At 34.3% G+C, this 61,691-nt stretch overlaps 6 protein-coding genes across 6 annotated transcripts; 4 read left to right on the top strand and 2 right to left on the bottom strand.

The window, feature by feature from the left end:
• The first annotated feature begins 5,858 nt into the window (after positions 1–5,858).
• On the top strand, positions 5,859–9,202 carry LOC131846327 (deoxynucleoside kinase-like). The gene is made up of 5 exons (XM_059195605.1): positions 5,859–6,165; positions 6,386–6,555; positions 6,879–7,015; positions 7,975–8,069; positions 8,817–9,202. The coding sequence occupies exons 1-5, from the start codon at positions 5,995–5,997 to the stop codon at positions 8,961–8,963; spliced, it is 720 nt and encodes a 239-aa protein (XP_059051588.1). The 5' UTR covers positions 5,859–5,994; the 3' UTR covers positions 8,964–9,202.
• A 45-nt stretch (positions 9,203–9,247) lies between these two features.
• LOC131846283 (NADH-ubiquinone oxidoreductase subunit 8) lies at positions 9,248–13,669 on the bottom strand. Its single transcript, XM_059195545.1, has 5 exons — positions 13,548–13,669; positions 12,914–13,134; positions 11,854–11,994; positions 10,977–11,075; positions 9,248–10,063 (listed from the first exon to the last, which is right to left on the bottom strand). Exons 1-5 carry the CDS (start codon positions 13,582–13,584, stop codon positions 9,902–9,904), a joined length of 660 nt encoding a protein of 219 aa, XP_059051528.1. The 5' UTR covers positions 13,585–13,669; the 3' UTR covers positions 9,248–9,901.
• Positions 13,670–14,028: 359 nt separating this feature from the next.
• On the top strand, positions 14,029–31,303 carry LOC131846284 (pyridoxal-dependent decarboxylase domain-containing protein 1). The gene is made up of 16 exons (XM_059195547.1): positions 14,029–14,161; positions 14,231–14,604; positions 16,798–16,904; positions 17,444–17,575; positions 19,053–19,267; positions 20,294–20,365; positions 20,793–20,852; positions 22,030–22,221; positions 22,617–22,661; positions 23,109–23,237; positions 24,047–24,281; positions 25,206–25,356; positions 25,563–25,684; positions 26,078–26,264; positions 28,084–28,182; positions 29,987–31,303. Coding segments are annotated over exons 1-16 (2,193 nt in total). The 5' UTR covers positions 14,029–14,089; the 3' UTR covers positions 29,988–31,303.
• A 3,132-nt stretch (positions 31,304–34,435) lies between these two features.
• On the top strand, positions 34,436–39,435 carry LOC131846310 (zinc finger protein 585B-like). Its single transcript, XM_059195579.1, has 8 exons — positions 34,436–34,681; positions 34,757–34,895; positions 35,102–35,228; positions 35,889–36,019; positions 36,296–36,405; positions 37,156–37,387; positions 38,684–38,766; positions 39,143–39,435. The coding sequence occupies exons 1-8, from the start codon at positions 34,491–34,493 to the stop codon at positions 39,237–39,239; spliced, it is 1,110 nt and encodes a 369-aa protein (XP_059051562.1). The 5' UTR covers positions 34,436–34,490; the 3' UTR covers positions 39,240–39,435.
• Positions 39,436–40,903: 1,468 nt separating this feature from the next.
• LOC131846319 (small ribosomal subunit protein eS24) lies at positions 40,904–41,535 on the bottom strand. The gene is made up of 2 exons (XM_059195593.1): positions 41,410–41,535; positions 40,904–41,298 (listed from the first exon to the last, which is right to left on the bottom strand). The coding sequence occupies exons 1-2, from the start codon at positions 41,457–41,459 to the stop codon at positions 40,950–40,952; spliced, it is 399 nt and encodes a 132-aa protein (XP_059051576.1). The 5' UTR covers positions 41,460–41,535; the 3' UTR covers positions 40,904–40,949.
• A 7,751-nt stretch (positions 41,536–49,286) lies between these two features.
• Positions 49,287–55,916, top strand: LOC131846318 (monocarboxylate transporter 14-like). Its single transcript, XM_059195591.1, has 5 exons — positions 49,287–50,795; positions 52,476–52,982; positions 53,338–53,559; positions 55,053–55,338; positions 55,672–55,916. Exons 1-5 carry the CDS (start codon positions 49,560–49,562, stop codon positions 55,833–55,835), a joined length of 2,415 nt encoding a protein of 804 aa, XP_059051574.1. The 5' UTR covers positions 49,287–49,559; the 3' UTR covers positions 55,836–55,916.
• The last annotated feature ends 5,775 nt before the right edge of the window (positions 55,917–61,691 follow it).

Here is a 61,691-nt window from a genome sequence, read left to right on the forward strand (position 1 = left end):
TCCCTGTCCTTTGACGGTGGCATGGGACATTGACTTTATTGCTGGCGTTTTTCTGTAGTATTACTTTTGGCCTTTTTAATCTATTTTTACAAAATAATACAGGCCGTAGAGCAAGGAAGTTTAAAATATTATTGTAGTAATTTAAAAGTAAATTAATAAGAAAATCATATATTTGGGATTATTTTATTTATGCTATGGATGACCAAACCATATAGCAAGATTTGGTAAGTATATAGTCCTCCGAAAAAGTGTTGCATCACGGACATTATATATATGTAACGTCCGTAGTGCTGCTCATATACATATAGGCGATGGTTGCCACTTGCCAACTAAACTAAACTATAGAAAACGGTTATCATGACTGGGACTAGGGACTGGTCTGCTCTTATCACTACGACTGATTTAATCTTATTGTGTTTTTATATTTGAGCCTAAATAAATTATTGCTGGTTGGTAGTTTGTATTCACGTTTCGACTTGTAAAATGTGAACTTACAAGGATTGTTTAAAAGAGCAACACACAAGTTTCTTGCTTATTCTCTCTTGTGATGAGACAGCTTTCCGAATAAGCGGTAGATTTAAAAAAATGTTGACTATTCAAAAGTCCTTAAATTAAGTTTATTTGAATAAATTATTTTCTATTCTATTCATGAAATTATTGTGTGCGATTGTCACGTGTATGTCAGGACTGTGGGCGGATATAATTATGTATGTGTGTGGTCTGTTTTCGTAAGTGTATTTGTATGTAGGCGTGTGTGTGTGTCTAGCTTAACGTAACTTAGGAAGTAATGCCAATTTTGAGGTTTTTGTTAGTAAGTTACATTGGAAAGTTAGAGTATATCCGATCTACTACGTTAAACCACAGAATAAAAATCGCATACGTCTATTTCTTGACAACTGTCGATTTTCACGTGCATGTTATGACTGTGTGTGTGTTTGCGTATGTTTTATATTATTGTAAAATCGCAATATTTATTAGTTCCCTATACGCTGGTTTTTAAATACGTTCATAAACTTACTTATATTATTTATTCATAACTTTGCCAATGTAATACCGCGCCAATTTAGGTTCGTTCGCCAAAATCCCACGCCAAAACGTTTCAGAACTTATTTGCCAAATTTGTATTAACAGATACGGGGCTAATATTGTAAGCTGTATTCTATAATTCAAGCTATTCACAATGCCACGCCAATTTTAAACAAATATTGTTGAAACGAGAATTCAAACAATGAAAATGAAACAAACACGAAAATCATTTCACACATCTATTGTCTCTGTCGCACAATGGAATGTCAACAGCCATTCAGCCAAAAAGTGCACTGTAGGCATTATACTAGGATCGTATTTTAAGGCTTAATGTAAAAACACTGATATTGTATTAAATGGATGGTGCATTTCTAATTGATAATAATTATGACATAACCCTGGACAATTCACACAACGCCATCTAGATCCACGCTAAGCAGTGCTTGTTTTATGGGTATAAAATCTTTCACACACCTATTGTCTCTGTCGCACAATAAAATGTCAAGAATTTTGAAGTTTACTTACGCAATATATTTCTGAACGCACCCTGTTTGACAGTTTCTATGGGAAAAAGAAATTGTTGTTTTTACTATTCTCTAAGCAATATCTTCAAATTTTATTCCACGAATCTTTATGACTAAAATTAGCCAAATCGGTTCAGCCGTTCTCGAGTTTTAGCGAGACTAACGAATAGGAATTCATTTATATATATATATAGAAGATTCATTTTTATACATATAGATAATAATAACTCCGGACTCGTGGACAATTCACACATAGTTACAGCGCCATCTACTACCAAGTTAAGTAGAGCTTGTGTTATGGTTACTAGACATCTGAAGTAAATTCTTAAATACTGTTTTTTATCCATACGTAATACACATAACAATACAAACAATAAAACTAATACAAATGTTACCATCCAGCTACCAATGAAATGAGAACTCTATACTTTACAATATATTTTCTATTATCTTAAAAAAAAAGATGTCCCTAGTCTAGAAAAGTCTCCCCCTCCCCTGGGCCACAAGCTCCTAAACATCCAACATTCTTCAAACTCTAGATTCATTTGTATAAATTTAATTGAAAACAGATTATGTAAACTTGCCTTATCTATTCAAAACAGTGTCTGTGGTGGGACGATTAAAAATAATTTTAACCCGAGAAAGATTTCACGAATGTATTTAGAGGGTTCCGTGACATTTTTTTATTTAGAACACTTAATTACAACGCGGATATAAAATTAGGAACTGTTCACTGTTTAAATGAAACTTCAGAACTTTTCAGATCATTATTGTTGACTTGCTGTTACGAGTGACCTCGTCTTTAGCCGACCTATGGCGTTATACTATCTATCTTCGCATCAAATTTCATTAAAATATATTCAGTCGTGAAAAAGTACAAAAGTATAGTAGAGTAAAGGAGAGGAAAAGTAGGTAATAATAAACTCACTTTTATTTATAGTATACTACTACAGCTACTCGCTCCGGCTTCGCCCGGGTGTTCCTCTTGAATCACTGTATCTATTAAAAACCACTTCAAAATCCGTTGTGTAGTTTTAAAGATTTAAGCATACATAGGGACGGACAGACAGGGACAGCGACTTTGTTTACTGTGTAATGATGGTAAAGAGTGAATTAGGAGCAATAGCGTATCCAAAGTCAGTCAGTGTCTCGTTGATTTTTTTTTTAATTAAAAACTTAAAACATAAAATACTAATAAAAATAATAACCCTGCACAAGATCGAGCAAGATGCTCGTTCTTCTTGTGATGAGTCTGCGTTACAAATGAGTGGTAATAGTATTAAAATAATATATGACTATTCAAAACAGGTTATATTAAGCTTATTTGAATGAAGATTATTTCTATTTCTATTACAAATTATATTTACAAAATTAGCTGTGTTGGTACAATGCAATAGTAATCCGTACTAATATTATATTTGCGACAGTGTGTCGTCTGTCTATCAGGATACAATATACACAACTTTCTACCATAAAAATCAGACAAAATCGCTAGTAACAGCTTAGTAAGAAATTATTAGAAAAATAAAATACTGTCTTCTAAAAGTACTTTTTTACTTATTCAGACACAGTAAAGAACTAAAACTTTAAAAAGTATAAAATATACAGTTGTCTGCTTATATGTCGATATAATAGTAAGAGTTTTTTTTAATCTACAAAGTACGCGGTGGTCGTTGCCACCTCATTGGTCTAGTCTAATTCTTTGATCAATTCATCGTCAAAGCTCTGCAAATTAATAAACTGCGCTGCACCAGCATTCAATTGGAGAAATACTTGAGAAGAAATTAAATATTGCATCAGACATAGCTGTGTGTTCTAATCCCTTTGCTTACAATTCAGTTAATGGAATTTATATTTAAAACTTTTACATAAATAACCGACTGCAATCTTGATAAAGTTATTTATCACTAACTATTACTCGGGATGCCGTCTGCTTTATTATTTGAATTAGCAAATACTCCATAGTTCTCAAAAATGATAAGATAAGCACCTGAAAGTGCCAACTATTCATGGCGAAATAAAGCTGTACGACAAGAAATATACAGCCTGCTGCTGCTGAGTTTCACCACCGTACCACCCGCCAGAAACTAAAATACCATCCTGATCATCTGGATAAATGGCGGTCCTTCACAGTGCGGTTTTTTAGAAACTTTTTGCCACGCACAACCACATTGTAGAATCACCTTCCAACAATGGTATTCCCGAACCGATATGATATTGAAACCTTCAAGAAAAGAGCTTATTTCTTTTTAAAAGGCCGACAACGTACTTTCAATACCCCTGGTGTTGCGGGTGCTCATGGGCGGCGGTAATCACTTACCGTCAGGTGAGCCGCATGCTCGTTTGTCGCCTGAGTTATAAAAAAAAAGACCGACTCCATCATAATCCATTGGCAACACTGCTCTTGAAGCCTCCAACGGTCAAGACTAAAGAGGAGGAATACAGTACAGTAGTATTAGTAGTATAGTAGTAGTATCCACTCAACACATCAGCTTACAGTCTGATCGCCATTCACAAGGAAACAAAACTTATTTCATCGTTTTACAGAATATTTTTAATAATTTGCATATATCCTCGTAGTACAATTGTAGTCACGTCAAATTCACATCTACAACTCTTGAATGGTTCACAGGAAATCACAAACCAATTAATTTGAATCCGTTAGAATTGAAAATTGTTAGTCATACTGTTACATAATTATGACCTCGTTCGCCTATTTTAGAGACCCAAAAGTCAAATCCCAAAATTACGACGTCTTGTGCCGAGGTTCGAATCCCTGAAAGCAGTGTCCTTCGACTAAAGTCGTATCAGTCAGGCGGGAGTTGGCTTTCAGCCGCTCCATAAGTCGTTCTACAGGTTTGCAGTGCCATCTGCACTCGCCGCTATATCGTCCAGTAAAGCTGTAAAGACCAGCTGCGGCCAACAGCATTAGAATACTCAAAAAAAAACATTTTATATATAAAAATATAACCTAACCTACAAACAGCTAGACTTATTAGTATGAAGTAGTGTTGTTATGAAGAACAGCATTTATTACGGAACCCTGCTGCTCTATCTCATCCACAAACCAACAAGTAAGTATTAAAAACCTCAGAGACAATGGAAATTCAACGCGCGGAAGTCTGTTGCGACTCCGCTGCAATGAGTAACACAATGCATTCATTATTCCATTATTTAATGAGCTCAACCCACTTAGGCACTCATCCCTAAAGTTTTAATATTGTGCTTTTTCAATTAGGCATAGTGCTCTTACAAACTGCCTTTTTTTTTACTTAGTATAGTCACAGATAACATAATATTACATAGTATAGTAAAAAGGGAAGGAAATATTATATACAGGAAATTTAAAATTACAGAAAAAATTGTCACCAATAATGATTTTTTTACTGTGATTTTAAATTATAACGATAAAAATTCTGCATATATATTTGTATGTGTATTGTCAATTAAATCGTTAATTTATAGTTGCACCGCCAAGAATTATTATCTACACCATATATGGCTGACTGGTAGATAATGCCGCATGGTGTTAAGTCCGCGATATAACCAATATTAACCAAGTATTACAATATATATCATGGATGAGAAGGAGGACATTATATTATATATAGGATATTATCATCCTCCACTGATACTCTGCTGGCGTCTACCATTAAAATAAGCAGCTGCTATATTGTTTTAATGGAAGACGCTAGCGAAGTACCAATGGAGGTTGTATTACTGACTGAGTAGTCAATAATATAAAGATATGGGGGACAGTGATTTGTATCTTTCGTCTTTCTTGAACCATAATGTAACTAGAACTTTGAATTTGAATAAAATATACCTACATAGTAGTACACGGGCTCTTTATAAATCATTAATTTCACGGTATCCATTCGGTATCCACGGTCATCCTTGGTTATCTTCTGTCTCGCTCTGTCTGTTTATAACGACAAGCTCCAGTCAATATTGACTTTATTTTCGTGCCCAAAATGCAATGGAGTATATAATTTTGATTTTATTTATCTAACTAAAAGAAAATAAAGAAATCAGTTCGCTTAAATAAGTACCTACCAATATATGTGAATAACTTCAAGCTTGGCATATGTATCATAAATGTTTTTAATTACTAGGAATTTACTATTTCTATAACTATTTAATTTTTACCGTGTTAATCAATTGAAAATTATTTTTTATATTATAATTGTTCTAAGTTACCGTTCTTAGGTTCTCAAATCCACTTTGCTTCAATCAAAATCAAATAAACGTCAAACTGTCTGTCAACTGACTGTCATCGTCAGACTCGTATTCGTGTCAGATCTCTATTCCAAGTTTTGGCGCTATTTTACTATTTATAATCTAATATGTTTTGTTCAATTAATACAATTTTCCCGCAACGCAGTTGAAATTTTATATTATTACATGTCATTTCAAAATCACATACTTTCTAATTAAATTTTCCATGCCACCTTTATTAACCTCCGACAAAATGCCGAATATGAAAACGATAGCTAATACTGCTCGTGTAATATCGAAAAGACCATTTAAAGTTTCAATTGAAGGCAATATAGGGTCAGGAAAATCAACGTGTATTAATTTCTTTAATAAATTTCACAACGTAGAAAAACATTCGGTAAGTTTTATTGCACATTATCTTTAAATTTGCGATTAACAATAATTTCTAAGTACGTATATTTATTACAGAATATTGCGACATCATGGTTAAACAGTATAGTCTACGTCCAACTAAAATAATATTTTTACGTTTCATACATACAACGTAAAAATTCTATTCCCGCGATTAATCTCAAAAAACTTATATTTTTTTATTTTATATCACATATGTTTTTCAGGAGCCCCTTCATGAATGGCGCAATGTTAACGGTCACAACCTACTTGGTATGGTGTACAGCGATATTCACAAGTGGACATATCCATTCCAGCATTATGTACATTTGTCTCGATTAAAAATACAGATGAGCCCTCCGTCGACTCCTGATATTACTGTTAAAATGTTTGAAAGGTGAGATATAATACTTATTGAACTTCTCAGGCCCTTATACGCAGAGAAAAAATACTGTTTCAAGCAACTTATGAAAGTCTAAAGATTGAGGGTATAGCCAAAATTTTGTATTGATTGTTATATGCATAATTCTTATTAATGTGTATTTACTTAGAATATTTAATTAAACGAGCTACATGCAAGTTTCTTGCTCATTCTTGTAATGAATCTGATTTCTGAATGAGTGGTGGACTAAAAAAAACTATTCTAAAGTAAGTCAGCTTATATAAAGTTTATTTGAATTAAGATTTTTATTTGTAAACTTGTTTATGTTATATTTACAGATCGGTACAGAACAGCAGGTACTGCTTTGTAGAGAATGCAAGAAGGCACAAATTCTTAGAGGAACCCCAGTTTCATGTTCTTAACAGTTGGTATGAATTTGTGGAGAAGAACTTAGACATTAATTTAGATCTCATAGGTACAGTAACAGTATCCATAATACATAAGTTTGCTTATAAAATTATTGGTTCTTACTGATATGTAAAAAAATTATATGTGATATTCAAAACATATATAAACATGTTCTGTCTATATCAGTTATATATTGATATCACATAAATTTTTTTTATATCTTAGAAATAAAGGGCTTTGGGAATTCTCACGGAAAATAAACAGTGCTACATTATTATTATATTCTAATACTGTTGGATGCATCTGGCCTTTACAACTGCACCAAACAATAGGGGCCAAATGCAGATGGCTCTCCAAACCTGCGGAAGAACTTATGGAGCGGCTGAAGGTCAACTTTTCTCTGACACTTCTTTTCATGACTAGTAGTACTGCTCTTAATTTTAACCCTGTTTGAATTGGACAGGGGATGGATTGGAAGGAACATGTGGGCATATATTGGATAAAAATTGGTGTAATTAGATAATAAAAATGAAGCCCTCTTATTTACAGATCATCATTTTTTTATGGTATTTGGCATATTTTTCTGGTTCCCAATTGAAACTGCTTCATAACTAGAGAAAAAGTAAAGAAAAAATAGTGTGTTGTATATTATAGTTTTAACCTAATCTGTATGTAAATGAATGTATAAACTGAAAGACAACTAAAACCATACGCTATAACTAGATTTTGATGTGGTTACACCTGGAAACCATTGTGATACATTACTGGTGAATTTACCACAATAGACTAGCTGTCCTGTCCTCATCATATTATCCTCCCTGATACCCTGCCAGCATATACTGTTAGGGCAGGTAAGTGCTCCATTCCATTATCATCCATTAAGGAAAACTGGAACTAGTCACCTTCTGTTTGAAATACTAAAGTCACACTGCTAGAAATACACTTGCTACTTTTGAAATACTAAAGTTTCAGTTATGTTAAATACCAAACTACTTTAGAGTAATTTTATTGTCTTTAAATTTTCAGTATATTTGAAAACTTCGCCGCAAGTCGTTTGGGAGCGTATGCTGAAACGCGGCCGAGCGGAGGAGTCTGAAGTACCTTTAGAATACTTACAACAGGTTTGTAGTTTCAGATAATGAAATAATTGTCTGGAAATATGAGTAATGACTCATTTGGTATTCACTCTGTACTATGTACTATTTGGGTTTATTCATCTTTACAATAAGTTTGTGTCTTGGTGGTCTAGTGGTTTAGTACACCACATTGGAAGGAATTGAACCAGCCACCATTGGGGTCGATGGGATTCGATTTTTTTCATGGTACTAATATTTATATTCATGAGTATGATTGTTTGTATTGGCCAGTTATGTTTTCTGTATCAAAAAATCAGACTATATCAGTTATCTAGTACCTATAACACCAAGCTCTGCTTAGCTTGGGACTAAATAGTGCTGTATAATTTATAATATATCAATATTTAATCAATACTTTGTAAATATTGACATCTAATGATTCCCCTCTTTATCATTTAAATTACAGTGGCATGTGGCATTCAGAAATCACTAATTCATATGTCGTGAATATAAAAGCAAGTTGAGATTTAGTCCGCCGTATGCTCCTTTATAGGCTCAGCAGTGGACGTCTTCCGGGCTGCGATGATGATGATGATGATGATGCTCCTTCTCCTTTATTTTTTTATTTGTGCATTAAAGCTTTAATAACTACATATTATATTTTTATATTTAATAAATTATCTTTCATATGTATGTTAGTCTGAAATGTATTTATAATATGGACCAGACCTCTGCCTGAATTAAATAAATAAGAGCAATTTAAAATTTATCATAAACCTATTTCATTAACAGGTCCACGAGTCCTACGAAAATTGGATTAATTCACCTGATATTGGATGCGAAGTGCTAACGATAGACGCAGACAGAAACTTAGATCTTGTGAAAGAAGATTTAGAAAGGTATACATATAAAATACTTGGTGGCAACCACACCAATTAACTAGAGGCTAATTCTCAATATATTTTTGTGTATAACAAAAATAAACATTTGGGGATGACCTAAATCCTATATCCTACCTAAACATAAAAATATTGATTGTCTAATGAAATATCTGAATGAATATTTTAGCTATTATTTTGTACTTTTCTTCGAGTTATTCACTTCCTATGAAAAGTACAATAGAATTTTCAAGAGGTATATTTTTATAGTAGATTCTCAATAAAATTAGGAAATATTCTTCAGATCTCTGCATATATCTAAACATTCAATATAATTAAGATATATTATTCAGATCTGTACCTCACATCTAGAGATCTATGTTGCTTTTTAACTGTTTTAGAATCATGTTATATATTGTATTATGAAAGAGATCTCACATTTATTGATACTGTTTCAGTTCTATAGATGTCTTTATAATGTTAGCAATATCGGGCTATACTAATCACCCAATACTGGTCTAGTTTTCAGATACATGTAAGAATTATGTTATAAATATTGTTTTAACACTATACATGCATTAATGTGATTCTGGCAATCGGCACGATGTTCACATATAAAGTTTGTAAATAAGAATCTACCTCTTAGATTATTATTGTTGTGTATTATGTAACATGTTATAGACTTGGAAAATAATGACTACCAGATTATACATCTGTGTGAACAAGCTAAAAGACGAAGAAATCCCATTAAGTGGGCTAATCTTATTAATATCGACATTAAAATGTATTAAAACTCTGAATATAATGAGATGATTTATTTATTAATAAAACATTGTTTTATTTTATTTCTAGTTTTAAGACTTATTTTGAAGAAATTAAAATTGAACAAACCTAACTCTTCCACCAATATATTATTAAACTGTTTCTAATCTATATGAAGCCGTATTCCCCCCAAAATAGGTCTTAAAATAACATTAAACTAATGAAATAAATATTCTTTTAACGGTACAAATGATCTGCTCTAATGTTAGATGCTATTTCACTTTCCCATTTATCTCCATTTGATAATAATTTTTCCTTATTATAAAGCAGTTCTTCGTGGGTTTCTGTAGAGAATTCAAAATTGGGACCCTCTACAATAGCGTCCACTGGGCAAGCCTCCTGAAAATAATAATATGCACATATTTGTATTTTTATCTAAAGAACAAAAATATACAGAGTATGATATCAATTTAAAAAATTATCGTACAAGACCCGTTGATATAACTTCTACATGCAATATTTATTGATACAGACACTGAATCTCGACAGTCACATGTATTTCTATTATTTTGTTATTCGCTACCTTTAGCATAAGCGACACCACCAATTTTAATTGCGGAAACCTGACAACCGCTACTGGAAGCATATGACCTTAATAATATAATAATATCTCAGCACAATTCACAAAGCGCCATCTAGTCCCAAGATAAAGAGTTTGGGTTATGGGTACTAGACATCTGATATAAATACATAGATACATTTTTTTTTATACTCATGAATACAAATGCTTGTACCGTGCGAGGAATCGAACCCACAACCATCAGAAGTAAGGCGGTGTACTAAACCGCTAGACCACCGAAGCCGTCAAATCCACTGACTCTACACGATGTACTATAGACGTAAAATTTAATGCTCATTTCAAATGTACATTCTATCAAGTATATGCAGAAAGTATGCATGTGGTGTCACCATAAGCATAGCATCACTCTATCTCTTCTCGTGGGCGTCGTAGAAGGCGACTAAAGTATTCATCGTCCAGAGGACAGACAGCAGTATTTTACCATCACACTGTGATCGCCTACCCGCATGCCAAGTGTGTCGTTTATGACAATATCGCCCAAATGGATTCACACCCAAGGCCCTAGCCCCCAGTCCCCTGCGGACCAGCTAGTCTTGACCCTAGTAACGGTCAGGGAAACAGTGGTCAGGTGTGAAAAATCCCCAAATACGACCAAGCTACAAACGACGACCACTGGATTTGACATTCATTGCATTGTAATAAGTGTTGAAAAAAACAAATGTAAGTTCTTACCTGACAGAATCCGCAGTAGATGCATTTTGTCATATCAATATCGTACCGGGTGGTTCGTCGTGAGCCATCCTTGCGTTCTTCTGCTTCTATTGTTATGGCCTGTAATAAAATACAACTAATTAACCACAAAGTTATGTATATATACCTATAATAATTGTTGTGTATGCAAGTGACAAGTGATACGAGTGAAACCAAAGACTGCTATAAGCACACTGTTTATTAATTGCAAGCGGCCATAAGGTGTAGTGGTGCAACCGCTGTACCATACATCTATCTATATATAACAGTAATATTACCTAAAAACCAAAATCCCTCTCAGTAAACAGTAATAGATAGCAAAAATTTACGGCCTAGATTGTCTAGCGGTTTAGCAAACTTCTTTACTTATCAAAAGCAGATAAGTTCAGTATTAGGCAGGAAAAACCTTATAATATACCTAATAACATTAATTAAAAAAAAAATCTGTTCTAATTCAATGAAATGGCTGGAATGATTTTAACAGGACTTTCACTCATAGATAACTAATGTTATCAGGGGCTACTTTTATATCAGAAATTTTATTTATTTTACATAAAAATAAAGTTACATTCCATGTTTAGACCTCGCAAGTAATAACTAGTAAGAAATATATATGCCATGTAGTAAAGTTTTCCCAAATTAAAAATCAGGCCATTTTCTATGAATTGTTTGATATTTGTACTGTTTGTGTTTCTAATTATTGAATCTCAGACACATACACTTACTACTTACTACTACACTCACTCGCCGTTTACAATGTAATGGCCACATGACGCCAGCAGTATGCGCTGGAGAAGACCTAATACTTCCTTCTCTATCCCACACTATTGTCAATATAATAAAAACAGATGGTAATTACCTGAGCAGGGCATATGGCTTCACACAGTTTGCAAGCAATGCACCGTTCTTCACCAGATGGGTAACGACGCAATGCATGTTCTCCTCGAAATCTTGGTGACAAGGGGCCTTTTTCAAAAGGATAATTAATGGTTGCTGGTTCCTAAAATGGATATAAATATTTATACTATATACTTACACTAGTGGTTAGTTAGTATAGTGGTCAAAATTTCACCATAATTACTGCATTTTCTCGTAAGTATCATACTAAATACATATCTGTGTTAATGTAGGACATGTACTATGAGTTCTTTTTAGGTAATTGAAATGGCAAACAAGCTGACAGTCCACCTGATGATAAATTATCACTATTCTCTATACATATAAATAAAATTGGAATATCTGTTTGTAATATTGAAATAACCGTTTTTTTTTTTGTTAGCAGCACTCTGTTCTTATACAATACATACATGTATAAATAGCTGCACCTGCAACTTCGTCCGCAAGAAAATTAACTTATTTTTCTAAAATAAAAGTAGCCTAAATTACTGCTTATTACATCAGCTATGTACCTGCCAATTAATGTCCCGTCAAAATCGGTCCGGCCATTTCAGACATTAGCCGGAACAAACAAAAAAATTGTAAAAAATGTTATTTTGGTGTATGTACCATATTTATGTATATATGTAGTAAAAAATAGATATTTCAATATTACAAACAGACACTCCAATTTTATTTATATGTATAGATTTACGAATATTATAGTACAGAAAAGGTAATTCATTTAAATATTTGTTGCTAGTATATATTTATATGATAACAACTATTAAGAAGTGTAGACAGAGTCAATATCAATTGTGGAAAAGTTATCACAATAATTGACATGCCCACATATCACTAAGTATATTTGAATCTAAGGAGCCCCTTAGACCTACACCCGAGTCACAAAGTCCCTGGAAAAGGTCAGAGTTCCCCACTCTGCCACAGAATTGACCAGGCAACTGCATTGTTAATGGAATGCTAAGAAGTTCCATTTCTACCAAATGACATATCTATAATATAAATATGAAATAGATAAATACCTTAAAAACATGAGCCAAAGTAACAGCAAAGCCTCTAGCAAGCTCTGTCCAGAACATAGTTTGAGCTGCCCTATCTGACATTTCTCTGAAAGTCTCCGATGGATTTTCGGCATTTACATATTTATAGCCTGGGATATTTGGCGGGTATACTTTTTCAACTTTGCCTTCTTGCGATGAGCTGGCATGTCGTATTAGCATACCACTGGCACCAGATGTGCGGACTGAAATTAAATTTATTATATTACAAAGTTATATATATACATAATATATATTATTACAGGTAACATTACAAGAATTCACATAGGTAATGGGGGCGCAATACAACTATTATCTGAATTATACATTACTTGTACATCTATTCTTGTATTTATATGTTGATGATGTGCCGATCGAACACTATCAAAATAGAAGCTACAATAGTCACAAATCATCTGAAATTTGTATAAAACGAAACTAATACTATGTAAAAGGTAAAGTAATAATTAATTTTTGTATATATAACATAACAAATATATCAAGTCAGCTGGTAAATACGCAGTATAGGTTACAAACAACAGTTGCGTAATAGGACGAGCCGATTTCAAGGAATATTAAATAAAAAATATACTTGTAATAATTTAAAAGACTACATTACCTCGTGTTGACACTGAAAATATTTTAGCTAAGGACATTTTAGTTTATATTTTGGAATTCTACAAAATAATCGACCGAATTTGACTGATACTTCAGTCGAAATTCATTTTGAAACGTCAATTCACTGATAAAATGTACCATACGTCATTTTGCAGTTTCGGACTGCCAATGCACAGACTGATTCAAAGATAAAATAAAATAAATAATATTCTACGACATATTATTTAGTTCACGCAGATATGCCAAATTATTAGAGCATTAAAAATAATTATATCATTAAAATAAATCAATTAATAAAACTAATTTATTTTTCAACATTTCTACGATTAATCGTTACTGCTCTGACATTATTTGTAGTCTGTGCTGCCAGCTAAACAATAAATGTCAAAACGTCAAATCTTAATTCGTCATACGTCAGTATTGACTGACGGAAGTTCTGCAAACTACAAAACCACAAAACATTCAAGTGACGTTTACAGATTTTCATTTCATGTTGATTTGATTTTTTAATTATTAATTTTAAGATAAAATTTCATTCGCACTATGGGTGATTCACCAGCTTCTGAAGCAGAATCTGGTAAACCCAGTCCTAACGATGAGAATCACCTAGATACGGTAAAACAGGTTTTATTTAATGGTTTACATAATATTACTCTGCAGTGCTAATTCATGGCTTGTCAATAGGACCGGCGTCCTTTTGGTGGTCTCGAATTCCAAGTTTCTGAAGTAGTGGGACGGCTAGAAGCCGGAGTCAACGCCCAGGATGTCACGGAAGAGGAAAAGAAACGGGAATCGCGGAAAATCAGCACCGGCTTCTTTGAACCTGACGAGACTTCTATGGATGAAATATTAAAGGATTTAGAAGATTTAGTATTGAAAACAGACCCTAACTGTGAGAATATAGAGCCGCCGTTGCTGCCCACGGATGCGGTGACTCGTGCGGCCATACTGTCGCATAGTATCTCTGCTTTATTTGGTCGCCTGGAAAGGTCTCATGCAGCGCGATTCGGAGCTACAATTTCATGTGAAACAACGCGATGGATGTCTCATATGTTCAGGTAAAAATATGTTTTATTGATACTATAACGAAAGGTATAAAATTGAATATAATAATTGTATTATTTATGGCTGTTTGTTATCAGTTACCTTGAATCCTAATTAACTGGATAAGATTAGTAGTTTATAACACCTAACAAGTTAAATACTGTTTCATACTGACATGAAATCCAATCTACTAAATGCCTATTCCAATAATTAATTTATTATTATTATTATTATATCTTTATTCTGTCACATAACACATATTTCTAACATTATATGTTATGTGTTATTATATTTTTAGTTTATTTATTATTCTTTTTATGTGACCATAATTAATTTATAGCCATGCATTATTGGAAAATTTCAGAAATTACATGTCTGGAAGTGGTACTTCATTTCTATTTATCTTTTAAGTTTGTAAGTTTGTATTGATTTGCACAGATCTAAACATAAAGTACCTAATATAAAAAAAACAGTCATTGTAACAAATAGAAATAGGAATTATTTGTACTCAAACAGACCCAATACAGGCACACCTGTACAGTCACAACATTTTACTCATCCCAAGAAGAATGTATAGTAGTACAACAAGTAACCTGAACATATTCTGATCAGCATCATATATGTATGTTCTTGTGTGAGCAATAACTTCCAAATAGTATGATTGACAAAATTAACATTTTAATAATCAGAAAGGCGATTGTTAATAATGTGGCCTGATGACCCCATTGCTAGCAATGTACCATATCAGGTTGACCTCCATGCTGTTCCCCCTGGAAACAGGTCACTTAAACCATCATGACAAATTCACCAAGAATTTATCACGACGGGCTAACTGACTTGACCTCATCATTCTCCACTGGTGCCCTGCTAGCATAAACCGTTAGCACCATTCCATTTTCATCCATAAAAAACCTTTGTTGTTTTTTTAACACAAAATAACTGTTGCCTCCTTTAATACAGATATAATAATTATGAATATCTGTCATTTGTTTCCAAGATTCCTGAAATACTACTGACATAACTTTTACCACATCTGTTCATAGTATTCAAGTGATTGCAGTATAGACACAGATAAAAAGCAAGTTTCCTGAAATGTGTTTACTAATAGTTGGATGTTTAAAATGTCATACAAAGAAATAATATTTAGGTCCAATCAAGATTTTATTATTCATGTGCTTTGTCTAATTTAGGTATTTCTGTAGGAAGTTGGAACACAATAATAAATTATTTTTTCTTTAAAATTACATCCAGGAAGTATTGGTGACCAGTGATATAGCTAACTCTTTATAAACATTGAAGCAAATTAAACATGCATTACACACTATTTAAGTTTAAAGTTTAAGTATTATAATGTTTTATTAAGTACAATTTTCAATTAAGACAAAAAAATACACATATTTCATTATAATTTAAAACTACCTTTTTGTGGCGTGTGTGGTTTAGAAGTTTAGGATCTTGCTTCCAATAGTTTGATGTCGCATAATGAAATCTATTGTATTCAAGATTGATGAATTGTGAACAAAATTAATTGGTGTTGATTATTTTGAGTTGCAACATAATCAACAACAATGAATGAACAAATCATTATAAACGGTAAATATAATGTGGGAAATTCCCCTGTTATATGGGGTATTAATAATAATAATAGTAATAAGAGTACTGTATTATAGGGATCCCCCAATAATGTAATTCTATTCAAAATTAATATACTACTAATATTTGTGACTAGGGATGCTTTGTTACTCACTTACAAAAAGTACCTTGCATTTAAAAGGAATATCTACTCATTAACCAAGGTAGAATTAGAACAGTACTTTATAGCCTATGTGGTATTCTGATGTATAAGCTATATTATTGTAAAGTTTAATCAAAATCAATTTAGTAGTTTTTGTGTTCAAGAGCAACAAACTTCCTCCTTTATAATATTAATTAACTGACCCACGCAACTTTGTCTGCACTTGATGTTTAACATTATATTTTGCACAAATTTCATAATAACCATTTAAATTACATTTAAATTATAGCCTATGTGTTATTCTGATGTATAAATTATATTACTGTAAAGTTTAATCAAAATCTGTTTAGTAGTTACCTATTATGTGAAAGAGTAACAGACATCCATACTCACAAACTTTCACGTTTATAATATTAGCAAGATAGGATTGTTTAGGTTTTTGTAGAGCTATAAAATTTTCGTTTCATTACAGATTGAAAGATTACAATGCATATTACCATCAAGATCATCTGGAAGGCCTGGTTCGGGTCACCAGGATGCTGCTGCATCACAAATATCCTCGGTACTTAGAAGATGGCGGTATGTTTCTTTCTACTCTATAATTTTATTTATTTAATTAAGGCCACTAATTGCCCATATTATACATACCTTACAGACTAACATACATTTGAATGATATTGTAATTATCTTTATATATAAAAATTATATGTCATGTTGTTTATCTGCGATGGACTCCTAAACTACTGAATTTGCAAATTTGATTTGCACATTATGTGTAATTTAATCCAACTTGAAAGATAGGTTAGCAGCCCAAATGGACATACCATCCAAATTACATTGTTTATATATGTGGTATTCACATAAATGAATGCTTACTTACCATATGGGGGACTGTCAGCTTGTTTGTCATTCTGTTTCATAACAAAAATGTCTATATAATGCTATATTTAAAAGAGCAACATGCTTGTTTAATATAGCATTATATGCAGTTTCTTTGCTCGTTCTAGAAATGAGACAACTTTCTGAATGAGTGGTAGAAGAAAAAAAGTAAAAAGTTCAAAAGTGCTAAAAATTAAGTTTATTTTGAATAAAGAATTTTCTATTCTATTCTATTTCAGCTCTAGCCTTCACAAACCGCCTACCCTGCATATACAGCTGCGTTGCAAGCCCGTTAGGTATCGTCCAGCATCTGTGTCGGCAGCTAAGCCTACCCCTGGCCTGTATTAGACCTGTACCAGTGAATTCATCAGGTATTTATTTATTTTCCATCTGTGACCAGCACAATGATGAGCATCGATAAATTCTTGGTGAATTTGTCACGATAGGCTGATTGACCTGACTTCGTGCTCATCAACTGGTCCCCGCTAGCGTAAACCGTTAGCGCAGGCTGATAATTCACACAGCATCATCTAGTTCCAAACTAAGCTAAGCTTGTGTACGGATACTAGACAACTGGTAAAAATACTTAAGATTTTTTTTTTTTCTAAATACATGCATAACATAAATAGATAACAGCCAGACCAATGAAAATAATCATACTCGTGACTACATGATATTTGCATTGTGCGTGGAATTGAACCCTCTACTTAACTGCTAATCTACGAAGACCGTCAATATACTTTTTCAGTTCTATATACAGGTACTAAATTCACAGGTACATTGCTCCTAATAAATATGTTAAAGTAGTTGATTTATCTTCCATCTCTCCTCCATTGGACTGTCATTATATCATATTTTTTATAGGAAATATATACATATAGAGAAATTTATGAATGATAATTAATTAAAAAAATAATATTCTATATAAAAATAGAAACCAATAGTGTCATTGTCTCTGCCTATCCTATAAGGGATATGGTATAAATATAGTAACATTCCAGGCAAACTGCAAAGTAATCTCTCCATAAATTTTTTTTTTGTAAACATTGTCATACGTTGAATTGCGCAAACGCATTCTGTTGTCCTTACGTCCGGTAATGTTTTGAAATAAACATCAGACGAGGTTTAAGAGTTATGTATAATAGTAAAGCCTTTTCTCCAAGGTTAGAGTACAATCTGTAGTTTATGCTACGTTTACATTCAGCCGCTGCCACTTCCCCTGCCACTCGTGCTGCCGGAAATATTGCCGGGCGACAACTGAGCGAGAGGGCTGAATGTAAAAACACGCTGCCAGTCCTTTGACTCGCGCACGAAAAACCGACAATCGAGGGAGCGCCGGGCAGCGCGAGTGGCAGCGCCAATGGCATAGGAAGTGTTTCCACTCGTGATTACACTCTCGCGCTGCTCACTTCCGTACTGACTTCCCTGCCCACTCGGGCTGAGTGTAAATTGGGCTTTACAAAATGTTCCGCAACTCAAACCAAATCAAAAATAATTTATTCATGTAGGACATTTTAGCCGCTTATGAACGTCAAATTTTTTCTATTAATATTTTTTCCGTACTCCAAATGTATAAAGATTAATTAATTTTGATTTATCTTACTAATATTATAAACGCGAAAGTTTGTGAGTATATATGTGTATGTTTGTTACTTTTCACGCAAAAACTACTAAATGCATTTTGATGAAACTTAACAGCAATATAGCTGTATATCAGAATAACATATAGACTGTAATTTATAAAGATATTATGCAAATTGGCGATATATAATGATGAGCGAGTGTGTCGCAGACGAAGATGCATTGGTCAGCTAGTTCCATAAAAACCATCCATAAAAAAACTTGCAGGTAAAGGCATGGATATAGAAGCATTAGATAGACTATGTGAAGAGGATGTGGCAGCTAATAGAATCCCCCTGCTGGTGCTGGGGGAGGTCGGTGCCCCCCCTCTGGGTTGGAGTACACCACTAGTCACCCTGAGCGCTGTGTGCAAGACTAGAAATATATATTTACACGTACAGGGCCACGCGTTGGCTCTTGGAGCGGTTTCTGGTAGAGATCAGGTCAGTATAATAAATGAAACTTATGAAAACACGTTTGCAGAATATTCATCTATAATAATAATAATCTCAGGACAATTTACATAGCGCCATCTAGACCCAAGTTAAGCTAGCTAATGCTTGTGTTATGGGTACTAGACAACTGATACATCTACTCATGAATACAAATGTTTGTGCTGTGCAAGGAATCGAACCCGCGACCATAGGTCGTAAAGCGGTGTGCTAGACCGCTAGACCACCGAGGTCGTCAAAATCTATACATCTACACATATAAATAAAATAGGAGTGTCTGTTTGTAATATTGAAATAACCGTTTTTTACTACATGTATATGAATATAAATACGGTATATACACCAAAGTAACATTTTTTTAAATTGTTGTCTGTCTGTCTGTTTGTTCCGGCTAATCTTTGAAATTGCTGGACCTATTTTGACGTGGCTTTTATTGACAGATAGCTGATGTAATAAGGAGTAACTTAGGCTATTTTTATTGTAGTAAATAAAGTTAAATTCCATGCGGACGAAGTAGTAGTTCTTTCATAACGTAAGAGCTACGATCTTGTCGGTGGAACTCTTGCCATTTCCGCGATCTTGCATTATTCTCTTTAAATGTTGACACGACACGACTAATTGTACATATTTTCTTAGATTAAGTAAATAATTTTTGAAAACATGATTAAGTTATTAATAACATTAGTAACTGTAACTTTAAAAGTAATAGCGTAGTTTTATAAAGGTATCAAAATGACATTACGGGTCTATTGCAGACTCTTATGATATGTCAAATCTACTCTACTCGCAGATCTATAACAGTTGTTAATCATCTGGCTGTCCTTTTGTGGACTCCCGCGACACAGGTTCGCCTAGTGCGGGGTCCAAAGTACAATAAACTTTATAATATTTGTATATTTTAAAATAAATATTTAATCGTGTTTTTTTATACAAATAAACAAACACACATTTAATTGTTACGCTTATGAGCATATTCTATCAAATGAGAGTTATATAGAAAGTAATATTTTGTTTCAGAGTATTACTTTACCGGATTCAGTGACATTAACGCCAGGACAGTGGTTCGGAGTGCCGGGACTACCAACTGTCGTATCCTTTATATAAAAAAAATACTTCTCAGCAAGCATATTGCTATTACTTAGAGGTCAAAATTGCATGGCATTACAATTAAAAAGGTTAAAACTGCACTTGTGTGTGTGTTTTGGATGTGCTGTGTATGATTTATAATTATGTAAAATCTTGTAACTCCATAATATTGTTGTTGCTGGCAGCTTGTCCACAATTCTTTTTCTAAATATTGTGATATCTAATTTTTATGTCACTTGATTTTCTTCGCTACATACATAAAATTATTCTGATTTTTAACAAAATAATCGTTGTTTCCGCTCCAGTCACAACTGCTTAATCCTCGCGACCGAAATATAGCTTACAAAGCTAGCAACTCGGCGACTGAAATATGTGAGACCGAGGTACCCACTAATCAGAAAATGTAATTTCTTTAACTATATGCACACAGACATTTTATAGAATTCCAGAACAGATCACAGCCAATGACCATTCCAAAGGCGTCAGTGCGGTAAGTATTGTTTATGTAATAGCTAAAATGGAATATCCGTTATTCAAATAAACGTAATTTAAGCACTTTCGAATAACCATAACAATTTTTTTTAATCTACCGCACTTTCGCATCGCGAAAGCGCATCATAAGAAGAAGGAGCAAGAAACTTGTGTGTGAAAGGAATGTGCATGTAAATGTACACAAAAAGAATAAGAAAGACTGCGTGTGGCGCCATCTTGCGTATTTCCACGTCCTTCAATCGTGCACACTTTAGCGTTTTGTTTAAATCATTAATTATATTTAGACTGGCACACATTTGATTATAGAGCATAAAGACATATTTATGAAGTTATTGATAATTTATATACCTTATACGTGTTTATGGAAAATAAAAAATGTGGATCACAAAATAAAATGCCATGAGACATACGCGCTACCACGCGCAAAAGAGTGAACGAAAAAAGTATTTACTAACGATAGCGCGCGCTCCTGATTTAATTAGTTGTATGTTTAATGAAATATGACACAATACGAAAGTCATTTGTTTTGTAAAAAAATACACTAAAACGTCTTTAATTTAGTAAATATACTCGTCAATTAAAAAATAAGAACATATTTTATAATACAACTTCAGATTTATTAATACTTTATTAATTTAATGTTAATGCGCTTTATATAAACGCCCACGTATTATTTCTGAGTCTAACTCGCTAAACGGAAAAAAGAAATTAATATTGATTGATTTATGGAATTATTACTGAAATTGTAACATTGTATTGTCTAAGCCTATATAATTTAAACAAATTTAGAATAGAATAGAAATCATTTATTCAAATAAACTTAATTTAAGCACTTTTGAATAGTCATAACAATTTGTTTTTTTTATCTACCACTCGTATGGAAAGCTATCTCATCACAAGAACAAGAAACTTGTGTGTTGCTCTTTTAAATAATCCTTATAAGTTTACATTTACAAGTCGAAACGTGTGAATACAAACTACCAACCAGCACTAATTTTTTGGGTCAAATATAAATATACAATAAGATTAAATCAGTCGTAGTGATAAGAAGTAAGTTTGTTTAAATTTTTATGTGTACAAAAATTTGTTCGCCGGAAAGACGTCATAAATAAAGTATTATTAAAAAAAATCTTCGTGATAAAAATGGACTTTAGAGTTTATGGTATGGGTTGCAGCCGAGTAGCCGCGAGGGAGCGCTGGCAGCGCTGGCGGGGCTGGCGGGCGGCGGGCTGCGGCTGGCGGCGCTGCCGCTGTGGACGTGCGTGCGGGCGGCCGGCACCCCGCGGCTGGCGCGACGCCTGGCGGCCGCCTTCCGCGCCGCCCGCGCCGCGCACGACGTCATCGCCGCCGCAGACCTCCGCCTGCTGGTACGTGCTGTCTTAAGATGGTTGAGATTTGGTAGTGAAATTATCGTGCAATGCGTGAAGGTACTGCACCGGATGGCGGCGGCCACCCGCGCCGCGCACGACGTCATCGCCGCCCCAGACCTCCGCCTGCTGGTACGTTGAGTGGTGGTTGAGATTAGGTAATGAAATTATCGGGCAAATTCATAGTAGTGATGGTTTTTAACTCTTATGTGGCTACATAAGAGTGTGGATGACCGATGAAGAGATATAAAATATATATTTTTTATTTATAATTTAACTTTCAGTTAATACTAAAAAGTAACTATTAAAATACATTTAACAGTCGTTTTGTTTTCCATGATTAAATTATTAAGTAAGTAGCTAAGTATTAAAATAGTTATTGTATTTATTTACAGAGTGAATGGCCCGGCGGCGATGAAGCACCTAACGTCAATATAGTTGTAAGTATGTGATTAGGTAAAGCTTTATATAATTACATACATTTATACATATATAATACTATGTATGTAATTACAAAAAACATCTATGTATTTATATCAGTTGTTTAGTACCCATAACACAAGCTCTGTTTTGATTGGGACTAGATGGCGCTGTGTGAATTGTAAATAAATACAAAATAATCTGACGGAAAGCAGTACATTGGCTCCTGGTCACACTTTTTGATTGTTACTGATTTTATTACTTCTCTTATATATATATAGTGTGAGGAACCCACGTGTTCATATAGTTAAAGCAATTTCCATAACCATAAGTTGTTGTACGGTTTTCTTTACACAACGCAATGTTCCCATGTTAAGTGTTGCGTTCACCGCATCCTCGAGAATGTCTGTCTATCCTATATGTAATAATAGTTGTGAATATATTTAAAATAATAATTTTACTTTCAGGAAGCAATAAGTAAAGCGTCCGCCTGCGTAGCGTTCCAGTTCGCCCCGCCCGGCGTTGAAAAACCACCCCCGTATTACGACAAACTCAACTCGTGGTTAGGACAAGTACTGCAAAGGGAACCGGATATGGTAATTATTGAATGAAAATGAATGAAAAACACTTTATTGTTCCTCTCACAGAAAGAGTAATTACATAAATTAATATGTACATTAAATAAGAAAATAATAACAAAATAATTATAATATAGAGGTAACAATGGGCGGCCTTATCGCTAAATAGCGATTTCTTCCAGGCAACCTTAGGATGGAGAGGAGTGTGATTATTATAATTTCGTTTCATTATTAATTGATTCTTATTGGTATAAATTTTATTTTAAAATGACCAAAAATCTAAATAAAAGTTTGTGCTTTTCATACTAGATTGATCTCGTGACGTGATGGAGCGTGTTGAGTTTTTCATACTCGTACGTACATTCATCTCGTGACGTCAGTTTATCAAGTCTCTAAAAATATTACGACAGTCTATGTGGTTTAGTGGATCAGCACACTGCTTTACTTTGTAATATAACAGAGTGTGTTAAATACGCACGTGTATTGTACGACGTTTTTATGCGAGGAAACATAAAAATCATGCTATTGTATTTTGTTCAGTTTAGCACTTTCCCGCCTTTTACTTTTTAAATCAACGCGTTGCTTACTGGCTGGCGCCGCGCGAGGATCTGTTCGAAATTTGAAAAATAGCAAATAGTACTGTTATGGAATATAATTTCACTATTTCATTATATATAATACACTATAAAATGCGTGTGTCATGAGCTGCTTTTCATATCGAAAATCCACTTTACAAGCGAGTATGTCGAAAATAATACTATCGTTAATATAGAATTTGGTGATGGTTAACAAATAAATTTTCATCGGGTCTCGCGATCGGTGCACAGATAACCATCGAGGTGTGCGAGACGGAGTCGCAGGGCGTGGTGCTGCGGTACTGTCCGCTGGAGGGCGCGGCCGCCGCCGACGACGCGGAGCCGGCGCGCGGGCCCCCCGCCTGGAGCGACGCGCTCGCGGCGCAGCTGGGCGTGCTGCGCGCCACCGTGGCGCTGCGCGCGCCCTTCCTGGCCGCGCTGCGCCGCGCGCCCGCCCTGCGCCACGTGCACGTGCCCGGCTGGGCAGGTACACACACTCACTCTATGTCCGGTCCACGCTCGCGGCGCAGCTGGGCGTGCTGCGCGCCACCGTGGCGCTGCGCGCGCCCTTCCTGGCCGCGCTGCGCCGCGCGCCCGCCCTGCGCCACGTGCACGTGCCCGGCTGGGCAGGTACACACACTCACTCTATGTCCGGTCCACGCTCGCGGCGCAGCTGGGCGTGCTGCGCGCCACCGTGGCGCTGCGCGCGCCCTTCCTGGCCGCGCTGCGCCGCGCGCCCGCCCTGCGCCACGTGCACGTGCCCGGCTGGGCAGGTACACACACTCACTCTATGTCCGGTCCACGCTCGCGGCGCAGCTGGGCGTGCTGCGCGCCACCGTGGCGCTGCGCGCGCCCTTCCTGGCCGCGCTGCGCCGCGCGCCCGCCCTGCGCCACGTGCACGTGCCCGGCTGGGCAGGTACACACACTCACTCTATGTCCGGTCCACGCTCGCGGCGCAGCTGGGCGTGCTGCGCGCCACCGTGGCGCTGCGCGCGCCCTTCCTGGCCGCGCTGCGCCGCGCGCCCGCCCTGCGCCACGTGCACGTGCCCGGCTGGGCAGGTACACACACTCACTCTATGTCCGGTCCACGCTCGCGGCGCAGCTGGGCGTGCTGCGCGCCACCGTACACGTGCCCCGCAAAGTAAAATAACAAAAGGAAAATAAGGAGCGACTAATCTCTAGTTTTGACAGTCCCCTCCTCTACCTAAACTAAATATTATTCATGAAATTCTAAGGACAAATTGATATTACAACTATTAAAAAATTTAAACTTTACTTGTATAACAGAAAGAATAAACTACAAGTAAGGAAGGTTAATAGTTCTATTGTTAAAAGACCTCGTCAGGGTCAGAGAAAAATTACTCCGGTAATATATTTACTGCCTTTTCGCTAATAGAAACCTATGTGATAGGTCTGGGCGGAGTTCGGTACGTGCCGCCCGGTTGGGAGGATGCGTCTGCAGAAGAGATCAACTCTCTCAACCGGCAGCTGGTGGAGACGCTGCGAGCTACCGACGGTGCCTTCTCCTGCGGGGACGGTGAGGACGGTCTCGCTTGTGTTCGGTAAGTAATACTACACTATTACAGTACTTAACTATACTAGTGATTTTACTGGTCCTTTGAGCCGGATCCAATGAACAATCAGTTCAATCATCGGTAACAATCGACAGTACCTAGTCGTTAGATCAAAGAGCTGATTTTGAGAATTTCCCTTTTATTTCTGTATTATTTTATAGGTTAAGATAATGTGTTTAATTCTCAATGTGCAGATTCGGCATGGTGACAGCGGACACAGATGTAGAAGAATTGTTAGATCTCGTAGAGAATGCGGGCAAGGAGGTGGAAGAGAGTTCTCGTGCGCTTACAAATATGACTGAAGTATTGAAGAAAGGTCAGTGTTATGGAAAAAAATTCTATCTGTTTTTATGTCTGTTAGGCAACATCGTGTATTTATCGATTTTAAGATCGTGTAGTCAGTACAGTCATATATATGTATATATTGACACAAATGACTATGAATGAGAGCATAAGACATAATGCATCATGCTGATTAGTTCCCGGTTTCATATTCTCGAACTTCACACAATATTTGCTACATTAGTAATTTGGGCTTTTAAGTGTCACTCATGTCGTAATAGAATAGAATGTTAACGCAATACTGTTAATTCAGCAACGCCGGTTATAGGTACATTGTACGATTTTCACAAACAAACTGGCAGGTGGACACTTCTAGGTATATTTTCTACATTAGTTTTAGTTAGTCTAACTGGTCGGTTATGCATAGGCATCGAAGCCGCACAAGCGGACATCGAGCGGGAGAACGCGGAGCGTCTGTGGCAGGAGGGGCTGCTGCGGCGCGTGCCCGTGGTGGGCCGCGTGGTGCAGTGGTGGGCGCCCGCCGCCGGACCCCCACCCGGCCGCCGCCTGCACCTCGCGCTCGGCACGCTGCAGACCACCGACGACGTCTACAGGTACCTACACTCGCTCACATCGAGGGGCTGCTGCGACGCGTGCCCGTGGTGGGCCGCGTGGTGCAGTGGTGGGCGCCCGCCGCCGGACCCCCACCCGGCCGCCGCCTGCACCTCGCGCTCGGCACGCTGCAGACCACCGACGACGTCTACAGGTACCTACACTCGCTCACATCGAGGGGCTGCTGCGACGCGTGCCCGTGGTGGGCCGCGTGGTGCAGTGGTGGGCGCCCGCCGCCGGACCCCCACCCGGCCGCCGCCTGCACCTCGCGCTCGGCACGCTGCAGACCACCGACGACGTCTACAGGTACCTACACTCGCTCACATCGAGGGGCTGCTGCGACGCGTGCCCGTGGTGGGCCGCGTGGTGCAGTGGTGGGCGCCCGCCGCCGGACCCCCACCCGGCCGCCGCCTGCACCTCGCGCTCGGCACGCTGCAGACCACCGACGACGTCTACAGGTACCTACACTCGCTCACATCGAGGGGCTGCTGCGGCGCGTGCCCGTGGTGGGCCGCGTGGTGCAGTGGTGGGCGCCCGCCGCCGGACCCCCACCCGGCCGCCGCCTGCACCTCGCGCTCGGCACGCTACACTCGCTCCGATACCGCTCCCCCGTTTAGTCCGCGCCGTTCTTGACATCACAGTGTACAGGTACGTAGGTACTTAGCTCGACGCTCAGCACCTTGCACACCACTGACGACATGTACAGATACCTATACATATACATATACACTGTTGGTTGTGTTAAAGCTGTATTTAGTTTACTTTGGGTGAAGTGGAATTTTGTACTTAAATTTAAATAAAATGACGTTATGTCTTCACGGTTGTATTTTGGCGACTGACTGTAATATATCACATGTCAAAACCTGTCAGTTCCAGTCTACGATATGCTCCCCCGTAACATTGCCACACCTATTAATATTCTTTTAACACTGGCCCACTCCCGTTAAAATACTAGCCAAATTTATTGCTGTCAATAATATAAAAATATAACCCCCTCTGTATATATTCCCCACATTTTAAAATCCTTGTCTATGTCATGTCTGTCAAACTGTTACATATATTTTATTATACATGTATTTTACTGAACTACTATTTTAATTGTAAGCTAACATATGTTGGTTGTCCTTATTCTTAGCATTCTCAACCAACTGAAACACTCCTTTCTACGAACACAGTCAAGAAAACCGTAAACCACACCACTGTGTCTCCCAAATCACCGACCTCATTTGGTGGAAGCCATTTAAACTAAAAGAAGAAGAAAACTGTAATATACACAAACAGTGGCTGGCCGGCAGATACATACATAACTATAATTACGGTTCGATATAGACCAACTATACACCTCCGCTCCGTTGTTGCTTTTCTTATCATCTTACCATCACAGCGGAGATTACAGTTCCAAGAAAACGTCGCCCTCCTTTGTCGTTGCAGAAATGCCACACAATATGTACGCAATTACCTTTACGACACGTTTTTTCACGCGCGATCAGGAGCACGTGAGAACTAAGGCGTGAAAATCAGCATGCACTATCCTGAGGGATTGCATTTAACTATTCATCGTGGTCACTCTTTCGCGCGTATGATGAAGTCTTTTTTTTTTATCTATTTTCCTTCTACAGATTTATTTTCCAAAAACGAAATATCAACGCTGCAGGTTTCTTTGTAACTTTATACTGATTTGGTTGTTCATCTTTTGCTAACATATAACCATCTCCATTTCCTTTATATGTACATGTATTTTTTCTGTACAAGATATAGGTATACTTTGTTTGTTTGATGAATAAAGAATTTACCTGTCTATTAATCTACCATTTTTTCTAGATTCGTTCAAAAGAAAGATAAAGAAGATTCGGAGCCTGCGCGGGCGCATTCTCCGTCGCGACAAGTACAACCGACCGAAGCACCGACCGAGCAGTCGTAGTGAGTACTTGCCTATCCAGCCCCCAGGACGCAATACGATCGAATCATACATAATATTAGTGATTTGAAGTGGCTTTCATTAATTTAGTATCCACAGTTTGTTCAAATGTTTGATCAAACATTTAACCCCTAATGAACTACTACTCTAGTAGAAATCCATATTGGCTATTACAATGCGTCTCTTTTGAAATGCATTTGTAGTTTGAAAAAAGGTGACAAATGTAATTGGGGTTATTGTTAATATTATCATTTACATGAGTATGTATGATATTCCAACACTGCGTGTTCACCACAAGATTTTTTTATATAACATGTTAAAATATGTACGAGTGTTGCTAAAACACATGTTAGCGAACATTGATAGTAATTTTTATATATGGACACGTCATAGCATGTTTTTAGAACTAGAAGAACGTTTCGGAACATGTATTTTGGTGGAAATGCCAGTGTAGGAACCTATAGTCGCATTTATTATAAATTAACAATGTTTAAAAAAAGTTATATAATTTTAAGTAAGTAATAAATTGTAAAAGAAAGTATTTTATATTTTTTAATTAGTAGGCAAAGTACCTTAAAAATGCCAAATAATTATTACAAATTAGTTCAAAAGTAACAGTAAAGGCCCAAGTGAAGGAATGTAATTTATTGGTTTTGATCAAACATTGGTCCTAAACATGAATACTGTAGATAAATACTACTAAATACAAATAGTTTTATATCATTTTAAATATGTATATTTTAGAGCTAATATACTATTGTAATTAGTTATAATTAAACACATTCTTATTCATAAAAACACCAATAAATGTTTTATCCCGTTTTTTCCGTTTATATTCTTCATTTGATAGAAAGTGACAAAAGATTGTAGTAGTAAATAAATTGGTTTGTTTTTATGAATAAGACGTAATTATTCATTGCAAATAATTATTATAAAATTGTTATTGAACTATGAAAATCACTAGGTTTGTCCTATCCTATCCTGTCCTGTGTTGACTGTAATTGTATTAATAATTTTTTTATTTCATTTTTCAACTGTTACAGTTTACAAGCAGTGCTTGGAAGTTGGAGGAATTTATTATAAATTCCTATTTAATTAGACCATACTTTTTATACTGCCATAAAAACAAAGTAATGTATAAAATGGACTGATATTATTTGTAATATCTCTGTCATGTGTCAAATTTATTTGAATTTATTGTTGTTATTCTATTAATTTACTATGGTATTCTAAATTTGAATGTATTATTTAAAAATAAAACTCTCTTAATGAATAGTACAATGGAAGACCTCAAAAATAAAAATTTGGATAATCGACTGTAAGTTTTAAATATTAAAGTTATTTAACATTTTTATTGATTTGGCAAGACTGGTGTCTAAATAAGTGGTACCTCGACTATAGTATAAAATTATAGGTAAAAAAAATTAAAGGGATGTGAACCTATTCACATCCCTTTAATTTTTTTTAATGTTATGTGATTTTCATAGATTAATAATATATCTTTAAATATAATTTCTTATTAATGTGCTCATTGATTTGGGTCCCCTAAGGACTAGTGAGATCTATACTAACAATTATACATAGACAAAATCACGTAATCGCTCGACATTTAATGTCGACTCCATACAAAAAGGCTTTATACATGAATTAGCGAATAGATAATTAAATATAGCCTCTTGATCATAAAAACTAAAAGCTAAAACTAATGAAATTGTCTTCGTTGTACCTCTCTCTTATTAATTGTAAACTATGATAAGCACCTTCCTTATAAGCTGTGTTTCTTTTGTTTTTAATTAATTATAATAGAAAGAATCACCCGCCTGCGCTAACGGTATACGCTGACGGGGCACCAGTGGAGGACGATAAGATGAGCATGAGGTCAGTTAGTCCATCGTGAGAAATTCACCAAGAACTTATCACGATGGTTTCCATGGGGAACCAAGTGGACGTCAAACTGACGTGGTACATTGTTAGCAATGGAGTTGTCAATAATCCACATTACTAATTCCATTCCTATAGCTGTATTCAGTTTGAAGAGTGAAATATAACTGAAAATCCCGATGGCAAGGTATGCAGGCTACACCGCAATCGTTATATTAAAATTCAAACATCTTTATTCATGTAGGTCTATTACAGACTCTTATGATATGTCAAATCTACCGTCAGTTCGAAATGATTTACAGAAGACTGACAAGAAACTCAGCTCGTATTCTTGATATAATATCTCACAGATATATGATCTGATGTCCAGAACTGTTCATGTATACAATCGACGTTTACCACTTACCATCAGGTGGGTCGTCAGCTTATTTGCCATTTCACTTGCATATAAAAGTATTTGTATTTTATCACTTTCTATAGAAAATAGTACAAAAGGGAGGAACGAAGTAGTTTAATAGTATAACGTTTTTATGAATAAGGAGTCCAGAATGCAATAAGGTTTTCTACATTTACCAGTGACAGATAATGTAATTGAAAACGTATTCCTTTGTAATATGCGCTAGAATTGTTTGTTACGTAAACTTATTTTAATTTGTTAGAAATATTACATAAGTAGCATGTATTCAGTGCGCGTAACAATGAGGTGTGTCCACCCATTTATTGGCAACAATTATTCCGGGGTAAATATTACATGTGGGCCCTGGAGGTCCCTGGTACGTCGGGTGAACAGAAATAATTTAACTAAAATATAGTTTACTAAAAAATGTAAGCAAAAACCTCATATAGTATACGCCACTGCATGTCTTGTTATAAAAAAAACTATCTGTAATAAGATGACAAATTAGAATTTATTATGTAAAAAGTATGATATAGAAAAATAAGTAATTGTTGCTTTTAAAACTTTGCGTTTAGTATTTTTATCCATTTTTAATATAGTACATCTGGTCTTAACACGAATAATTAAAAGGTGGTCTTATCGGTTTTATATAAGATTGTCGCGGGTTCGATTCCTGTCCAACTCAAACATTTCTATCATTTCATTCATTAAATCATCAGCAGCCCATTGCAGTCCAGTGCTGGATGTACCAATTTGCGGTCTCCACACTAGAACACCTCTACTCTAGCGAGCATCGGTTCTGCGTCAGATATGACCAGCCCACTGCCACTTAGGTGATCACCATACTAAAAACAAATTACTAAATCAAAATTGGGGCTAGTTGCTAGTTTATTATATTCCAATTAAGACCATATTACCAAACGCAAGAGTTTAGAATTGCTCACAGCGTGTGCCCACAACGTTACTTCTTTTTCAGATCAAACTTATAAAACCGCATCTAAACGTGTTTAAAATGTAATGTAGTGTATTATCTAATAATCACTGAAATAGAAATAGAAATAATCTTCTTTAAAATAAACTTTAATGTAAGCACTTTTGAATATTAAGTTTAAATTTTGGTAGTGCCTTTAACAGTAAATTTTGTCATGCGTAGTGCAATAGGTTAACTAGTTTTTATCATCATTATAATAATCATCTACAGAATAGTAATTATTTATTATATTAATTAATTGAATGAAATAGTAACTTGCGTGTTGCTCTTTTAAATAAATACACATTAACAAGGAGGAAGCATGCGGCAATCAATATAGAAACCGCTACGCGCTCATTCTTTGTGCAATCAAGTAATATTGTGTATGAATTTTTAGTTTCTTTCTACAAACACATTATCTTTATAAATTCTTCAATTTTATCATAACCTACTTTTACAACAAAAGTTTTTTATACAACATTTGAATCATTTTTCAGGCTGATTGATAACAGACTGATGATTGAATTATTATTCATCTCATTGCTATAATCCCCACCTTTAAAGCTGCCTACTATTACTTACTGTACTTTAATTAAACATTACATTACATTACGCGTTTGGATGCGGTTTTTAACTAGGAATGCTGTACTAAATAGTAGCTTTTCTATTACAATTACAGATAATTTATTAAAATGTATTCTAAATATGTGGAACATATATGTCCATCAATATTTTCATATAGTTGAAAAGGATATACATTTATAAATGTATATTAAATACAATAAGGCAATATATGTACATATTGTATTTTAAATACTTTATTAAAGAAGCGCTGTTTTAATTAAACACATTTGAATACTATTTAAAATGTTGAATATGTATGAAATAAGGGTTCTGCCAGATTTGATTAGACAGGGAGAATAACACGAGTAGTGGTGTGTTGATATGCATAGGTAAGGTCACATGTCTCGGGATCTGCTCGGAGTTTCTCTCCCTGCCTCATGATGGACCCGGCACCCGCACGGAATCCATGAAATACTAATTTCATCTCTCCCAAGTAATATTGGAACTTTAACAGGAATCAACTACCTTAAGTTAATTCCTATTTTGAGAGATTGAAAGAAAGATAAAATATTTCTTCAGTACTTTTCAGTTGTTTACAATAGAAACAAAATAATAAACTGTTTATATATATGGTAGAAAAGTTATTTAATTAAATAAATATTTCTATAGATTTCTTAATTTTAAACATAATTACTTTTAAAGTTCTTCGTGTTACTTGGATCAAAAAAAATATATTTGAAGAAAATACAATTTGCAACATAAACAGACTATGTCAAGTATGATGGAAGTACGTAACATTTTATGAAATAATCTGACGAGCAATATTTTGTATGTCAATTTATATTACTAAATCTCTAGTGATGAAAATAACAATAAAAACAAATTAATAGTAAGGGACGACGGTAGGTACGATTACAATGTTTACAGCGAAATGTGGCCAAATGTTGCGTACTCCATAACGTTGAAAATGTGTTTAATTACTCCATCTAATGTAACAGCCGAGATATGTGTACACGTTGTTGCTTTTAATTTTAATTAGTATACGTTTAATAAAAGCGCACTTAAGAAGCCTTACTTTATAGGTACCAACTGACTTTCCTTGCCGTACAGATGAAAATTTATTAAAATTAGGTTACTTTTCGGGCAGGATATTTCATTATTTAAACTCTATTTATTAAATTAATTACTTTTGATGAAATATTATTATATTTCCGAACATATAGTTTCTACGTATTCCTGCTCTTACATTATACATATAGCATTTTTATAATTTTCTCTGAACGATAAATAAGTTATCTGGTATATATTTAGTTTGTATAATAATTAGATTTATCCCACTGCTGTTACGCCATCACGAAATTTTTTATAATTCATTCCAATTCAGTATTCATTAAGTTTAATTTTAAATAAAATATACCTATTAATTATTCATTGAAATTAAAAATGACATTATATAAAAAAAATAAAAATACATGAAGCCTTATTAATAAGTTGGTGCATTTTATTTATTATCACAATTTTAAATTAATTTTATCTTCTTAATCTTCAGCAAGTTAAGTTACCTATTGAATAATTATATTTATTTCAAATCATCACGCAAATGTTTGTTTTATTTAATAATAATATTTAAAATAATTTTATTTTTGGTGCAAACAAGCTAATCTTAAATATTAAATAGTTATTGAAAACTTCGACATTTCGTTGGTCTTTATAAATCCTTTTGAAACACTTGATCAGACTCGATCTTAAGAAAGGTCCTCTTGTATACATATGAATGTGGTATTTTATTTATATTTTTCCATTTTTAAAAAAAAAATTACACTGGTATACTAAAGGAGAGGGGCTGGAGAGAAAATGCATTAAGCAAGTAATTACTATGTTGGATATTTAATGCCGTCCTATTACAAAAACCAAACTAAACATACCTTTTTTTAATACTAGGTATAAACCATGGAACACATAATGTATACCTTAAAATATATGTATGTTTAACGGCTTATATATACGAGTTGTAATTTATTTATGAATATGAGGATGAAGTCTAGCCCGTCGTGGTTCCAGAAGACTATGTGTAGGTAACTTGGATATTTGTAAGTATGTCGATTAAAGTACAACGATTACTGATTATTATCAAAACAATCTATTTTTAAATAGTTTCGATTCTCAACTTAAATTTAATTCACTGCCATCATGATTTTTATTTTCTTTTATTTATTAAGACATATAAAATTGTTATTTCTTAATTGCCTTCTATTTCTTAATTATCAAAATTGGAAAATTGTAAAAACATGATGTAAAACACGAGGTTTTGACTTCCATATCCAAAAAAAAATTTTAAGATTGGCAACTCAGCTTGATTTTGACAACAGCAATAAATTAAAAAAAAAACTCATAATTCAAAATACTACTTTTGTTTTTATATTTAGTTATTTTACTTTTACTCAGTTTTGTTTTGGTTAAATTAAACTATTAAGTATATTGAGCGGTTGGTATCTTTTATGACCGGAGGACATTACATAAATATATTGGGATATGTCGAATTGTTCTTGGAAGTTGGATTAACTTGTTTAAAAATGACTACATCAATTTTAGCGCAAAAAATATTGTCTGTAAAGTTAGACAAAGCGGAATTTGAAAAAAATAAATGGCTAAGATACGACAATGCGGAAAAGAAGCAAGAAATCATTAAGTAAGTGGTTTGTCATAAAATGATGGAGAAAATTATGATATGATCACTGCTTTACCACATTTTTTCACTCTACAGATCAATAAAAACAGTAATTGCTCAACAAAATTTAGATAAAACATGTAGATTATGTTTAAAACCTGGAGTTACAGCAATTTTTGGCAACACCCTGGATATTGATATGGCAAATAATATTAAATGCATATTGGGAATAGAGGTGAGTTTATACGCAATATAGTTTTAATTATTTAAATTTTTAATAATTATTATGAAAATTACTAAAATTTTCATAATAAGTATTAAAAAACATATATAAAAAATACAATTAATTAAAAAAGCATAATTATAATGTCAGTAAATATTAGTTATAAATTAATGAAGAAAAAGACACATTTAGCTACATTAATAAGCCTGATTTCACAGGTTTCTGATAGAGATGGTAAGCCGCAACATATCTGCAATTTATGTGCAGATGTTGTGAATAACGCTGTTGAGTTGAGACAGACCGCTGAGATCACCCAATGGAGGTTACAACAGGAATTGGAAATGGGTGAGAAGTTGATAATTAACTCCTATTTAAGTAGTAACTAGGTTCAAAATACAAGAGTGACATTATCAGTAAAACTGTTTATTTTTATGTGACTGGAATATTTATTTATTGACATCAAAGTTTACAGTTGGTTTACAATATCCCAATATTAATATAAGTGTTAGCATTGTTTGAGAAATCAAATGTGCAACCATCTGAAGTAAGATAGTGTGCTTAACTGCTAGATGAAGAGGCCATCATGCTATATTAATATGCTATTATAGCTGTCATCTTCTTGTTACAGTTAATGCACTACTGTGTACTGAGTTAGTATTTATTTGATATATTATTGGTGCCTACACTTACAACGGTCAACTCTTGGCACCCTTCTATTTGTTTGTCTCCACATAACTTAAATTTAAGTTCAGTGTAAAGTCAGTCCATATTACAACAGTGCATTGAGAGTATGTGTTACTAATAAGCCATGTAGCACATTATCAAATAAACTTAGTAATATAACTTCAATTATTGCACCTGTATACTCACTACCTAGAGTACAGGAAACAAATAAATTAAGTATTACCACCTCACCACATCATATATGTATAACATTACAGTGGTAATGTGATACCCATTATGTTACTAATGCAATGAAAATTATTATTATTTACATTTCTTCAGTGTCAGAAACAACAAATGAGTGGGAACCACAAGAGATCCAGAAACACCATGGTGGTTATTTTATAGAGAAATCCACTCAAATCTCGCGTGAATGGATTTGTGGTAGATGCAGGCGAATATTCCAAAATCAAGTGAGTTTTTATTATTAATATTACCCCAGGACAATTCACATAGCATCATCTAAACCCAAGCTAAACAGAACTTGTTTTATGGTTATTTCTTCTAAACAAGGGATATAAAACAGTATACTAAAAAACACCCAGACTGATAAAAACAATCATACTCATGAATACAAATATTTGCGCCGTGCAATTACTGAACCGGCGATTATCGGAAACAAAGCAGTGTGCTAAGGCGCTAGTAGCTGTCTATAATGAAATAAAAATAATATTGTCTGTACTGTACAGGATGAATTTATAGAACATGAAAAGCTGGAGGTATGTCGAAAGGTGAAGTGCTACGTATGCGAAACGTGTGGAGTAGAGGTGAAGACAGTCACTTGTTTGAAGCGGCATAGGTAGGTATATGAGACTTTAAAACAAAAAAAACTAGAAATAAATTAAAAAAAGAAACAAAAAAAATGTACCCAAATATGACACTACTTCTTAAGTTAATACTTAACTTTAATTTTCATTTTATTACTGTTAGTTTTTTTTTAAGTATCCTGCCCTAAGAGGCTTAAATACAGCCACCCGGGGGTTGTTGTCCCCAGAGTTCATGCCAGGGCAAAGGGGTTCTCCCGAGGGCCAACCTTCACTACCTGAAATTGGTATTAAGCTGATGGAAAGTAATGTAGAGAGTATTCTTGCCTGTATACGTATATAACATAACAGACATCACAAACCATAGAGCAAATCCTTCTCCTTCCTCTTCTCATCAGGATTTTACTCTATGGAGCTAAAACCTTCACCCCACTGTGAAACTAATGATAATGTGTCTTAATCACCATATTATTTAAAAATTAAATGATATTTTTTGTAGAAAAATCTTAAAATTCATAGCATTGACAATATTACCTAATTACAGAAAGAATAAGTGCATAGCGGTTTCTATGTTGATTATCACATACCTCTTGTTACTGTGTAATTATTTATTTTAAATAAGTTTTATTCAAAAGAGCAGTTAGTTATAAGTTTTTTTTGCTCATTCTTCTTATGAGTGTACATTCTGTTTGAATGGTAGAATAAAAATATTATGATTGTTCAAAAATGCTTGTATTGACTTTATTGGAATAAATATTATTTATATTTTAATTAATTTATTACAGTTTAATTCACACTGGAGAACTCCAATACCCGTGCGCACGCTGCCCGTATCGTGCCCGCACTAAGTACGCGCTGATAGTCCACGAGAGATCCCACACAGGGGACCGTCCAGTCCGCTGCCCACACTGCCCGGCGAGCTTCCCCAACTCCTCCAATCTGGCGTCGCACAAACGTAGCCACTTTCCGCCAGCTTATCATTGTCAGTTATGCCAGAAGGGATTCAAGTTTAAAGAAGTAAGTGTTAGACAGCGCCATCTGTTAAGCGCCGACAACGCGCAAGTTACACACCGGGTGTTTTGGACGTCTATGGGCTACGGTAACCTTTTCACATCAGATGTCAAGTTTGATTCTTCGCAATCGCGAAAGTTTGTGAGTATGGATGGACCCACCTAGAATGTTTGTTACTCTTTCACGCAAAAACTACTGAACGGATTTTCATGTAACTTTACAATAATATGTATCAAGTAAGTGTGATGCTGACGACGATGCTGTTATTCTGATGTATAAGCTTTATTATTGTAAAGTTTCATTAAAATCCATTTAGGACGCCCTGGGTAGTCTCGCACACCGCTATACTTTCGATTCCTCGCATGGTAAATATTCTTTGTATTGATGTTTTATTTTCAATGTATATACTTAAATACATTTTTTATAAAACATACAAAAAATATATTTAAGTATATTTGTCAGTTATCTAGTACCCACAAGGTCTGCTTAGCTTAGGACTAGATGGCGCTGTGTGAATTGTCCAATTATGACTGGTTTGGCAAACAAACACACTACACCAAATGATGTAACAGTCACCTCCATACATCAACAGTACCAAGAACATCACGTTATCACGTCGTATCATTCCTGAGGACTAACTTGTTATGCCTCCAGATCCTGTAATTTCACCACCTTATCAGCTTCAACTGAATCACATCAATTTCAGTTGCAAAGCAGCCTTTTTTGGAAACCGTGGCTGAAGTACCCACGCAAACAGCTTCAACTTTTGTAAAGTTTACCACATGATACTGGAGAATCTCCTGTCAGGCAGTAATATAAATTGACAGGACATTAGATTTTCTTTTCTTGTGTACAAAGTCATGTTGCCACAGAGTAACAAACCTTTTTTTTATGTTCATAAAAGTAAGAGATTCCTTTGTTAATTGCACCATACAAAGCAGAGTTAGGTCCTAATAATAATACAAAAAACTAACTATACAATCGAAGAATTCGTTAACGATAATAATGTTTTTATAGAAAAACTTTAAACCTATAACACTGACAATATTATCTGGTTACACTAATGAGTGCGTAGCGATTTCTATTGATTATCGCATGCCTCTTACTTGTTATACTGTAATTGTTTACATAAAAAAACATCTATTACAAAGAGCAACACACAAGTTTCTTGCTCATTATTCTTGTAATGAATCTGCATTCCGAATGAGTGATAGAATCAAAATATGACTATTCAAAAGTGCTTGTAATGAGTTTATTTGAATAAAGATTATTTCTATTATAATGAGACCACTCTTTCTTCAGGGACTTAAAAACCACACGGCCAGTCAGCACAGTAATGCAAAACCATTCATTTGTTTATTATGCAGCAAGCCATTTTCAACACGGTATGTGGGATTATTGTATAAGTTTGTTATTTACTGTTGAGTTACTGTAATCTGCAGATATTTTAATACTCTATTTCACCGATTTCTAGACTACTTTTTGGCAAAAAAGATAAAGGTGTATAAATGCATCCTTGTTTATACACAGTGTAGATATAGTCTGTATAACTACATACTAATATGGACATATTTTATTATTTAGGCTATCTTCATTTAATTAAAATACATTCAACCAAAAGATTAGAAAAGAAAACAGTGACCGTTCTTTCGAATATTTTATATTAGTAATTGATGTAATAAAAGAAGTGCTTAGAAAGTTTATTTGAATAAAGAATTATGTTCTTTTTGGTAATTTACTTCTTATAAAAATATGTTTCAGGAAAATGATGCGGCGACACGAACGTAAAGCACACAATCGGCCGAAAATGCGATCGGGGGTTGTACCGAGTTATGTGAAACAGCTGCAGGAGTTATAGTTGTCTATTCTATTCAACTTTTTACACTTGTACATGATTGACTAAAAAAAGGAGTTAAAAAACAAAATATGAAGGCCTATATTTGCTACCCCAATAGACCAGGCATTCTAATGGGCACTATTGGACTCATCAAATAATGTACTGTAATCCTCCTGGTTAATTGGAATTTGTCATGTGCTAACTGACTTGGCTTCGTGCATATTTATAAACCTACACTGATGAAATACCATTAGCAGTAGCCAGTATACATCATCATCATTTCAGCTCGGAAAGACTGTATATAGGCCTCCTCCAAAAATCTCCTTGATGACCTGTCCCGTACTACTTGCATCCAGCAACCTAGACCTTGTCTGAGGCCTTCCCACGCTGCATCGTTTGGTCACCAGTAGACAATATATTTATCCATAAAAAAACCCAGGCCATATGCCATTCACTTTTGGACAAAAAAGAAACTCAATAGGGGTGGCCTATAAGCTTGTTGGCATTCTCTCATTAAAAAATAATGTTTTATCAAGACTGAGAATATGTTAGTTATTAGTGAGCATAAGTGGTTTTGTTTATAGAAAATTGTAAGAATTGCATTTGAAATTAAATTAATTATAATATTAATTTAAAATTATATTTGTTAAATATAAATGTGTCAGTATTATTTCTTTAACAAAACTACCCTCTGTATTACATACAGTTTAGTAAACATTAAATAATACAGGTTGACTAATATCAATAGCTCCAGACTACCCCACCTATGATTAAAGCAGAGAGTATATATTTTGAACTGTAAATTCATGATCTTTACAACAAATATTATAAAGAATTTTCTAGTCGACTGCATATTGCATATGCAGACCCTGTTAGTATTTATCAAATTTATGTGAATGTAGAAAGTCATGGGTAAGAAAGATGTCAAGGGAACTTTGTTTTGCCTATCTTATAATCAATCTGGTTAAGTGGGGAAAGGGGATTGTTAGTAATGTGATAAGTTTGTTGACCTCCATGTGATTCACCCTGGAAACCATTGTGATAAATTCTTGGTGAATTTGTCACGATGCGCTAACTGATCTGACCTCATGTTCATCTTATCATCCTCCATCAGCGTAAACCATTAGCGCAGGCGGGTGCATCATTTCAATATCATCACATATCACAGTTAAGATGCATAGTTTTGCTTTAGATATATATATGATAGTATTTATCAACTCCCAATATATAAATACTGTTAGAAACATTTTGGTCAAAGGTGATCGAAATAAAAATAGTGTTATTGTAAATATCCCACTTCTATGTTTACACTTACTAATATTGTGACTCAAGAAAAGCTACATACTTAGTTTCACATTCTTATATATTCAAGCCAGCTTTATTAAGTATTGAGGTTCTAGGCAATAGTTTCTTTGTGTGGTTCTTAACAGATTAAAGTTAACTATATTTTTCTATAAGACCAGGATGGATCAGAACATACTAATTTCAATATCAACAATTATCCTCATTCTTATAGAATTTTTAAGTCACATTTTTTAATTTGTCTAGTCATAATACAAAGAATTATGCTTTTACTATAATATTAAATGAAAATAGTTTAAAATATACTTAAGGGTGTCATACAGAATAAATAACTTCATTAAACCTAACCTCAAACTGTCAATAGGTGAAATACAAAAACAAGATCAGTTTTTTTGGGTTTTTATTTACTTACAGCCCTAAACCGTCATATTACTTCTTGGCGGCCGCTCCCACTTTGGATTTTTTGGTACCACGTACCTTCTTCATTCTGTTCTTACGTTCCTTGCGCTGTTTGCGTGTTGGTCGCTTCTTCTCGTATAAGCCGTGACGTGCTAGCCTGTGTTTGGGCTCGAACTTCTTGGCCAAGTCCAAAGTGTCGTAGATAAGCGCAAAGCCAGTCGACTTTCCACCACCAAAGTTCGTCTTGAAACCGAATACGAAGACTACATCAGGGGTAACTTTGTACATCTTTGCTAGCTTCTCCCTGATCTCAGTCTTGCTGACGGTTGGTTTCCCAGGATGGAGTACATCACAAACCATTTGCTTGCGCGCCAACAATCTAAAAATTAACAATACCTTGTCACATAACCTGTCATGGTGAGGTGTTAGGGAGCATCACACGTCGATATAAACATGTTTCCACTATATATTCAATGATTCGCTTATTTACCTGTTGGTCATGAATTTCCGCGTACGAATCGTTGCAGTGCCTTCACTCATTTTTACTTATTTTAGATATTTCGGCGTAAACCACGCACGTGTCTACAACAAATTTGTAGAAAAAGAAATTTTCAACCTTGCCAGTCTTCGATTATTAATTCCTCATAATGCTTTATTTTTTTTATGGCAATATTTTTTTGTACGTTCAGAAGTCAAACTTTCGGAATACAGAAATAAAATATTCATAAATTTTTTCGAGTTTAGAGCATGTCTAGTTTAGTTAATTTTATTCTATTATTATTATTTAATATACTTATTTCGTTTATAATTTAAGAAATAAATTTGTAACATCCTTTATTTTAATGTAAACTAAATTTGAGAGTTTTTTTGTAGGTTATAATATAATGGCGCCCTCTATCGAGACAAATTGTCAGTTCTTAATCAAATTTAATTAAACTTTGAAGCACGTTCGATTATCGAACCTATTCGATCAAAGTCAGTTTGCAACTTATAAAGCTATTCTTGTATACATTTTATTTTGTGTAGTTTAAAAGAAACAGAGTTTTGAATTCCAATTTTCGTTCTCAAGAGGCTTGATGTTACATTTTTTTTTTATGGATGATAATGGAATGGTGCACCCGCCTGCGCTAACGGTTTACGCTGGCGGGGCACCAGTGGAGGATGATAAGATGAGCATGAGGTTAGGTCAGTTAGCCTATCGTGACAAATTCACCATGAATTTATCACGATGGTTTCCAGGGGGAACCGCGTGGAGGTCAACCTGACATGGTACATTGCTAGCAATAAGATCAGCAGTTCACATTACTAACAATCCCCTTCCCCCCTTGATGTTACATTGTATCAGTCATTTCGGACAGGTGGTGGTATAATAAGCTTATTATGACGTCAAATCAGTTTAGGAGATCGCAAAGTAGTGGGACTACCTATGTGATGGATTGATAATATGATTACCATATAAAATGTATGCAAGTGACTTTTGGCCATTCATTATATTGCAAGATGGGGAACCTACTATTATATACCTACTATTGTTCTACAGTGGACTTATCCATTGTTGCAATTAATATAATCAATATCTGTATCAAATAAATATATTTTTATATAGACATAGATATGTATAATTATTCTAATACCGATGTAATTAGTAATTATACTATAAAGTCATATTTTTATCGGATAATTTAAAGGAATATAAAAAAGAGATAACTGACTAAATTACACATTTATTTCTCGATTAAAATACAAAATTAATCTGTGATGCAACAGATACACACAGAAAGATTAGATTTATTAGTACGGCAGTAAGTCGTACCAGTCGTACTAATGTAATCTGTTTCATATAAGGCAAGACAAATCAATTGGTAGATACTTAACCGGAGAGAAATTAAAAAGTTTAATATAAAACAAAATTAGCTAAAACGTAGGAAAGAATTCAGAAATTCGAATTGGCGATGGCGGCAACAATATCAACCGCAAAAATTAAGTATCAAAGCTTACAGGTAGCTACAAATAAAAGAACATACAAGTACTCTATAACAAAGAATGTACACAATACACATAATACCTACATAAATAGAGGGGAAATGTTGTTTATGAGTCCTTGAACTTTCACGCTTCATGGCCACTTCGATAAAAGTTATATTTACACTGGTAATTACCTATAAATATTGCAATAATATCCTATCAACTAATGGATGTAGCCACATTATAAGATTAAGTCCGTAATTTCATTTATTCAATTGTTAATCCTTTTATAACTTCATATTAATTGATAATATTTTTTTTTGTTTGTGTTTTAATATTGATATAATTAGTAAGGTCGGTATTATGAATTGCAGAAACTTTAGGTGCATTTTAGGTGTAAGATAATTTCACTTTTTTACAGCAATGTTGATTAATAATAATAATTTAATTTATTATAATAAATTGTACTAAAAAATAGGCAAGGTAACGAATCAAAAAAATTTGGCTTTAAATAATACAAGACACAAAAATCCGACTTCAACCATGACGTAAACCATGAAATGTATGTATAGGTGTACCGTCAACACGGGAGAATACTCCTTCCAAATCTTATTGTCAATCATCATAATCGGTGTACAATTCGCTATATTATGTTATTAATATATAATTTATTTCTTCCATAGAAGAAATAAATTAAATTGAGAACCTATTCTTTCTTAAGCTGGTAAAAAAATTGTAAAAACAAAATGTGAGCGCCCGTGGGAGGGTGTAGTAAGAGCGAACATCTTTTACATAAATAATAAATTTAGTAAATAGTGGAAGATTTTCGTCAGGCGCAATGAAAAATAAATAGGAACATTTTCGCGTAAATTGTGGGTTAATTGAAGAAAAATTCATAATGAACTTCAAAGTGATTGAGGTGAGATTTGAGGTTGTTTTACATTTTATTTATGTCAGGAAATCTTCACAGAGTCCCAGTAGATTGTGTGCCACTGCCGGATTCTTATCGTTTAAAGCGCTGACTGCTATTCCTTCTTGTTATATACCTACTAATTTAATTATAATTGCGATGTTTGCATCTCTTGTGGAAGTTAATTGAAGATAAGTTCATTTGATTGATTAGTTTATTTATTTATTTTATTTAAAAACAACAATGACTTACAAAATTATGTGACTGTGTACTAAAAAGTATGTATGCTTTGTGTGCACACAGGGCCGTATATAAAACAATAAATTACTATATGCTAAATTTATAACAGGCATACAAATCATATTATAACTTACTTTTTAAATCTGCCAACAAATGCTTTTATGCAACCAAGCAACACAATCGAGAATAATATTTGAACAATTATTATAATTATAATTAGTTGTTTCCCTTATAGAAAATAATAAATTATAAAATAAACATGCCTTGGTACTCTATGAAAATTTTGTTTTAAGAATCATTGCAAAAATATTACTAAAATCACAGATAATATAATATTACGTACTAAAAGTTAAAAGCAATATTGTGTGAGCGTGAAACATATAATCTATTTGTGTACCAATCAATTGATTCTGTCTAGCAACTGTACAAATTATTTACACGGGATATTTGCCATGACAATATTATTTAAGAGCTCGCGTAGATTTTGAGTATGGATTGTGTACCACAGTGCATTTTACCACCAGGGCTAACTGAACTGTCTCCATGCGTATCCGTCCTATCATCCTCAACTGGTGTCCCGCCAGCTTATACTGTCAGCGCAGGCGGGTGTACTATACCGTTATTACAAATATTGTTTTTTATAACAGTTGACAATAGAATGGTAAATCCGCCTACGCTAATGGTATGCGCTGTCGGGACACAAGTGGCGGATGATAAGATGAGTATGAGGTGAGATCCGATAGTAAAAAAAAACCTTATTAAACATATTGTGTAATCCATGAATTCATCCAGTTAGGTACTACTTTTTACTTACTATATGCTATATATTTGGTTGTAAGTACACAATAGCAGTACAAAAATAAACATTTTATAGTAATAGTATGTAATATTATGTTATCTGTGGTAATAGTATGTAATATTATCGTATCTGTGGTGATAGTGATATGTTTCATAGTTTTAAAAAAACCTTATTAAACACACTGAGTAATACATATCCATCTTCCATCCAGTTGCTATATTTACTTACTATATGCAATATATTGGGTTGCAAGTATACCATAATAATATCGTATATCATTATGTCCAATATCAAATCCCTGTAGAGTAATTTACATTGTGGTATTGGAGGGGAATATATGTCAAGGGAACTGTACCTATTCATTGATGGCTCCACTTTTTGGCGAAATGCCACGACATTACATTATCGCGTCCATTTACAACTTTTACAAGAATATATTATTATCTATGACATTGGATATAAATAATAATCATCATTATTTGTCTCAAATAATAATCTATTACAATTACTGCTTATAATAAAATTTAGAAGTATCGAGACAAAACAGGGTGCAGTGAGTCCAGCCTCTCTGCTATTCTGTTCTAGCCTTTATTAATAAATTATTACAATAAAATATATTAAATTGGATAGTGAAAACTAGACAGGGACTCACGTCAGGGTTTAGAAACTACGGCAGTGATAAGTACCAGATCCCTGTTCAGAACATTGATGGATAAGGTTCAGTTATATGATGATTCCCAAACTCTGGTATAAGAAAATTACCAGATAAAAGGCATAACATCTTCCTCATCTGGTATAGCAACGAATAATTGGTATCACGGGTGTTACATGATAACGTGATGGCCGTAGTGTTGTTCATATCTGTATACTGAACTGGACGGTAGGGAACAAATATATATACAGAAAATTTGACATTTATAAGCGACTAAAATGCCCTACATGAATTAATGATTTTTGATTTCGTTTGATTTGATATATACATATATAGGTGACAGTTAACGCTAACAATCAGGCGGGTTGTTAACTTTTTCCCATTTCAAAGTTATATTATTAAAGAAATAGGTATAAGTTCATCCACTACGTTTGTTTACTTTACTGCCCTGTGTTATTCTATATATAGTCTATTGTAATTGAATTAGGTACATGACGCATGCGAAAATGACGCAAGCGGAACCACCGGCAAACAGTAGTAGAGTGCTATTTTAATTTATTTTCTATACTTATTTGTGTCTATAGAAATTCTCTAGTGACGTCACGTCGTCACGGGCTGAACCGTCCATTTAAGTTAGACCTCTATGTATTGCTTCAGACTCCCTTTTACAAACCTGATTGCTAAGAGCAGAGGGTGAAGGGGTAGCTCAATAGAAGTGGTTAAGGGGATGGAGGCACCCCATATCGATCGTGCTTGTTGGCGCCAGCCGTATATTGTAAACGAACCCTGGACAGTGTGCTCGTCTCTTACTGCTGAAAATACCTGAAAAGATTCCCAGTATCCAATCATTCTTAGAGCGTCTAGTATCTGGGTATGTTATTTATAATAGTTCTTAAATACTTTAAGTTAATTTCAAATGAAATAATCTCGTTTTGGTGCTTCAAGAAAGTTTCAGTTAAAACGTGCTTTTGACAGTTCAAGGTTCATAAAGATTAGCAGAAGACAAATGCTTTATTTTCACGATACATATGCATAACAACGACTTTTAAATATTTCAGTTTGATAATTTATTTCTGAATTTATTCAAATTCATTTTTTTTATATATGTTAAGTATTATTATGAAGAGGAAAAATTTTATATGTTTATTGTAGACCTACAATGAGAAATACTGGTAATCCTTTATCCATATTAAAATAGAAGCGTCCTTTATATATGATACATGTACACCTATGCGAAGCCAGGGCGAGTAGCTAGTGTAAAACAAAGTCGCTGTCGTGGTCTGTCTGTCCCTATGTATGCTTAAATCTTTAAAACTACGCAACGTATTTTGAAGCGATTTTTTTTATAGATAGAGTGATTCAAGAGAAAAGTTTATATATATAATACATATACACCTATGCGAAGCCGGGGCGAGTAGCTAGTATAGTATAAAACAAAGTCGCTGTCGCGGTCTGTCTGTCCCTATGTATGCTTAAATCTTTAAAACTACGCAACGGATTTTGAAGCGATTTATTTTGTTAATAGATAGAGTGATTCTAGAGGAAGGTTTATATATATAATACATGTAGCTTATGTTAGCTGTAAGCTTGTGCGAGTGGGTAGTACTCTATATAAACGTCTAAAATCTCTTTTCTATATTTATGATATAATAAATTTTATAATGGATAAACTGAAATACCGCAACAGATTTGAAAAACTCCTTCGCCTGTTATCAACGATTAAAATACACAATTGTATTAAAAAAATAGGCATTGACTATTGGATTTATTATTATCTGTGGGTCAAAGAAAAATTAGATACAAAAATACGTACATATACATTCATGTTTAGTTAGATAGCGTGTGTGTTTTTGATGGACGAGATATTAGTGTTACTTCGCACTTTCGCATTCAGATTTCTCTCCTATTCTATATCCCTTACATCTTGGTAGTACCACAGATAACATAATATGTAGTAATATTAATGGAATGTGTCCGACTGTTGAAAGGGAATTGTTTTTAAAACAATTTGGACTGAATCGGCTTGATGTTGGTATGTACCACAGTATACTATCTGATCCTGCATCATCGCCAGCAAAATTTTTATTTTCATTGTGCAGTAGAAGATAAGATTAGTACTAAGATACGATGGGACTGGCATTATCATATTATGATAAAAGTCCCTAAATAAATGTAAGAACAAAAAAAAAATGTAGTACTTAGTATAGTTTAATACATTTACATATCTTTAATAATATTAGCCAACAGAATATCTGCGCTGCAGGTTTATCTATAGCTTTATACGGCGCCGGTTTTTTTTATGGATGATAATGGAATGGTGCACCCGCCTGCGCTAACGGTTTAAACTGGTGGTGTACCAGTGGAGGATGAACATGAGGTCATGTCAGTTTGCCTATCGTGATTAAATAACCAGGACTTGACCACGACGGTTTCCAGGGGAAACCGCGTGGAGGTCGGCCTAACATGGTACATTGTTAGCAATAGGGTGATTATTAATAATCCCAATAGGATGATTAGACCCCATACGGCGTTGGTTGCCTAATCACCTTTGCTGCACATAAAGCTATCTCCAATTTTTTAATTGTAGTTTTATTTTTTCTGTAATATTTAATTTGAGTATAAAGGTTTAATTATCAGGGATGTTAGGGAGCTACGTAACCGTAACCGAAACTATCGGATATCCGATATAAAAAAATATTCGTAACCGTATCCGAATCCGAAATAAGAGTTTCGGATAATATCGGATAGGGGCGGAGCCTAATTGAGACACGTTATGTAACCATTTTATTAGCTATTAGTATTTTACTTTTGAAATTGTTTAAAAAATTAATATCCGTAACCGAAATTATCCGAAACTAACGGATAATCTGAAATAATTTCACATCCGCATCCGTATCCGTATCCGGTATAATAATAATTCTTATATCCGAAACCTATCCGTATCCGATATTTCATATCCATAACATCCCTATTAATTTATAAAATACAAAAAATATATATCCACCTACTATATTATGAATACAACTATTCTGACTATAATACATACATACAGATATGTTTTTTTTTTAATTCAAAATATCTTTACTCATGTAGGTCTATTACAGACTCTTATGATATGTCAAATCTAGCGTTTGTTCGGAATGATTTCGAGATGAGAAGAACTGACAAGAAACTCATCTCGTATTTTTTTTAATGTTGTACATATTTACAATAATACTATTTCATTTAAATTCAAATTTGGGAGAATACAGTGACCACCAGCATATGCTATATAAAAAAAAATCAAAAAATCTAATCAGTGTTACGCAACCTGAACAGACCAGTCCCCACAAGCAGCATCCGTTCACGAGTATGACGGATGAGCCAGCCATCATTGCACTCAACCATATTAGAGGGAGCACATCAACCTGGCACACCACGCCGCCACAAGTTTGAACTTTATTCGCTATAAAGTTCAAACTTGTGGCGGCGTGGTGGGCCGGGTCGATGTGCTCCACTACGTCATTTATATTATTTACAGCATAAACTGTACCAATCACAGTTTTCACCCATTACAATATTTAATTTACATTACTTAAATTACAATATGTCATAATCATAATCATGTTTTTTTTTTATTAAATGATAATGAATTAGTGCGTCCGACCTCGCTAATGGTTTACACTGACAGGACACCAATGGAGGATTTACATCAGGTCACGTAGCACCCGTCCACGAGGATGACTGACAAGCGAATAATAGTTTATATCTATTAATAGGAGTTTGTTATTTTCAGATCGGAGTGTGCCCACCTCCGCATCACACTCAATCAATAATTTAGCAATAAAGTTGTGGCGCAAGTATTGTGCCACTCCACACCATATAGCGTGTATGGGCGACGTCACGCGACAGTACATACACAAAAGGTCCTTAATGGTACCTGAACAAAATAAGCCCAACACCCTCAAGTTGAACTGTGTGGCCAGGGAGGCTAGCAGATACTCAGCCAGAGATCCCAGATTAAGAATCTAAATTGCCAAAGCCAAATCTTAATAATCAGTATTAAATTTTTGCGGTATTATTTTGAGTACAAAAATGGAATCTAACGATGCTGTTGTTCTGAGAAATAGGGCTACCAAAATCAAAGATCCCGTTAAGGATTTTGCTGTTAGAGAGTCCTTGCTATCAGAATCAACGTCTGGTATTTGTAAAGACGAAGAGGATTCTACTAGTGTTGGTACTACATCATTTTCCAGTCCTGAAGTTAGTAATAATGAACAATTTATTTTCCCCAACAATATTAATGGCACGGCAAACGGTAAGGTAAAAAAAGATATAATTGAAAAACAAAAATTACTACAACCGAAGCCGCTGAATAATCAAGTGAAGATTACAGAAAATCCAGCTGTAATAGAAATTGATTTGGAGAAATTGGATGGCAATGATAAAAAAGTGGCTATACCGGATGGAGGTTGGGGGTGGATTGTAGTACTATCCTCATTCATAATATCTATGATTGCTGATGGAATTAGCTTCTCCTTTGGACTACTATACATAGAGTTTTTAGACGAATTTGAGTCTAGTAAGTCCACAACTGCATGGATCGGAAGCTTGTTTATAGCTGTTCCACTATTATCAGGGCCTATCATGAGTGCTTTAGTGGACAGATATGGGTGTCGAAGCATGACTATTTTAGGAGGCATTGTTTCAACACTCGGATTTGTTCTAGCGTCAATATCGACTACGATTGAAATGATGATGTTAACCTTTGGTGTGATAGCTGGATTGGGTCTTGGATTAGTGTATGTCACCGCGGTAGTATCAATAGCTTATTGGTTTGAGAAGAAGAGGAATTTAGCTGTTGGACTTGGGGCATGTGGTACAGGAGTTGGCACATTTATTTATGCTCCAATGACCCGATACTTCATTAAGGAATACGGATGGAGAGGAACAATACTTCTGCTTTCTGGAACTCTTCTTAATTTATGTGTATGCGGATGCGTGATGAGAGATCCGGAATGGTGGACACTGGAACAGAAGAAACAGAAGAATAATGAAGATAAAGTGAGAAAAGAAGATGACAAATCTAAAAACTCTAGTTCAACTTCTATTATTAATCCATACGCTTTTGATTTCGATGTTGCTACGAGGGGGAAGAGTATGGATGGATTGATCCGTAGAGGGTTGGCACCTGAAAAAGTGATAAGTCAAGAGGCAGCGAGTATTCGGCGTCATCAGAACCTGTTGCTGTACAAGAAAAGGCAATACAAACTAAAACAGAGATCACGCTCCGTTGTTAACTTGCCCACGTATCTGACTTACAGCGATAAGGTAGGTATCATCTATTTATGTTTTTAAGCATTTATGATATCTAGAGATCTTAGTGACTTAGACTTTGTGCAAAGTTGACTGCGTCAGTTAGAAACACTCTCCTCTATCATCTATCATTTTTTATATACTATTAGCTGTGCCCGCTGTTTCACCCACGTGAATGTTCTGTCTTATTTTGATGTATAAGCATCCCTCATCCATCCATCTATCTATACTTCTTAGAATAGGTTGTTAACTATTTTTCATATCCCTTAAAAGAAACGGTAGATAACCCAAAAAAAATCATTTTTTTTTTAATGATCGGCGTTAAAATAATGCATCTAATACTCTACTATTAAGTCCAATTTTTTAACAATTGACGACGACGTGTGCCGGGGTTGCTAGTAGTATATACATATTTAAATATTAAAAAAACATATTATATATTAATTATTTTAAAATACACTATCGGGCCAAACAGAATCTTTCGCAACTTTTTTACTTCACAAAGTAGTTGTTAATGGCGACATATTGTCTATAGTTGAGTAGATGCATCTATGAAATTGTTTGTCTATGCTCACATCATGAGAGTCATATAAACGACTGATAAGTCTAATGTTTATATATTTGAGGTTGTTATTCACAAATACTTAATCATACAAAAAAATCTTTTATTATATGTACATTAAAACATATTAGTATATATTGTGAAATCCTATTTATATGTTATTTATTTTATTTCGTAGCACAGCGTAGGGTTCCAAACTAAAACAACATGTAGACATGGATAAAGTTGCTGGGTACATTTTAATTCATTTAACTTCAATACACACAATACAATATATTATAGTAAATATACTGTACATTTGACCGTCTTAACATCATGCGGCATTTTCTACCAGTCAACCATAGGTGGTGCATAGAATAAATGTTGGCGGTACATCTAGGTACATCTAGTTCAATACAAAAAAAGCTCGTTTTAATTAAATTAATTTGTTATGGATAAATTTACTATCTATCTAATAATACTACATGCATTAGTAGATAGATAATTTACATATCCTATTATATTAAAAAATATCAATAAGAGTTTGTAATTTAAACTGCCGAAGATATCATAGAAACAGAAATACAAAAGATGTGGTCAAATATTTGATATTTGACTACATCTTTTGCGGATATATCAATAGCGGAATCCTACCAAAATACGATCGTCGCTGGTTCGATTCCTCGCACGTACAAACATTTGTATTCATGATCACACTCATGAACATAAATGTTTGTGCATGTTGGTATTAGTTTAGACGTTTTTATTCTATTTCCAAAAATACGTATTAAAATATATCAGTTGTTTTTAATTCATAAAACAAGCTCTGCTTAGTTTGAGACTAGATGGCGCTATGTGTATTATCCTGGGTTGTTATCTTTATACCTACTTATTATTACAATATGTAGGTATAAATATAAATATGTATTCCATATTACGGAACATAATTCATTAATGCTATTCACGCTCGACAATCTTTTTATCTGTAGAGATTAGTTAGTCTTAAGGGTTATAGGCACGTGTTATATTTCGTAATATTCTTAAAGAATTTTGCTATAATTAGAATTAAATCGAGCAGACTTAACTTCATTAGATAAGGTACGGCCCAATAAATTATTTTTCTTTTATCAAACGACAATACTATTACATTTCAGATATCAATGACGATGCTCGATGTCATTGTGAAGACTGCAAGCAAAGAATATGACATAGAAGTGAAGTATCCAGCATTCGCCATATGTCGCAATTCCCGTAGAAAACTTCCAGATGTTTCTATAGATGATAATGACCCGCCTGTAGTTACATATAAAAAGTCCACTTTACAACGAACGAATTCTGAGAAATATGATTTTAAAGATGACAGAGAGTATGAAAATTACCAACTGAAGAATCCTAGACAAGGTTACCCGTTGACTAAGTCTAAATCTGACAATAATAAAGATAGTAAACCGCTTATAAAGCAGGACAGTAAAGAAAACAAACGCGATTGGCTGAAGAAACAGCTGTCGGTGAATCATCACTATTTGAAAGACTTAAAAATGCCAATAAATTCTATAAGTCATAGAAATGCAATACTAAATACAAAAAGGTACAGGTTGAAGGCATCCTCTTGTCCGGATATATTTAAGAACTCTATGATAACAATTGATGAAAAAGAAGAGGTAATAATATTTCTGCATATTTAAATAATATTCGCACAAGCAAAAATAGTAATATAAAACAAAACAATAGTATAAAGCATTTATTAGCAGCTTTTGACAACAGGTTGAAAATAGTAATAATAAACGAGTTTCTTGACAGTTTAACGCGGTCAAATATAAAAATAATAATCTTCCAAAAGTGATAATATAGTTCATTTGTTCATTCATCTCGCTTCGCAGTCATCTCGTTACATACTCCCTTTCTAGTCATATCATGTTTCACACAGTCCATCCATCTCTTTTTCGGCCTTCGTCTGCCCCTATAACCATCCACATTATGATGACTATTGTGTAATATTTTGACATCTTTTTCTAGAAATGGTACGACGACTGCCTCAGCTGCCTCTCCGATATGTTCAACGTCTCTCTCTTCAAGAAGATGACATTCAACCTCATGTGCTTCGGGACCATAATTCTGTTCACTTGGTTCATTGTACCGTACTTTTATTTAGCCGAGCATATGATACAAGAGGGTTACAGCGAAGATGACGGCGCAGATATGCTTAGTTTAATAGGCATCACTAACACTATTGGAATGGTAAGTTGGATTTCTTAATAGGCTTAATTGACTATTGGAATGGATCTTCTTTGCCGAAAAAAAGGATGTTACACCCTTTTTTGGGCAAGACGATGTTATACTCATATTATTATCGTTACATTTTCGATTTTCCTGCTAAAATAAGTGTATGTAGGAGGTGAGGTATGAAAGTAAAATAATTTTTATTAAATCCAGATTGTTTACTATTCCTTTAGTATAAAGAATAAAATATTTAATAATATTAATAACCCTAAACAATTACACAGTGTTATTTAGTCCCAAACTAAGCAGAGCTCGTGTTAGGGGTACGAGACAACTGATGTAAATACTTCGATACATTTGTAAATACATAGAAAACATCCAGACCGATATAAATACTCATACTCATGAATACAAAAGTTTGCACCTAGTAAGAAATATTCGACCATCGGGAGCAAAGAGATGTGTTAAACCACTAGACCATCATACCGTCATTGAAGATGAAGATATTACAAAACTGGCCAAGGTGAGATGTAAGATGACTAATGACAGATAACCGAGGTGGTCACCAGAAATAGATGTTATCCAGTTTCCAAATGTCTGGCAATGGATATATCCGGCGACTGTGCCAAATTCCGTTTGAGAGGAATTTTCTATATTTGTTACCAAATAAATTCACGATAACAATTTTGAAACATGTGTTCCGATTGCAAATATTAAAGTCGAACTCAATCTCAAAATTATACTTTTTGGGCCTATAGTGCATGCCATATTTTTTATCACTATCTCCTCCTGTTTTTCACCCTCAGTTCAGCTAGTTACTTCAGTTGAGAAGAGCTGGCAAGACCATCAACTGCTACACTTTTTTTGGTCAGTTTCAATCTTGAAATCTTACATAGCATTTAAGTACTGTATATGATTAAAATATAAAATCCCACCTGTTTAAACAAAAGAAGTCATAGGCTATTTAATTAAAACTATATAAAACGATGGCCTAGATGGTCTAGCGGTTTCGCACTCCGCCTTACTTCTGGTAGCTAGTTCAATTCTTCGCACGGTACGAACTTTTGTATTCATGTCATGAGAGATGTTAAGTTTTAGTTTTAGTAGTAATCGTTTCAGTATCGAAATTCATTTGTCACTTGTCCGCATAACTAGTAGTATATTTTCGTAAAGTTTAATCAAACAAGCTGCTGACCTTCTTCGTGGAAAGTGGGAACTGTCAAGTTGATACGTAAGCAGCACTACGGTCATTACAGAATATAATATTCTGTAGCCTTTGGTACCTTTTATATCTTATCATAGCTAAGGCATTAGCTCGAAAGAACTCTGAACTGACGGTAGTTTAGTCATATCATAAGCGTGTAATCGATCTATATGAATAAAGATATTTTGATTTGATTTGATTTAAGGATTGTTGTTGAACGCTCTTGGGAGTTTTAAATGATAATATTATATGAAATGCAAAAATAATCCTTCACCCGTAGCCATATAAGTCTTCATTTTCTTTTCAGGTTGGTCTCGGCTGGATTGGAGATTTTCCACAAGTTTCCATTGGCAACCTGTATGCAGTATGCTTGGTACTATGTGGTGCTTCGGTCGCAGCTCTACCATTAGCTGCACACGATTATTGGATTCTAGCATCTGTATCCGCAGCATTTGGTCTACTTTTCGCTGCCTCTTTCACATTCACACCAAGTTTATTGGTGAAATTGGTGTCTTTGGATGATTTCACTTCAGCTTATGGATTGGTCTTGTTGGCTCAAGGGATTGGACATCTTATCGGTCCACCGTTGTCTGGTATGTATCTATTAAATATTATAAATCTTGAGGCCTTTGCCATCTAGGTATATTCACGTAAAATTTCATTAATATCCTCACAGTCATTTAGTTGTGAAAAGTTGACAAAAAGAACACTCTTCATTAATTTATAGTAATATCCGTTTTTTTTATAATATTTCGATGTCTACGTATTGTATACACTTATAATTCTTATGCCAATATATCTTTATTTATTTATTTCATTTAATCGGAAATATTGATAAGTAGTGTTGTAATATTGGCTAGATTCGAACTTACATATGAAGAGTCATAGGTAAATATGTTTATAGCTACAGTAATCTATTCTTCCAGGAATGATATACGACTTGACCTTCTCGTGGGAGCTGTCGTTCTACCTCGCCGGGGGCTGGATTGTTGTTTCTGGAGCGTTGATATCCCTCATACAACCAGTACGTTCCTATCAGCAGCGCCGCGATGACAAATTGGAGAAAGACAGTAACTCTAGCGTAGCATAGACGGACATTCGAATTATATTGTTCTTTTAAGGCCTAAATTAATGGAGAATATATATTGTTGATTTAAATAGACAAACTTACGACGTGCCACAAATATCTATGGTTACACGACAATTAGCAGATGCCATCATCATTTAGTTCATCATCATCAATAAAAAAATCAATGACATTCTCATCTTTAGTTGGAACAATCCAGGAGGACAATGTGAAGATAATCTGTGGTCACTTGTCCTCATTACTAACACTCCCCACCTATAGTCTGATTTTAATCTCGGAGACAAATAAATATAAGGTTATTGCATCAAAATAGATTTATAATTATTCACTAAAATAAATACTAACAGCCTTTCTATAAAATAATTGACCTTTGTATGGTGTCATGTATCATAAAACATACACCTATTTTAATATTTTAGCTGTTTGAAGAAAAAGAATTGCTGGTTTGTAGCATTATATTGAAAAAAATACTATAAGTACGAAAAACAAACAAAAAAAATTTTTTGTGTTGTATAATACAACGAAAGTAATGGAAATACTAGTATATACATGTAAATTTTAAAAACTATTATGTTAAAGTAAAAATTTCCAATTAAACAAATCAGTATCATAGGTACAGCACTACCCCGTTATAGGTGGTAACATTACCTATTTGAAAATTATACATTTATAACCTGTCTCCGTGATTAAAAAAGAGAGTATAGATCATCAGTGAATAAAGTGTTCCTCTATATATTAACCTGTGCCGAAACCGTCTCTATATAATTGTAGGTATAGTTATTAGACGTTTAAGTCAAACATTCGACATTGGAGTGTAGTAGACATTACGTCAGATTCGACGTTTTTTTAGTCAATTCTAAACACGTTTAAAGATCAAGTTCTAAATTGAAATGTATCTTTTTAAAAAGACATGAAGGTAAAGTGATTTAATAAACAGGAAAGTAATTTATGATTAACTTTATGTACTTGAATGGGTTCAACTTTTGAATCAATTCGAAATTCAAATATCACGTAGGACATTTTAGCCAGTTATAAAATTTTTCTCATATTATAATTATTTCCCTATAGTCCAGTTCAGTATATAGATCCTGAACGGTCGTTTGTCGGCCGACCGTTAAGATTGTCGTCGGTAATGAAAGATAGCTTGTTTTATAATGAAATATAATTTATAAAATCCCTATATTGTTGTCCGTATTCGTATCTGTCAATTGTTCTTATGTCCTAGTCACGTCATATAAGCGGCCAGCAAGCACTCCTGTCAAAAAGGCCGCAACAGATCCAATTGAGAAGAACTGGCAAGTAACTCAATTGAATTTTTCTTTTAATTAATTTATTTTGTGTATTGTACCGAACTTACAATGGGTTGTGTTTTGTGGAAGCATTATATCAAAAATGCTTACAACTACCTTTTCCCATTGCACCGCTTGACATTGACAGGGAACTCATCTAAACATCTCGGACAGTGCGGCTTCAGACGAGCTTGTTTCGCGTACACTTAGGTTGTGTGATTTTTAATGAAGATATAATAAGGTTTCTTATGAATCGGCAACGCGTATGTACTCGTAATACGACTATTGTTTCAGTCTATCACCCTTCCATTGTCCAGAGCCTAAGTTTGAAACCCCTATAGGTACTCTGAGAGTAAAGTCGTATCCGTCAGGCAGGAGTTAGCTGTCAGCCGCTCCATAAGTCCTTCCGGGAGTGCCATCTGCATTCGCCCCCGATCGTTTGATGGAGTTGTAAGGGTCTATTGTGGCCAACAGTATTAGAATAGTTAAAAAAAAACGTTCATAGGAATATAATCGTCGCTATTATACATAAAAAGCCATCACGTCCGCTATATCAGTCTGTATGACGCTCCTGATTGAAAAAAAAAATAATTTTCGACATTGTTTCTTGGAGAGAGTTGTTCATTTACATTGTCATATATATTAGAAAAAAAATTCGTTGATATGTAGTACCTTTTTGATAGTCAATTTTATTTGGTATTTATGTAATTAGAAAATAATTTGTGCCTTTACTATTATGTAATATGTATGTTACAATCTAAATATATATAACTCAAAGGTGATTGACATAGTAATCTATCAACGCACAGCCCAAACCACTGGACGGATGGGCTGAAATTTGGCATGCAGGTAGATGTTATGACGTAGGCATCCGCTAAGACAGGATTTTGATTAATTCTACTCCCAAGGGGATAAAATAAGGGATGAAAGTTTGTATGAAACTTTCTCAATTTCAAACCGATCGGGCTGAGATTTTGCATGCATAAAGCTATTATGACGTAGGCATCCCCTAAGAAAGGATTTTGATGAATTGCACCCCTAAGAGAATAAATCACGCGGGCGAAGCCGCATGTAAAAGCTAGTTTAATATAAAGTGATACTTAAAACAAAGTGACGGTCATATTAATAACTTCCAATTTAGATCAATTTAGTTACCAACTTCCTAATTTATAACATTAAACGTCACTAAATTTCGATGCTATTCGGTTAACTTCATCCTTCGAGCTAGAGGTAACAGCCCCAGAACATAGTCTGACCAAATTCGCTTTTCGCTGGGCTCCAGTTTCCATGATGTCCTCCATTATGAAAAAAAAACATCTATTCAAAAGAGCAACACACAAGTTTCTTACTCATTCTTCTTGTGATGAATCTACATTCCGAATGAGTGGTAGAATCAAAATATAACTATTCAAAAGTGCTTGTAATGAGTTTATTTGAATAAAATTCTTTCTATTTCTATTTCTGTTGACTCAAATGAAGGGGTTTAATCAGAGAGTAATATTGCAGGGCTGACATTACCCCCAGGAATGAGGAAAACGACTTAAGGATCTCTCTCGTTTTCCTCATTCCTGAGGACGTTAATTTCATAAATATATAATGGGTATTGAATAAAACATATTTTCAATTTTACGTTTGCCATATTTTAATTAAGTATGATGTTGTTATTTGTTCATAATAAAAATAATAAAATGGATGATTATTAACACAATAATATAAAATATATTAATAAATTTTATTGCTTGATTTTATTTTCTATAAACGGGAAATATATTATTAGGTATGTAATGCAATTTGATTGTCCTGTTCGAAATGTGTTATGGAATTAACGTTTAAATATTAATAAAAACAACAGTACACAATAATTTCACTAGTTAACTTACCCAAGTTGAGAGATATCATTGTAAAAAAAAAACATTACTATACCTACTATATTCCCAGAAACAAACTTCTTTTTATTACTTACTTAACTTTATGCGCTTTAAATTAATGTCTTTGCCTAGTAATGCGAACAATAAAAAAAAGTAATACATATTATGTTAATTCTGTAGAAAAAAAAACTCAAGCGAAGCAACGAATTTAAAAATGTGGTCTTATTATAAAAATGTCCATTTACAGGTTTGTTTTTATTACAAAAAGTATTATATAAAAAATACATATTAATACGTTATTTAAAATGTATTTTTTATATTTTTCCTGTAGCTTGTCATTATCATTTCTATTATTACATAAAGAGTAATAATAGTTATTTTATTCAAAAGTCCAGAAATAGGAAATAAATAATTCAAAAGTGCTCTAAATATGTTCTGATAAATTGGCAATTGTAAGTTGTTTTCGATGTCATTTTTACACATTAAGATTAGTTAGAAAAAATAGATCCTTATTTATTTTATAATAATGTCATAAAAGGTGCTGCATTTTCGAAAATATTCTCTCTTCGGAATTTTTTTAGGAAATAAGAATTATATACTCTGTGGATTATTGGTATATCTACATTTCATAGTGATGTCTATTATATACTCTTTAGCTAAATATGTACTTTTTGGCAGTAGGCTGTATGCCTTACTGCCTAATAAATTAAAAATATTAATAAAAAAAGTATTAACCATACTTAACTAAAGTTGAATTTCGAATATTTTAGAATTCAAAAAAAGTGAGTTTAGGAATGATAAGAATTGCACATTAGATGGAATATTATTGAATAATTTATATACTTTAGCACAATATAATTATATTTTTAATATAATTAATGTTCGATGTGTAATAAAATATAATTGATATACCTATTACTGTTATTACTCTGTACTCTTTGTACGTATGTTATTCAATATAAATTTAAGAAAATAACCATTTATATTATGAATAAATGATAATCTCAAAATATTAGTTTCTTTTATATAACACTGTTGATCGATATAAATTGTATAGTCCTAGTTTATAATTGCACGCTGAGTAGGGCTCTTTAGGTAGCACCTAATGAGTCCTATTCAATTTGGACTTTATCAGAGTCCTACTGTTGATAAAATGGAAAAACAGATTATTAATTTTTATTTTTTACCACGTATGTCACAAAAAATAGAACATGAAGAAGGGGGTTTCCTATAACCAGGCTTGGTTACATTATTGGTCTGATGCTAGGTGTCTTTTACAATAAGTATTCTAAAACATAACTCCTTTTTTAGACAGTCGGATAATTACGAGAATATGTTTGCATTTACAAAAGAAATTAAGCAATTTTTCCTCGTGACAACAGTGAATTATCTCATTGCATGTAGTGTATTGTAAACTGAAAACATACTGATATATTTCCTGTCTGTACAAGCCTTGTTAGGGCAGTTTTTTTAATGGAATGGTGCACCCGCCTGCGCTAATGCGCTGGTTGGAAATGTAGGATAACAGGATGAGCATGAAGTTTGGCCAGTTACGAATTCACCAGAAACTAACCACGATGGTTTTCAGAGGGAACGCATGGAGGTCGACCCAATATGGTAAATTGTTAGCAATGGGTTTACTATTCCTCATGACTACCCTTACGCCCTTATTAGCATTTTATAATATTAATGTAATTTAGCATATTAAACTTATATGTATATACGTTACGTATGTATCAATAATTATTAAAACTACCTCGGACCTCGGACGATGCAAGATACCACATTACTAGCATTTTGTTTGGTTTTTTTATATTTAATTATTGTTGTACGTGTCAATAAATTTTATACCATTCTAAGAGAGTAAGAGAGTCAATAAATTTTATACCATTCTATTCACACCTTTAACTTTCAAATATCTTACGTTTCTATTTATGAGTATGTCCGGTTATATTGGAAGAGTTTTGTTATTTATCTTACCTATAACTATCTGTGCCCGCGTACGTAGATACGTAAGGGGGTAAAGCTTAGGACTTCAGGGCGAACCTCTGCATCTGCATCGACTTCGGAGTACTGAAGCCTCTTAATAGGCAGTTAATTAGCATTGGTATTTACAATTGCTGAGTTTCACCACCGTACCACCAGCCAAAACTAAAATACCATCCTGATCATCTCAGTTTTTTAGAAACTTTTTGCCATGAACAACCACATTGTTGAATCACCTTCCAGAAATGGTATTTCCAAACCGATGTGATATTGAAACCTTCAGAAAAATGCTTATTTATTAATTATTATTTATTTCTTCTTAAGAAGCCGGCAGCCCACTTGCAATCATTTACCATTAGGTAAACTGCAAGCTCGTTTGTGTGTCCCATGTGTTATAAAAAGAAACTTAGTCTAATCCCCTCCGATCGATCCCTCGTCCAAATCAAACGGGGATCGAAATTACAACAGCCTGATCCGAGGTTCAAACTCCTATCGGTGATCTCAGACTAAAGTCGTATCCGTCAGGCGGGAGTTGGCTGTCAGCCGCTCCATAAGTCCTTCCGCGTGTTCGGAGTGTCATCTGCACTCGCCACCTATCGTCTGGTAAAGCCGTAAAGGCCAGCTGCGGCCAACAGCATTAGTGTAGTCTGAAAAAAATATTCGTCTAACTTAAAAACTGCCATACTTGGGTATTGTTTGTTTTTTTATTAGTCTAA

The sequence above is a fragment of the Achroia grisella genome, unplaced genomic scaffold (genome assembly GCF_030625045.1).
Source record: "Achroia grisella isolate CSIRO2021 unplaced genomic scaffold, CSIRO_AGI_Agris_v1 utg509, whole genome shotgun sequence".
Taxonomy (NCBI): Eukaryota; Metazoa; Arthropoda; class Insecta; order Lepidoptera; family Pyralidae; genus Achroia; species Achroia grisella.

Coding starts and splice junctions, on each gene's coding strand:
- LOC131846327 (XM_059195605.1), top strand. CDS start 5,995: ATGCCACCTTTATTAACCTCCGACAAAATGCCGAATATGAAAACGATA. Junction 6,166..6,385: donor ACAACGTAGAAAAACATTCG/GTAAGTTTTATT, acceptor TATGTTTTTCAG/GAGCCCCTTCATGAATGGCG. Junction 7,016..7,974: donor CATTAATTTAGATCTCATAG/GTACAGTAACAG, acceptor TTAAATTTTCAG/TATATTTGAAAACTTCGCCG.
- LOC131846283 (XM_059195545.1), bottom strand. CDS start 13,584: ATGTCCTTAGCTAAAATATTTTCAGTGTCAACACGAG. Junction 11,995..12,913: donor CTTTGGCTCATGTTTTTAAG/GTATTTATCTAT, acceptor TATCCATTTTAG/GAACCAGCAACCATTAATTA. Junction 11,076..11,853: donor AAGCCATATGCCCTGCTCAG/GTAATTACCATC, acceptor ATTTTATTACAG/GCCATAACAATAGAAGCAGA.
- LOC131846284 (XM_059195547.1), top strand. CDS start 14,090: ATGGGTGATTCACCAGCTTCTGAAGCAGAATCTGGTAAACCCAGTCCT. Junction 14,162..14,230: donor ATGAGAATCACCTAGATACG/GTAAAACAGGTT, acceptor GCTTGTCAATAG/GACCGGCGTCCTTTTGGTGG. Junction 14,605..16,797: donor TGGATGTCTCATATGTTCAG/GTAAAAATATGT, acceptor GTTTCATTACAG/ATTGAAAGATTACAATGCAT.
- LOC131846310 (XM_059195579.1), top strand. CDS start 34,491: ATGACCGGAGGACATTACATAAATATATTGGGATATGTCGAATTGTTC. Junction 35,229..35,888: donor ACAACAGGAATTGGAAATGG/GTGAGAAGTTGA, acceptor ACATTTCTTCAG/TGTCAGAAACAACAAATGAG. Junction 36,406..37,155: donor ACTTGTTTGAAGCGGCATAG/GTAGGTATATGA, acceptor AATTTATTACAG/TTTAATTCACACTGGAGAAC.
- LOC131846319 (XM_059195593.1), bottom strand. CDS start 41,459: ATGAGTGAAGGCACTGCAACGATTCGTACGCGGAAATTCATGACCAAC. Junction 41,299..41,409: donor CGGAAATTCATGACCAACAG/GTAAATAAGCGA, acceptor GTTAATTTTTAG/ATTGTTGGCGCGCAAGCAAA.
- LOC131846318 (XM_059195591.1), top strand. CDS start 49,560: ATGGAATCTAACGATGCTGTTGTTCTGAGAAATAGGGCTACCAAAATC. Junction 50,796..52,475: donor ATCTGACTTACAGCGATAAG/GTAGGTATCATC, acceptor ATTACATTTCAG/ATATCAATGACGATGCTCGA. Junction 55,339..55,671: donor TATCGGTCCACCGTTGTCTG/GTATGTATCTAT, acceptor CTATTCTTCCAG/GAATGATATACGACTTGACC.